This window comes from Akebia trifoliata, chromosome 8 (genome assembly GCF_017979445.1).
Source record: "Akebia trifoliata isolate Shusen 1 chromosome 8, ASM1797944v1, whole genome shotgun sequence".
NCBI lineage: Eukaryota > Viridiplantae > Streptophyta > Magnoliopsida > Ranunculales > Lardizabalaceae > Akebia > Akebia trifoliata.
In genome coordinates, this window is record NC_141382.1 from 41,519,855 (window position 1) to 41,591,943 (window position 72,089).

Below are 72,089 nucleotides of genomic sequence, written 5' to 3' on the forward strand. Positions count from 1 at the left end.
GAAGACAAGCCTGTTTGACCTCGGTCTTCTCTAATAGATTAACGAAAAATGATCTAAATACCATTCTCTTCAACCTAGAGTCAAAAACCATTTGTTTTTTTACCCAATATATCCTCGTCAAATTCTCCAATCTCTTCTATAAAACAATCTTTTAATCTATTCAACCTTATCAACAATAAATTGTTTTTCAACTTTGTCTTAACCTCTCATTGAAAACGCTTAGTTTTGTATAACAAAAATTCCATTGTCTCCCACTTCTCTGAACGTTGTCTCTTATTTTTTAGGCTTGAAGTAGATACAATCTCAAGTGTGAAGGTGAGGGAAAAAACTTTTACTTGAGAATTCGAAGGATTTTGAAAAGAAAATTTTGAAGGATTTTTTTTCATAGAGATTGAAGACGAGGGTATTTAGATCGCCATTAGTCCATTAAAGAAGATTGACGTAAGGGGACATGTCACCAATTTGAAAAAAGAAAAAACTTAGGTGTATTTCAAATATTCATCCAACGTGTGGATCTAAACTATCCAAAAAAACAAATGGACTGCCCAAAAGTGGAGACAGTATTTTCTTGTAGTGGGGGTGAACTATGGTTAGTTGTATAGTTGAAGAACTTAACAGTTTTAAGGAGAAATTCAGAAGTTTTTGATTAGAAGTTGAAGAAAATGATATTTAGGTCATTTCAAATTAATTAATGAGAAGGCCCAGTCAAGAGACAACGTCATCAACAAAAAATTGAGGTCAAAAATTGGAGGGAGGTGAGGGTAATTAGATGAAAATATAGGAGTGTCTCAAAGTTCTGTAGGGGTAATTGCCCACCAATACCTTATTAGCTCCACCCTTGAGATCGATTTCTGAAAAAAAAAATGAAAATAGAGAGGGACAATCCCTTTCGGCCTCTTAATAAAATTGAGGGACCATAAATGTAGGATCAAGAATGGGTGTATTTGCATGTACAATAAACTTGTTTGGACTCCTCTTGAGTAGTGACGATAGAAGATCATGAAGCTACTAAGAAAATAAGATTTCTATTTTTGTCGAATATGTCGGCCTCCCCGATTTCAAAAGTACTTAAAATATCTACATCATTGCAATTTAAGGGTAAAAAGGCCAATCATTTCTTTTCAACAAGATTGCTCCCCACGTCACGACACAACAATCCTTCTCGACACCTAAATATCTCGGGGTGGAGCCCACATATTTATTTAAGATATTTTCTAGATCAATTGATCAGGTCAACTGGTGACTTTTTAAAAGGAGATTGGTGATCTCACAGTTTCCAAACTACAGTGATTCTCATAGTCATTATAGTTGGGTAGTTTTTTTATGAAATTTTCTCATAAGGCCCTCACAAGTCAATACAAAATTATAATAAATTAATTAAAATATAAAGAAAAAATATATATAATTAACAACCATAGTTGTCTATGAGATCAACACGATATATATACTTAAAAGGAAATTAAAATAATATTTTAAAAAAAATCCAATTTTCTTTTATCATTCAATAGGTGCACTCATTTTGAATCATCACCTCGATTGCCATATGATAAGAAAAATTATTATTGAACTCCTCCAGTTAATTTGTAAGAAGTATCATTCAATCGATTAAATCGTGTACTTTCGCTCTAGAGAGTTGTTATTGGCAGTGCAACTTTCACTTATTACATGTCAATTAAAAATAAAGAAAATAAGTAAGCGGATTTTTCCCCAAACGTGTACAAGTTATGTCTGAATTCCAATTTTGGTACGCTGTTCATTTTAATTCCCAAAACATGCATTTCAAGTGAATTCGTCAATTTTATAATCAATGAATTCGTTTGTATATTTACGAATTTGTATATATTAACAATGACGAACTCACAAGTTAATAAGTCATAAAAATGACAAATGCATATTTTGAGAATTAAAATGAGCAGTGTATCGAACTCAAAAATTCATCATATTCAACATAGGAAATGGAGATTCACTCATAAGTAAATGGTTGAGAATAAGTGAAAGTTGGGGTGCTAAGAAAAGCTTTCTCATTTTTTATTTTGACTAGATTCTTATTTTTTGGGTTTAGGATTATTATGAGCCTAATCATGATTTTAAACAACTACTGAAATTGTTTGAACGTGTTATAATGTTGAGATTACAATTTTAGCCAAACCTTGTAATGTTTTAATGGTGTGGGCAGGATAAATATTTTAAGAAATTGGAGTGTAATAAGTTAAAATTAGGTGCCAATAGCAGCTCTCTTGGTAGACATTTAACACAAAATTTTCAAATTATTATCATCATCATTAAAGCCTTATCTCAAAGATTTTGTGGGCAGTTGCATTAATCCTAATCTTTCATTATGAAGATTTAATCATGTTCACGTTCATTGCATCCATTCAAGTTAGGGCAATTATAAAGCACCCATGAATTAATAAGGACAACCCACACATAACCGAATGATTTTGTCTTATATGGGTTAAAAGTTTAAGAATGAACTGATTTTCTGTGAGGTTAATCTTTATGATAAAAAGATCATCCTCACCAAAAATCTATTCATTAGGAAACTTCTAACCCTATAAAAATAATGGATGATTTACGGTTCTTGAACTTGTTTTGATGGGGTTAGAAGTTTCGGAATGGGTTGATTCTTAGTGAGGATGATCTACTCATCCAAGAAATCATCTTCACCAAAAATCAATATGTTCCAAAACTTTTAACCTGTATAAGATAAAACAATTCAACTATGGTGTGAGTTGCCCTTTATAATTCGTGGGATGCTTTTATATTTACCCTACAAATTATTTTGAGATTTGATTGAGTTTCGTTGTATCTAAATTCATCTCAATCCATTTTTCTTTGATTTATTAGTTATTGAATCTATTCCTATATTTTCTCCAATGAGTCGTGATAAACTAACGTGCTAAAATGTACGTGTTTAATGTGGCAAGTGCACAAAATCATAGATCTTTTTCTTCGGGATCCACAAGGAAGAAGAAAAGGATCTACGGTTCTATACATTTACCATGTCAACCACGTACGTTTTAGCTCGCCATTTTATCATTAGTCTTCTCAAATACATTCATTTATATTTGACTAGTGATAATCTAACTTGAAAATTTTCACTCAGTAGACGCGGCAAGTGCTAGATCTTTTTCCTCGTGGATCACAAAGAAAAAGATCTATGGTTCTATGCGTCTGTCATGTTAACTGATTACAGACGAAAATTTTCAAGTCAGAATATTGCAATTCTTTATAATTTTAAGAGAAATCTTAGATTCTTAATTATGGCCATGTTCAAGGGCTAACAAGTTTTGTCCTATATGGATTAAAAGTATCAGAATGGGTTGATTTTTTTGTAAGGATGATCTTTATGGTAAGGAGATCATCCTCACCAAAAATCAGTCCATTTCGAAACGTCTAACCCCATATTTACAAGTTGAAGAATTGTAAACCGTCCATTTTTTATAAACCACTTTTTATGGGTTAGAAGTTTCGGATCGAGATGATTTTTGGTGAGTATGATCTCCTCACCATAAAGATCACCCTAAAAAAAATCAGCCCATTCCAAAACTTCTAACTCATGTAGTAAAAAACAAGTTAGCTAAAAGGTTGTCCCTTGAACACGACTCCTTAGTTATATATATATCAATTAATACGTCTCTCTTCTAAAATTTTCAATTTTGAACCACCCTACTCTCTCTTTCAGTTTTGGGGTTGATTACATAGCAATGCTCTAAAATTGGTTGATTTATAGAGTGATTTTCTCAATGCAATGGTGGGTCTGTGTGTGTGTGTTGGAAATAGTGTTGAAAGGTTTTTATCACTCACATTCTATTTTGGGGTTCGATTATGTGTTATGGAATTTTGAATTGTACACCATAAGAGGTATCATTCATGGTTATTGAACATTGGTGTCTCTCTCTTCCCTTCCTCATGTAATAGTGGTCTAGGAGATTATAATAGTAGAAATAGATTTTCTTTTTTTTTTTTTAAATAAAAAAAAACTTGGATAATTTTTCTGATTGTGTCAAGGAGAAGGCAAATTAATGATATAAAATATACATAACTCCATAAGAAAAAAAACGAACACACATTTTCTTATTTCTTAATCCTCTTATTGTTCTCCCCCAATCTTCTTTTCCTTTAGATTTGAAATTTGTAAGATTTATTTTTCTTCTTCAAGAATCAAATAAAAGAGACTTTTTCTTTTTTGATAACGAAGAGTATCTGGGCCAGCTTGCGCGCATCCTGATTAGTCCCTATGCCCCACACCCAAGCTATGGCTGGTGCCTGCTTGGTCCAAGCCAGTGCATGGCCACCACAGAAATATAATTGGTGGGATTCGAACTTGAGACCAATTAGGGAGCAAACTTAATGCTACCCAAGTCTACCACTCAACCATCCCTGCGATGGTTAAAGAGAAAATTTCAACATCTTAGGAGAGAAAAATTCAAAGATAAAGTGGATAAATTTTAGAATCATAGGGCGTTGGGATTGTATTCCAAGAAGATCCAAGATAAGGGTTATTTTCTTAGGGGCCACCCATGATGGTGCACCCTCACTTACTAGGTGTGTGTGATGTGCGAGTGTTGCACGTGCCCCAAAACTAGTTCTTGGGCAAGACCATGGTCTATAGAATGGGAAAAGCAAAATACGATTTAATCCTCTATCTACAGGAATACTCGATTATTTAAAAAAGGAAAAAGAAAAAGATTATTTAACATTTGATTCATTCAATTAAATTATCAGAAAATTAAATGAGTTAGAAACACATGTACACGTGTCAGTATATAAATAATTAAAAAAGAAAGGGATATTAATGCCATTCAAGAAAAAGATAAGGACGCATCTGTCTGTAAGTGAAAAAACGATGATTTGATACTAAAGAAACTAAATTGAAAAAAAAAAAAAAAAAAGTTTATCTTAAATGACAAAGATAATGACCTTTGCTTCATCGCGTGGCTATAAAAGAAAATTAAGAAAAAGATTTCTTTTTTTTCTTTCTTATTACTGTTTCTACAAATCTACCATGCACTGGCAGGAATGGCAGAATAAATGGATTTAACGAGAAATCAAAGGCTTTGAATTTTATATGCGAGAGAAATCTAGGGTTCCTTCGCTACTTGTTCTTCCGAATCAGTAATTCTTCTGCTTCTCTTGTTAATCAAATTTCATAGTTTTGATTTTTTTTTTTTTTTTTAAATCTTCTTAGTTTCTCTATTACTCTCTGTCTGTGTCTGTGATACAAATTCCAGTTGATTTTTCCGATTTTCGGTTTAGTTTTTGATGCTTTGGTTCTTGGTACTTGGGTGAATTTCAGTGCGAGTTTAGTTCTTGAGATTCTTGTTTTTTCCCTTGCTGTTTTTGTTAATTGATCTTTGATTCTGTTCGACGCTTGTAGTTTTGAAGTTTATTTTGTTGGATTAAGAATTAGTCTATGTAGAATTGGTTAGAGTGGCTGCATGTGTGTGAGAATTAGTTTGTTTTTTTGTTTTTGATTCTTTGATCTCCGAGGTTAGGGTTTTGATCTTCTAAGTGAATAAATTTAGAAATTGGCTTCGAATTGAGCGGATTTTTGGCTTACATGACTGAGAAAGGTATTAACTTCAACAGTTTTGTACTTTTCATGTGTTTATCTATGAATTCTTGTTTGTTATTTCTTCTTTTATTTTTGTTTTTAATTTCAGTTTTTTGGTTTTTAGATGGTGGTGGTGGTGCAGATCAGATGAATAGGCTTAAGAGAACCCTTAGATCAAACAAGAAAAACAAAGCTCAAGCATCACAGGAATATAATAAACTTCATTTTGAACAACTGTTTGTTAAGTAGGATTCATCTTTAGGATTTGTTATTTGAAGTAGGGATGAATTATGAGGTAGTTACTATTAGTAGAACTCTTTTAGTTTTGGGTTTTGAATTTCTATAAGTTTTTGTAGGGACGGATCTTCCGGGCAATTCTTTTTTGGCCTCTGAATGTATCTTTGATCTTATGGTGGGTGAGATTTCCAAAGATAGAAGAAAGATATTCTTCTTCTTGGTGGAGAGTTCAGCCAATCCTTTTGTTTCCATAGGATTAATTTGACATTCTACATCATTATTGCTATCAAAGCATGTTCATGCCTCTAGCATCCCATGATGAAACATAATCCTTATATATATTTTGATAAATTGAAGTTTTATTGAAACCTTAGGATTCAATCCCCTTGATTGATCTTTTTGGGGTCGTTCTTTCGAGTAGTGCATGTTTCCTTATGCCGCTTCTCTTAGTTGTGAGATGTTTTCCATTAAATTGCTTCTACCAAATTACGTGTGTGATTTCCCATTCCTTCACTATTACATGCTTTTCAATTGTTGAAACTCTTTTTGCCAACCCACCAGACATTCTTTCAGATCCGAAACTAGAAACCCACTCAATTGACAAAAGTATTTAATGTATATCTATATAATAAAACAGGTCCCACTTTACTATAGTTTTGTGGGAGAAAAACACCTCCTTCAGCTACAGTGGAGTGGGGTCCACATTACTTCCTCTTCACCCCTTCAACTTTATTGTCTTTCCTCTCCTTCCTCCGCCTCCCTTTTTTACTCCTTTAACCCTAAAGAGTTTAGTGTATATATATTAGGGTTTAATTGTTTTGATCGAATAACTTCCATGTCTTGCATAACTTGTGGATGATCAATTTTTTTTTTTTTTTAATTTATTAATCGATCCAAATCTCTTGATACTAGTTGATCTTCCCAAATTATTTAGAGTTGTAATGATCAGTTCATGTGCAATCCATTCCCAATCGCTATTGCCAACTACAACAATACTGAGAACAAACTATTCCTGTCTTTTTGTGAACATCCATCGCTGTTGAGAGTGACTGAATTTAGATATTTCGGTGAAAAAAATATATAGTGAACGTCTTTCAACCAAAAGCATCAAATTTCATGTATAAAAAATACAATATGTCGATGGAAATATTTCAACAACAGTACTCCGATCGAAATATTCTTTTTTGCAAAAATATTGATTAAATTTTTGAAAAATTTCTTTTTTAAAAGACTTGTAAATTACACTTAATACTCATTGTTTAGTTAGATATGTCTCTATCATCTTATATTTACAAGCATTGTAGCTCTTCATACGAGCCAAAACATATAATCGTCCGTGTTCTAATTTGTTGGATATGTCAATAATTTATTTATTTGGCTTTTAAAAAATAAAGAAATAATAATGTGTGAATATAGTACTTAATGATTTATGCATTTTAGTAATTATTTTAAATATTAATGAGTATCTTAGCTAACATGATATTGTTACTTTTATTCTATGTAAAATATAATTGTTTTTTGATTGTCAAGTCATCGGATACTTTGCCAACATGTAGTTTCACACTTCATATGATTGCTTGATGACTTAAGAATATGTTTTCATTTTATTTATTAATTATTTATGTAGTTTCAATGAAAATTTCCTCAACATTTCTATCATTTTCATGAAATTTTATTAATACCTCAGATCGTGACCACAATCTCTAAACGAGATTGGCATCGTAACTGAAATTTAATACTTTGGTTGCTGGTAGTGAATAAAAATCATTGCAATTGCTATCGTGTTAGCTAAAGGGCGACCCAGACATGGGTTTGACACAATTGTTCGCATTGTTACATGACTATTGCTGGATTTTCACTGTCTTCTGTGTGAAACCAATGTTCTAGCTCCTGGTTCTATTATGATTTGTTGAAAATCGCAATTCTCGTTATTTATTTTTTATAGGTCAAAATCAAAACCCTTGTATATCTTCACTAGAATCAAATCATTGTTGTTCCGTGCAGTTGTTAAATTTTTCACTGTGTTCTAGAAGTTCCTACAAGCACAATAGAACTAGGATTGTTAAATTCTCTTCATTTAGTTGGGCACTCATATTTTCTTTTCTCATTCATTGGTTTTGGGTTCCTATATCCAGTAATCCTGCAGTGTGCTTTCATTTGTTCCTTCGTTCTGTTCTTTTAATGGTTCTTCTGTAATGCATTTTTTTTTTAATCCTGTATTTCTTTTTTATTTTTTTTGGGGTGTATAGTTGGATAGGTGTTTGATAGTTTACAGAAGAAAGTTGGAATCATGCACACAAAATCTGAAAATGCAAATTTGCTAGAACCCAATGCCCATAGCATTCCACCATCAACAATTGTTCCTCAACCTTGGTGGCGTGATGTTGGGTATAGTACTGCCCCTTCAGTTACTCTAGGGGAGAGCTCATCAAAATCATCTTCACTAGAATCACCAGACGGTGGCATGGGGACAAAAACCATCCAGTTGCAAGGTGGTGGTGGCCTCGATGAGAGGACTGGTGTTCCTAAAGAAATGCAGACTACTGTGATGCCACAATCAGGTACTTCTTCAAGATCATATGTTGTTTAACAAGATGTGCTGTGAAAATATTCTTGCAAGTCACTGCTAGAACAGAAAATTTAATGCTTTGAAGCAGTGAAAGTAGTCTTGAATATTTTTTTTACAGTTATTTGTGAGCTTATTGGGATCCAAGAAAAAAGTAAGCATCTTTGAATATCTGGTTGCCTAATATGCCAGTTGGAAGAAAACAGAAAAAAACTTAAAATGAACAACATGCCTCTTAATCTGGTTTGGATGAAATTTTTTTTTTGTATATTGTTGGAATCAGAAAATTAACATGTTGAGTGAGTCCATTTTCATTGTTAATCACGATTTAATTTCACAAACACATCAGTTGATCTTTCTTACCTGATGGGAACTGGGGATCTAGTGGATGTAGGCATTCTTTTGATCTTATCATACTTCTTATAAGAAGGTGTTACCCAATAAACATTGCTTAATCTTGAGGGCATTCTAATTTGCGTTGAACTTCTCGAGATAGTTAACATTAGCCTATGTAACAAGGACTCTCTCTCTCTCTCTAAAATGTGATATTTATTTAGACAAATCCTTGTTTTATTGTACATGTTTTGTTTCCAACTCTTTTTCAAGTGCCATTCATGTGATTTCACATATGTTATCTTGTATTACATTATTTCTATATTCAAACCCCCTTGAACCCATACTTCTTATCCTAACCACTAACCCATCTTTACCTATCAAAAAATACATTATTTCTATATTTCATACATAATAGGAAATTTCAAAATATTTTCATTTACATAAGATCTGACATGAAATTTAATTGATTCTTTTTCTAGTGTCATTCATGTGATTTCACATATATTAGCTTGTAATACATTATTTTTATATTTTCTACACAACAAGAAATTTCAAAATATCTTCATTTCCATAAGATCCGACAAGAAATTTAATTGACAATTTCTTTTTGTCTATATTTTGGTGAAAATCACTATTCATTTCATGAAATATTTTGATGAGTAGTAAACTCTGTTAGAAATATTCTTTTTGAATTTTTTTTCAAAAGATATTGATTAAATTCATAAACGTAATAGAAGTTATAAATTGCTTGTAGAAAGGATTTATAAATCACATATAATAATATTAATTAATAGCTTAGCAATATGTATATATATAGGGTCACAATCCCTTGACTCCTAAGAATGATTCGTGAAAAAAACACAGGATCCCAACCCTTTAAATGCAAAATCCAATGGTTGAGATTTATCCCCGGGTTAAGAATCTCCGAGATTTGTGTTATCAAGATACTCATAAATCTCAAACCATTGGATTTTGTGTTTAAAAGGGTTGGGATCATGTGTTTTTTTCATGAGTCATTCTTAGTAGTCAACGGATCCCAATATATATATATAGGGTCATGATCGGCACCCTATGTTTTATCCTACATGGGTTAGAAGTTTTGGAATGGGCTGATTTTTGGTGAGGATGATCTCGATGGGGTGATCATCCTAAAGAGATCATCCTCATAAAAAATCAGCCCATTCCAAAACTTCTAACCCCATCAAAAGTGGTTTACAAAAAAATTGACGGTCCACGCTTATTCAACTTGTAAACATGGGGCTAGAAGTTTCGGAATGGGCTATTTTTGGTGAGGATGATCAAAACACATAAGGTGCCGAACATTTCCCATGTGTATATATATATATTGGTCGGGTTCAAGAGCCAATGACATAGCCAACATGTTTTGTCCTATATGGGCTAGAAGCTTCGAAATGGGCTCATTTTTTTTAGGATGATCTCTGTGGTAATGAATATATATATATTCATTAATTAGCGTAAATGAATTATAATTAGTTAGGTATCTCTATAATCTTATTTTGATGTATTCTAAGCATATTATGTTCTTATATGAATGCACACAATCTTCCATTTTTTGTTAGTTGGACACATTTGTGATTTATTCATACCTATTTAAAAAATAAAAATACAACAACATTTGAATGCAATAATTAATGGTATTCTCCATTTAAGCAAATGTATTACATATTACGGTATATGTTGCTAATGTGATTATCATTCTCATTTCTATGTAGGGTACTATTGTTTATTATTGTTGAGTTCTCAATACTTGCACATGTGTAATAGGATGTTGTTGCTTTTCATTTCCACACTCCACATGGTTGTTTATTGTATATTCGTATTATGAACCCTTTGGTGAATCCATTTTCATAGCTAATCACAATTTAATTTCACAAACACATCAGTTGATACCATAATATATGGAATAGCTATTCAAATGTGGTAGAATTATCAGGTTTGGGGGTTTGTTTTCCAACTCATTGTATCTGTTTCTTAAATCGAGATCCAGACATGTCCAAGTTAACATTGCGATGAACCATAATGCCAAGCCAAGTATATCCTCATTTGAACATTCTTGTACTTACTCTATTCTATCTTGATTGCCTTCTAGAGAACCCACTACTTTTTCTTTTTATTCTTTGAGGGGCTGTCTCAGTTCCACTTCTACCATTAACTTCTAGTATGAGCTTTGATTTTGCTTACGTTATCTCTTGAACTGTATGTGTTGCAAATCTATCTTGTGCTGAAATAAATTTATCAATTTGTCTTACATATCAAAGGTCTGATTCAAGGTTGGATGTTGACACTTGTTATTGTCCACCAACAAATAGATCTAGATTGTTCATCTTTGGACATAATTACTTTGTTGTGATACTAATGAAGATTTCCCTTTTATGGTCAGATGGTAAAAACGCACAGGACCTTCAGCATCTGCAGCATGCTGTGTCTATATCTCCAACAGGTGGTGAATTCCTGGTCCCACATTCACAGCTTGAACTTGTTGGTCACTCAGTTGTAAGACCTCTCTCTCTCCTTTGGAATTGTAGTAGTTGCTTTACTTATGCAGACATTATCTTTTTTTATCCAAGAAATTAAGACTTCATATATTGGATGCTTTTTGGGGATAATGTAAAGGTACTGCTGAAGGGATTCTTACTGCTCTTTCAATTTGTTACAGGCTTGTGCATCGTACCCGTACTCTGATCCATATCATGGGGGAATAATGGCTGTTTATGGAACCCAGTCTCTGGTACACAACCTGTATTCTGTGCAAGTTGATTAAAATGATGATGCTTGCCTGATTGGGTTGATTTACATAATTGATGCTGATCAAAATGAAAAGAGAAATTGCATGTTTAGTTATATGACTTGGTATCGTATGTAGTCATTTATTTGTTGATGACCTCTGTTAGGAATATGCTTTTATATATCCAGTTTTGTTATGTTATTGTCTCTGATCTTTCGAAATGAGACTCACTTCTGTTCTCATTTTTGGAGTTCCGTTTTAGCCCATTACTCCGAATTTATATGCTAGACACAAAGTAAAGAGTTCTTTTGTTCGTAAATGTGAACTGGAGTGGGGACTTCTGAAGTATTTAAGAACTGTTATTAATTGAGAGTGTACTGTTAAGATTATGGTTTTAAGTCTCAGTCTTGAGTGATATGTATTGCCCAACACTCCTTGGTTTCGATTTGGATAGGGACAAGAGTTATCCATGTTGCACAATTTACACTGTTTGCTTTCTTATCGATCTGGTTGCCCAGATTGGTTGTATTGTTTTATCTTCTGACGTGCATCACTCAATTGGCATCGTCATGTTCATATTGTTCTATAGAAGTATTTGCCCTCATCCATGATTTGTATTGATTTTTGTAAATGATTTCCCTGTAAATCTTTTGGTTTATTTGTAATTGATATAATTAAGTTCGTTTTTGGGAAGTCTGAAGCTTGAAGAATCATATCGAAGTCAAACTCATTGAAGATCATGCTAAAGAGGTTGGAAAGAAGAATGAAGGACCAATCGAGATCATCACACGCTGAAAAAGAAAGTCAGACTTGGTCAGTCAACCGACCCCGAAACTCAGATCTCTTCATTTTTTTCATTCAGACGATCAAACCCGAGAGTTGGGTACCTTCATTTCTGTTCACTCAGCGATCGAGACTGCTCGATCGACTAACCTGAAAGTCTCAGAGTTCTTGAGTTTACTCCTCGGTCGACCGAGCACTTAAAACCCAGTTTGTGCTACTTTTTCTGTTTTAACGATCACTTTATCCAAGAAAGACTTGGTCTTTGGTTGTTTTCGAAATTGATGATTCTTTCAAGAGTCCATCCTTAGTTGTTAGGGTTTCTCTTTAAACCCTATTCTTCTTTATTTTCTATAAATAAGAGAGATCTATCAGTAAAGTTCACCAAGCAAAAAACCAATTAGATCTGAGTTAAGCTCTTGAGTTTTTTCCATCCTCCTTTCTTATTCGCTAATCCATTTTCTAGTAATACTCTGAGTTAGAGAGAGAGAGTTGTTCTATCTTATTTCTATTTTTATTGAGATTTCTCATTGTGAAATCTCATAACTAGCTCGAGTGTAAGTCCCAGGTATAGTATTGCGGCGGTGTGCTCGCTTTTTTGTGTAAGCGGTTGTAATCCGAAAGCATTGAGAAAAAGATATCAGCTCAAGTTATTAGGCTTTGCGAGAGTGGAGTAGGGACCGAGGTTGCCAAACCACTATAAATACGTGCCTTTTGTGTGGTTTGATTTTCACTAAAACTCTACCTTGTTTATTATTCTGATTGGTTGTATGTTGCGGTTGCTTGTTTGGTTCATTAAGTGTTGTGATAATAAAAAACTATTAGAAAACCTATTCACCCCTCTAGGTGTTCTTTATGGTTATTTCATGTTCGATATGGCAATGCCAACATTAGCAGCAATCAACATTGTTCGATATGCATTGCCCGTGTGTCAACTTCATCATTCACTTTCCCTATTGGGCCACGAGCATTAGTTTGAAAAATCATATTAATCAATGTCTAGATGAAATGGTATAAGTTGTATAAAATATATACAATAGCACGTGTGCGCGGGGTGGGGTGGGGGGTATGATAGAGTAATAGCACTCAAGTGGAACTTGATTGTTTGTATTTTAATTTTTTTTCCTCCTCCAACTATCCATATTAATATATTTTAAATTTTCATCTTTTGTTTTGGTATTGTCATATTCATATTGTTCAATATGGAAATGCCAACATTTGCTGCAATCACCATTGTTCAATATGCGTTGCCCATAACTTCATCATTCATATTGAACTAGAATCCATGATATTTGGATCATGAGCCAGATTCTTTCCCTGTTGGGCCACAAACATTAGTTTGACAAATCGTATTAATCAATGTATAGATGAAATGTTATAAGTTGTATTAAGAAGTAAAAATGGATAGAGTAGCCGGGGGGTTGGGGAGGGTGGGGGGGCTCTGATAGAGTGATAACACTCAAGTGGACCTTGATTGGTTGTATTTTAATTTTTTTAATACTCCAGCTATCCGTATTAATATATTTTAAATTTTCATCTTTTGTTTTGGTATTTTTAACTCTTAGTGCATCTTGTGGTCTCTTGCATTGTCTCGGGTTTGTCTCTTCCCGATTGTTGACATGTTGGTATCGGCGCTGGAGAATCCCGAGACTTGAAACATGGTTTAGATTCCTTGTTATGGTTGGTGTAAGTATTTATTTATATGGTATCTTTTACGCTAACAAGATTAATAAAGGGCATTCCCAACATGGATGTTTAACATGAAATTGTTTTGCCTAATGATTGTTGCCAATTGTATCAGGTACATCCTCATTTACTTGGAATGCATCATCCTAGAATGCCTTTGCCTCTTGAAATGGCAGAGGAGCCTGTGTATGTGAATGCCAAGCAGTACCATGGAATTATGAGGCGAAGGCAATCGCGTGCCAAAGCTGAGCTGGAGAAGAAACTGATAAAAGTTAGAAAGGTAGATATGCATGCATTGCTCAATTTATTTGTCCTAAGTATTAATTACTTGTGTCGGTCATCCATATTTGTGCCTTGTTGGTTCTTTGCATCTACATGAAAATTTAATGGAATTGGAACAACATTTAAATAGGTTGTCAGTTTAATTGTAGACATAATTGCTACTTATAAGATGATTGGTTATTGACGTGTTTTCTACTGAAATGGAATTTTAAAACTTAAAAGGATGATCTTAAGACTGTAAAGGCCTAATATAGTTACTAGGTTGTTCCCATTTTTCTATTGATAACCAGGTTGTTTGCATCTTAGTGAGCAACCATAATGCACAGGAGTAACATTTATATCATAGTAAGTTTAATTGTAGAAAAAAATGTTTGCTTGTATCATCACCATCCATTAAATTATATATGGTGCCCACAATGTTTGCTTGCATTGGAGTCGGCTGAAGGAATCTCGTTCCTCTATTCAATTCTGTCTTTGGCCATAGCATAGTCTAACATGTTCTTTTCCTGAAGGCTAGGCAATAGAAATCAGATATCTTCTAGTTTGAGGACAAGCTCGGGTCATCTCCTAAACTATGCAAAATTTGTATGGTGCCCACATGCAACCTGAGGAGGAAGGATGGTGCGAGAGGATTGTGTGGGTAAGATAGGAAAAGTAGAGATTTCTGCCACTCGGGGTGGGGGGCAACATAGGAACATAAATTTGTGCAACTTTGGGGTCGTGGGTTCAAGGCCAGCTTACCCTTAAAAATATATATATTAGTTGTGCAAGTGAGGGTTGTTGGGTCAAGTTAGTATCACTCAACATCTTTTAATCATGTACCATAAAAGGTGAGCTTACTAATACTCATTTAGCAGCAACTCCCCTGTCTAAAGTATGGTCAACTCTATGATCCAATTTGCTTATCATTATTGAAAACCACTTGTTTGGGTGGAAAGAGGCTTCTGTGACATTCTTGGGAAGAGATTTCTCTTGGTTAGGGCACTGTCTTAGAAAGTGGAGACTCCATTGTTTTTTTCTTCTTCGTATGGAGTGTTCTGGTATTGGAAGAGCTTTAGGTAATCAATCCTAAGGTCTTCTTGTAGATTTACTCTCCTTACTCAGTTACAGCAATCTTTATCTTCTTTTGAAATGAAGTGAAGTATTGTTGTTGAAGAGTCTTTGATTTTATCTCTGGAGAAGGGCTTGTGTGGTTAATCTTCTCCAGAGGTTTGGAGTCTCAGTCTTCCCAAAAAGTATAGGATCCACCCTAATGGCCATGGCTTTTTGTATTTATAGACTTATGATGCGGTCAATTTTCTAATTATGCCCCTGATTTAAGGGGCTTTACTAGTTTGTTGGTTCAAGGTCAAAATTGGTTTTATTGCAATTTTAGGGGCTTTTGGTGGATCCTACCCATCTCCTTAGATAATCAAGTAATTTGGTTCTTGGGCTGACATGTTTTAATGAATTTGTGTACCCTGTTATGGATTGACCCATTTTATTGAATGTGGGTCAAATACTTAGCCTAGATCACTTGGATGTATTTAGACTGGGTTTTATATACTGAAACCTAGGCCCATTTCCTGCCATTGGCCCTAAAAGTTAAGAGTATAGAGTTTTTTATTAGTTGGATTTTTATTTTTAGAGTTATTATTTTAGATATTTGTTGCTTGATTAGAAATTCTCCAGAATTTGGAGTGTTTCTATTCCCCTTTGGAATTTTAGCTGTTGAGTATAGGATGTCCCTACCATATCTATGCCCAACACCCTCTCTCTCTCTCTCTCTATATATATATATATATATATATATATATATATATATGGGAGTGCTAACGTCCAAGACCTCATGGGGACATTAGTATTCACCACCGCATTTTTTCTTCAGTAATACCCTTATTTTGTCTTTTAGTGAAAAAGATAGGGGTATGTTAGTCTTGTACATAATAAACGCTTGTTTGCATTGATTACCAAAACATTTATTGCAAATAAGATATTTAAATCTAAAGACTAAATGCCTTAATATTAATTATGTAAAATAAAATTATTTATTATATAAATAAACATTTATTATGTAAAAATACTAATATACCATTTTTCACTTAAAAAAAATGGGGAGGGGTATTATTGGAAAAAATTATGGTGGAGAATGCTAATGTCCCCATGAGGTCTTGGACGTTAGTATTCCCCCAGAACCATAATATTTCATTTTTAAAATATTTTTTAATATTTTTTTTATTTTTATATACATGATTTTTTCCTGCTTTTTCTTGTTAAGGGGGTATACATCATTTGCTCTCAAAGCATTAAGTAGCTGAGTTTTTTGTTTTTTTATGTGCTTAAATTCAGACCTCTATCACCTGTTTTGTTGCTCACCTAAAGCTACTTTCTGATTTAATTTCAGATCTGTTTTAGAACCACTCCAGCCTAGTTTAAACCATTGAAATCCATAATTATCATTCAAACATACTTCACATCGAAAACCTTTGCTGGCCTATCATTTTGGTGCATGGGTTTTCAGAATGGATTCATGCTCTAGTTACCTTGTATGCTTAACAATCTTGCCATTTTCGACAGCCATATCTCCATGAATCTCGGCACCAGCATGCAATGAGAAGGGAAAGGGGTTGTGGAGGCCGTTTTCTCAACAAGAAGAAACTCAAGAGTGATTCTGCTAACCCCACACCTGAGAAGGGCACGGGTTCTGGAGCAGTCCCATCTGCACACTCAACAGGATCTGAACCATTACTCACTGATCCTACTAGAAATCTGGATTCCTCCAGTGTTCAGCAAGAATCAAAGGGAGACCAGGAAATGCACGAACCACATACGTACTCTAATGGCAGCGGCAACAGCAATAACTGCTACCGACATCAACATGAGTTCCGGTTGTCAACACTTCATACTCTCTCAGGTGAGGGAGGAGATGAAGGTAAGTGGTCGGGCCAGCAGCAGCGGAGAAGCATTCCTGTGAGCCAGGCCCCTCACAGGGCACTCACCATCCAATGAACTCTTGTGAATATGGGGGGATTGAAGTGTCTCTCCAGCGTTGCCTGCGGTGCTGGAGGCATGGACCCATCGAACGGGAGTGGGGAATCCCTAGTTATATGTAGTCTTTCAGGCAATTCATTCTTGGCTTGGTTTTTTAGTTTGTTTTGTTTGTTACTCAGACACGGGTATGGGTGAAGGTGGAGGGGTGGGCCGTGGTGTTTTCGCGCCACCACCCTTGTTGCCCTTTTTTGTCTTCTGTACAAAAGTGGTGAATAGATGTTGTAGAATTAATTGACTGAACTATAAGAGGAAACAAATACCTTTTCCTTCTCCCCCTGTTTTTATTTTTTATTTTTTATTTTTGAGTCTTGCTGGAGTGACCTCAAGCTGTGACCTCATATCACACTTCTTGACGTGAAAAGGGGATAGGAATCAAAATGCTTTTTCACTCATATCTTGATGAAAAGCATCTTGATTCCCATACACTTTCACGTGAAGAAGTGCGATATGAGGTTCCAACCTGAGGTCAGTTCAGCATTATTTTGTTTTTAGTTTTTTATTTTTTTCCCTTTAAAACGCTTGTTGGGGGATCTCAAACAAATCAGACTTCATCCAATTTTATGCAGAATTTTTTTTTTAAAGATTGTAAAAAAAAACAGATTAAATGGTCTCTACTCGGGACATACATAATGTTGGGCATGGCTCTCTCTGTTGAAATGGTCTAGAATGATGACGAAGTTGGCCATAAATATGTCATTTGTTTTAGGATTGAATTTTGTAGATTTAGGGTATTATTTTTTTTTTAAATTTCCAGTTTTAGTGACCAAAAATGCAGAAACATAGAAAGCAACAGGCATGGTTTTAAATCTCATCTGATCCGTAAAGATTATAGGCAAGTCAAATTTATAGGATGAGATTTAAAATCACGGTTCATTTTTCTCATTGTTGAATGAGATGACGACTTAAACGTATCAGAAAACTCATCCAAGATGACTCAGTCTTGTTCATGGACGAGATGAGATGCAAAATGAGTTTTAAAAAAACCATGTGCGGTAGGACACTTGATATTTAAAGCTTTCTTTTCTTAAGATGGTAAAATGTCAACCTGTCTTCTTCTTCTCTAAAAGCGTGAAGTAAGGTGACCATTGTCGTTTAACCTCGATTATAATTATTTGGTAATAAATAGTTTATGTAAATAATATTTTTTAAAAATTAAGTTGGATTTAAAGATGCTTAGCCACTAGATCATATTTATATATTTAGATAATAAATATTTACTGGGTCTAGATTTCTTGACTCATGAAAGAAAAAGAAAAAAAAAACACACACACACACACACATGATCCCAATTATTTAAATACAAAATTCAATGGTTGAGATTTATCTTTAGGGAAAATATCTCCTAGATTTGTGTTATCAAGATACACATAAATCGCAAGATCGATTTTGCATCGATTGGATTTGTGTTTTCTCGTTAGTCAACGGATCCCACCCCTTATTTAATTTATTGAAAAAATAATTGTTTTTATATAATATTAAAAAAAAAGTTGACCCAATTACAAGTGGCAAACTGTGAAAAAAATAGAGTGCACAATCTCCTTACAAAAAAGCGGAAGGGCAGTGCCCGAGCCATGATTTTGCCCACGGCTCCTGTAGCAACATTGTAGCACACTTTCAACTGTTGAAATAGTGCCACATCAGCTATAAACTTAGATCTCATACTTAAAATATATAAATGTAACGGTTCATTTTTAATGACATGGATTTGAATTAAAAAACTTAGCTTTTTTTTTTTTTTTTTTTTTTTTTTTTAAATCAAATCTAAGTCATAAAGACAAGAGGTTGAGATATTAATTATTTAAAAAAAAATACATCTCTCATCCCTTGAAAGTGTGATACAGGAACCATGCGCTACTACTGAGGATCCACTTCCATTAAGAAAGAGATTATTTATTTATTATTATTATTATTATTATTAATTAATTTATTTATTTATTTTTTTGAGGGGGAGGAGAGGGGGAACTCAGAGTAGAAAAAAATTGTGTGGGACAATAGTGGTGAGTTTTTTTTATTTTTTATTTATCTACCACTATTATCTATCGCAATAGCCTATAAATACTTTGATTTTGAAAATTTTTATGGGGACTATGATTCTAAAGAATTCGTTTTCAAGGTAATTTTAGAAAATAGCCATAGAAAAATAAGAAATTTCTATGGGAAAATGAGTTCCACACCGTTTGTTTGCCCTATAGAGTTTTTAGCATAGTTGTAAAACCTCAATGGAACCAACTTGTCAAGACAGCTTGGCAAATCATTGAGTTGACTAGTAAATACAAGAGTCAGCTAGTAAATACCCCGAGTCATGTTAGAAATTCGTTTTGGGTGAGAAATTAAATTCTACGGCAAAAATATAATCTTATATCTAAAAAAAAACACATTTTTCAAATAAATTCATTTTCTAACCCATTTTTCACATGAGAAATCACATCATAGTTTTAAAACTCAATTTTGCATCTCATTTTGTCCAGGCCTGATACTGAGTCGTCTCGAACAAGTTTGAGACGTCTCGTTCAAAAAATAAAAAAAATTAAACGTGTGATATTAAATCTTGGTAAAAAAATTGACATGTGCATTTGTATCGTTCAACCCTGATACCGAGTTGACTCAAATGATACGTCTCGATCTCAGATGGATTTTAAAACCATGAATCACACTCAAACTCCAAAAGTTCATTATTTGAATGTTTTTTTTTTTTTCCATTAGAATTCTACTCATAATAACCTCCACCACAATAACAAACATATCAATCATTCGTAAAATGTCATAATTTCTTATACATCATTGTTAAAAGAAAATAGAGTAAAAATAAAGAAAGAAAAACCCAAAAAAACTTTACATGAATTTGACCATGTCAAATTACTTTCAATCTAAGCAACTTATCTTTTAAGCACTTTAGCTTTGCTGAGAACTTTTTCTTTTTCTTTACTTCTTTGTTTTTTTTAACTAAGCTTCCATTAGATATTGAATTCGTCATTCTTAGATTTTATTTCTAATAATTTTGTATTTTGAAAACGGTAATATTGAAAATTTTATTATATTATTTATGTTTCAAAAGTTTTGTTATAAATATATATATATATATATATATATATATATATATATATATATATATATATATATATATATAATATATATATATATATATATATATATATATATATATAAAGAAATGAAGGTTTAAAGTCAATTGATCAAACATTTTTTAATTTCTTTTTAAAAATTCAATCCCAATTTAGTTAGAGAAAAAGTCTTCTTAATCTTATATATAGTCTCTCACTTTTAAGATTTATTATTTTAATGGAGAATCATAAAAAGTGAATCATCATCAAGAGTCGGAGTAAATGATCGTCGTTGATATTAACTTATTCTTTTTTATGGGGAATTGTTGATAGTGGTGACCCATGGCTCTTTTATCTTTTATAAGTATTATAAAGAAGGTTTTGTTGTGGAAATATTAATCCCTATTTAAAATAGTTAAGAAATATAGTCATGATGAATGCACACGATTTTTTATTTATGGCTGACGTGATAAAGGCATAGAACCATAGATCTTTTTCTTCGGGATACACAAGAAAAAGATCTATGATTCTGTGCCCTTGTCACGTCAATTGCATATCAAAATCACGTGTATTCATCATTATTCATAATTTAAAGAAAGATAATGTTGAAGTAACATTAAAATGTACATCAATAATGTGGTGGTGCACACATAACCATTTCACTCGTATCACAGAACCACCACATCAAAATGTTAGAACGGATGCATATTTCAATGTTATCCTCTTTTTTAAAGAATTGGGGTGTAATAAGTAAAAAATAGGATTGTCAATAGAATTTCTTAAAAATGCCACGTGTCATTTGAAAGAGACATGACCCAACTTCTTGGAATAACAGTTCTCGAAACTCAGATTCTAAATTTAAACGATTGAAAACAACTGTTCTGATGACGTGGCACATCCTCATACGTTGATAAGAGATACAGAGAGAGTTACAGGAGGATTGCTTTCGACACAAAGAGAGTTGAGTTGTTTTATGTCAAATCGCAGAGTTTGACCAGGGAAAATCATAAAGACCAAAATACCCTTCACATATTTTTAGCTGAACTAAAATGCCCCTCATGGGCCCTACTTGAGCAAGAGTGATGGACCCCACAGAAGATGCTTTAGGATGGAAAATAGTTAAAAATCCATAAATGAATCAATAAAAGTCAGCCTACGGCATCGCACACGTCAAAGAAAGTGTACGTCAGATTTTCGTAGAATGACGAAAACACCCTTGGAAATGTTGTCCGTTTCTTGAGTATCTTGAGGAGAGTTCCGTAAGCTAAGAAGATATCTTTACCATTCTCATGGATGGCTTCTAGAAGGATTTTCAGGTCACCAGATCTATCTTTAATGGAAAATCGACATATTTCCCCTAAAATTTTGTTGATGCAGATATCTTTATAGCCATCAACATAAACACAAACTCTCTGGGTGAATCGGACATCAGAATGATCGACGAGTTTTGAATAATTGTAAAATTATCCGAAGGATATTATAAAATCAATAAAAAAAACATTTGAGATTCTCCATCCAACGGTTGAGATGGACCCTTACTCACGAGTAGAGTTAGGATTTTGCTCATGTGAGACAATTAAGAGTAGAAAAAAAATTGTGGGGACAATTAAAAGTGAAAAAAATAGTTGTGGGGGCACCTAAGAGTGGAATTTTTTTTATGGGGGCAATAATGGTAAATTTCTTTATCGACTACTAAAATTTATTGCAATAGTACATTAATTCATAGAATTTGAAAATTCTTACGAGGATAAGTACCCCTACAGTCCCCACTCTAAATCCGCCTCTGTTGATATTTCTAAAAATTTCAAATACATTGAAGAAGTCAAAAAGTCATTGAGGTCAAGTGTCATATTGACAAAGAAGCTTCGAAAAAAATCCATCAATTAAAATATTTGTAAGAAAAAACTTTTAATTTCTGAAATCTAAATTATACAACAAAGATTATATTTATGATTATTCCATTACTTCACAATCTTAAATCTAGAATGCAAAATGATGACAAACACAACTCACTAAGTATATATGAAAGTAAAATAAATATATTATAACATTTTGTCGTCATGTGATCATAATCTGAAATTTTTTATTTTCGAATGAGTATGATCTGAATTAAATGTCATATGTTGCAATCAATCATATTTCAAAAATTATAAATGAAGATTAAGATATGCATGTGCACAATATTTTCTTTATAAAACATCACACTTGACAAAATATTAAAATTAGAGAGTTGCTATTGACATCCCAACTTTTACTTGTTACACCCCAATTAAAAGTTGGGATGCCAATAATAACTCTCTCTCTCTTTATTTTATTTTGTTAGATTTCTATTTGCTGGATTTAAGATTTTATATGAGTCTAATCCTAATTGTAAGTGAGGTAATACTTGAATCAAAATTTTGAAATATTTGAATGGTGTGTTTTAATCTTTAATTAATGTGTGATAAATGATTTAAGAAATTGGGATGTGATAAGTAAAAGTTAAGGTTCCAATAATAGATCTCTAAAATTAACTTAATGGTCAAATATTACATCACAAGATTCTAAAAAAACAAGGACTGTAAATATTAATTAAAGACATTCATGGAGACAAAAAGTCAGTAGAATTTCACAATCACATCCACAAACTAATATTTAGAAACATCAATTTATCAAATTTTTTTATTTTTTTCTCTTACATATTTTATTTATGAGAGTTACTATTGTCACAACAACTTTTACTAACGCCAAACTGCCAAACCAATTGTGTGTGATTCTTTGGTGATTTACATGGGGATTGGTGTGACATTAATAAATATTGGTGTGACAATAATAACTATCTTTTATAAAATTGCCAATCAAGAAAAGATCAAAGGAGAAAACAACTAGACTGATTTTGTAAGGGTTGAGGAGTATAAAATTGAGTAAAACCATCCATGTGAATGATGGTTTGAAAGTCAATGTCTGTATCAAGATCAAACGTGTATTAGAAGAGATCAAAGGATGAAACAAAACAACTGGACAGACTTTCAGTCACGAGGATCCCAAGACTGAGTCAAACTATCTATATGATTTGATGATTGAAAAGTCAAATGTCTGTATCAAAAAAAACGTGTTGACATAATTATGCGGAGAACCTTTGACTTTGACCAATTATCCATGGTAATTTGTTGTATCCAAATTCAAAAACTATGCAGATATATGGTATCAAATTCTCGATACCATCTTACCCGCAACAACAGAAAAGAGTTGTATGGTGGCGCTCCAGCTAATCTTTCTAGAACTCATTGATTCGATTTTGGGACTATAGGACGAGAATTTGGATAGCTTCCGAGATACTGAATCATCTGTATTTTAGACTCTTTAACTTATATATACATAACGAGTTTGCATGAAGTACACATAAAAGTGATCATCCTTCCTGTTAGTCAATTATATTTTGCCACGTGTCAATAATTTGTGGGATTATTAGGATTTGATGAGATATGATCGAGTGAATTGGTTATAAATCACCTAACAGATGATTTTGATGTACAGGTTTACCAACGAAATAGCTTTGACTTAGTGGTCAATAATGATCAAGGTGGGTGGGGTTTCACACTCCAAATTCCTTCTTTCGTCCACTTTTCCGTCCAAAAACTCGTTTTTTTCTTCCATTAAAGCACCTCTCGATCTTCAAATCCATCTGAGCTCTTCTTAGATTTTGTAATCAAATCTGCGTTGTTTCTCCTTCGTTGCTTCCATGTTTGGGTATTTGGATTCGGTGTTTCGCCATTGATGCAGAATTTTCGAGGTTGAATTGTATTCTGAAAATCTCAGAAAAATCAGATTAGTTTGCTTCAAATACATCCCCTTTCGTTTGAAGACCAGAGTTTGAAAATTCAAAGCTTTGATCTATTTCGAGCTTGAATACTAATTTATTTTGAATCTCAGAAAAATCAGATTTGGATTGATTTATGTTCTTAGTTTGCTTCAAGAACAAACCTTTTCGATTTAAGATCAGAGGATTTTGGAATTCAAAGCTTTGAGCCATTTCGAAGAAATACGAATTGGGTTTTCAGTTTTGTGTTCTATATCTCTGAAAAGATTAGATTTTGAATCGTAAATTTCTTCAGACCTTGCAACCCTAATCTGAAACTTTAATCCATGGGAAATTGTTGTGTGACTCCGCTGGTTGATGAATCCGAGAAGAAAAGAGGGAAGAATAAACAAAACCCTTTCTCGGTTGATTACGCTGTGAATCAAGTATCTACCGGTGGAGGAAATAAGTTCCGGGTCTTGAAAGATCCAACGGGTCGCGAGATCGAGGCAAACTATGAGTTAGGTCGCGAGCTTGGGAGAGGAGAATTTGGGATTACGTATCTCTGTACCGATAAATCTTCAGGAGAAGCGTTTGCCTGTAAATCAATCTCGAAGAAGAAGCTAAGAACTGCAGTGGACATCGATGATGTGAGGAGAGAAGTAGAGATTATGAGGAATTTGCCTAAACACCCAAACATTGTATCCTTGAAGGATGCTTATGAGGACGACAATGCAGTCCATATCGTGATGGAATTGTGTGAGGGAGGGGAATTGTTCGATCGAATCGTTGCGAGGGGTCATTACACAGAGAGGGCGGCCGCAGTCGTTACTCGCACAATTGTAGAAGTTGTTGAGGTTTGATCTTAAATTCCCAACTATCTTCTATTTTGTTACATCTTAATCAATATGGATTTGCAGGTCTTTTAATTTAATTGATCTTGGTTTGATTTCGTTGATTTCTAGGATTGTTTGAGTTTTGTTGTTAAATGGGTGATCTTGTTCTGGTTTTTATTCTCGGTTAATACTTTGTTTGGTCGAAGTTTTCGAGTTAGATCCTAATCTTCTTCCTTTGCACTGAATTGATCTTAATTGACGACTCGATAGCAATATGGGTTTTCATTCCTTCTAAATTAGCTGATCTTGATTTGATTTTGGTGAATTAATCTCTTGGTTTGGATTGTTTGGGTTTTATTGTTATAGGAGTGACCTTGTTCTGGATCCTGCAAAATCCATCTCCCAAACAATGATCAAGTGTTTGTTAGGGTTTATTAGAATTACCACCTTTTTGTAAAAAAACCCTCATGGATTTTCTCTTTATTTTTTATTTTGTAAGCCTGATTTTAATGGGATCCGTAAGTTAGTCATGGTGGGAGCTGAACCCATCTCCCATAGACTTTACCAATTAAGCTAGTTGGCACATTCAAATTTTCTCTTTATGCAAATTTACTTTTGGTTGATGTTGAGCTGTTTCAAGAACTTGTGTTTGTTCTCTGTTGATCCTTATGCAGTCTCCACATGACATGATTGGTTCTTTACTTTGTTAGTTATCCAACAAACTTGGATCCTTGACCTGTCTTTGTTTTTTATACAGGCCACAAGTAATTTGAGAAATCTTCTGGGTTATCTTTGATTCCATGTTAAAAATTCCCACTATAGTGCTCACTTTTTTCCTTTATTCTCCTGTCATATGCACATGAACTGTTTCATTGGTTGCAATATTTGTTTTCATTTCTTAGGGACAGTTATTTTTTCAAGTAGGTTTTCTATAAAAAAAAAAATTAAAATTAAAAAAATCTATAATAGCTGTTAAGCATTTTTCCTGAAGAATCAGTTTCCAGAACGGTGTCCCGTTCCTATTGAATAGGAACAGTGTCTAGGTGGCAAGATTTGGTTGCTGTTTAAAACACATCGGGCTCCTAAACAAGCTGTGCATGCAGTCCTATATGTTCTAAAATCAACCAAAACATGCCACGTAGGCACCATATGTCGCTATAGGAACGGGACACTATTCTGGATTGTGACTCTTTCCTGAATAGTACTAGATCTGGTAAGAATTCATGCCTTTTTGTTCTTTCTTTCTTAGACACTACACAACTAATTGCAGTGCAGTGAGATGATTTTGATTCTTGGGATCTCTAATATTGCATTTCTGTAGCTCATTAAGTTGACTCTCTCTCACACACAGTTAATGCATTTTGGGTTCTAAATATTATTACTATATTATTATTATTATTATATTTTTTTAACTTGGGACTGGATCTGTAAACATTGATTCTTCCTCATTTAATTTGTTTCTAGCAAGATTGGATTTAATATGCACTCCGGTGATATGGTTGAATAATTTGGATTATTTTGTTGTGTTGCAGATGTGTCACAAGCATGGGGTGATGCATCGGGACCTCAAACCTGAGAACTTTTTGTTTGCAAACAAGAAAGAAACATCTCCCCTCAAAGCGATTGATTTCGGGTTGTCTGTGTTCTTTAAACCTGGTAATGTTTTGAGCCAATTATCTGATTAATTAATTTACTTCTTTAGGGATTTCAGTTACAATGGGTCTACACCAGGGATTTGTACTAAGTCCTTATCTTTTGATTAATTATGGATGGATTATCTACTCATATTCAAGGATAGTCCCTTTATGTATGTTATTTGTTACTGATGTGGTGTTGATAGGTCAAACTAAAGAGGGATTAGTTCAAAGCTAGTAATATGGAGGGATAAATTAGAAACTTTCGGTTTTAAGATAAGTAGGGCAGATACGGAACATATGCAGTGCAAATTTGGTCAAGACACTTCTAGGAATTAAACACTAGTTAAGATTAAAAGACAAGCAATTCCACAAAGCGGCCACTTCGTTAGTTAGATCATTTATACATAAATATTAAGAAATTGGTGAAGATATGACTCAGAATTAGTGCTGAGTGGATGAAGACGAGGAGCATTTCTATAGTGTTATGTGATGGACAAGTATCTATCAAATTAAAGATTTGTTTTTCTTTTAACAAGAAAACTATACAACCAGTCATGCTTGATGAAGCTAAATGTTGGGCTGTCTGTGTACATGTTCCTAGAATGAGCATAATAGAATAGGAAGTTGGATATTGAGATAAATGATTGGTAAGTCTCCAAAGACAAAATTAGAAAAGAGTATATTTGAGGAAACTTAGGATCAGCTCCAATAGGAGAACAATAATGGAAAATTATTTCAGATGGTTTGGACATGCGCGAAGAAGACCAATAATAACACTAATGACAATGTGCTGCTCTATGATGCAATTTGAGTCTTAAAAGGGTAATAGGAAGATTGAAAATGATATGAATGAAGATGGTAAGAAAATATATGAAGAAGCATGTCTTGACTGGACTAGAGTTGAATTGTGAAATAGGATTTATGATGCTTTTCCTAGTAATTAGGATAAAGTGTAATGAGGTGTGGTTATGTCAATCATAGATGTTTTATTTATTTTTTTTTGCTGTACCATAGCTCAAGTTTTGGCAATTTCTACAGGTGAGCAGTTTAACGAGATAGTTGGAAGCCCTTACTACATGGCTCCAGAGGTGCTAAAACGAAACTACGGCCAAGAGATTGACGTCTGGAGTGCTGGAGTCATCCTGTACATCCTACTTTCTGGTGTCCCACCTTTCTGGGCAGGTTTGTCTCTAATTTTGGTCAGTTCTTCCCTCAGCTAGTTGATTGAATCATCTTGAAATATGCGTCTAAAGCTTCTTTTAAGGTTTTGCCTCTAAAATCTGTTACTTGCACCATTTTTTCATTGAGGAGAAATTTACCTCCGCCAAGAAAGTTTTGAAATTGCCAGCACCCTAAGATGTTCATCCATAAGGTTTTCTTGAGGAGACGGGATGTTCAGTGCTTACACTGAGTGCAAGTGGGAAAATTCAAATTCAGAAAAAAAATTTAGAATAGAAAATCACTCTAAACTTGCTTTTATTTACTGATAAAATAAAAACCATTTGTTACGATGCAGATACTGAACAAGGAGTTGCACAGGCAATTATTCGCTCCGTTGTTGATTTGAAGAAAGATCCTTGGCCTATGGTTTCTGATAATGCAAAAGACTTGGTAAAGAAGATGCTTAATCCAGACCCGAAGCGGCGGCTCACAGCTCAGCAAGTGCTTGGTAATGTCCAGTTTTACCTTATCACTTCTTTATTTTTGGCCAACAGTTTACCACAATTTAATATGCAGAGTTTATTGTCCAATGCAAAAAAAGAAATAAATTCCGTAACCCGACACCTGTATAGAAAAATAACAAAAGATAAAAATGATGAAAAATGAGATTAAAGAAACTGAAAGGAATTTAAAGATTCTAAACATTTTGAATGCAGATCATCCTTGGTTACAAAATGCGAACAAGGCTCCAAATGTCTCTCTAGGAGAAAACGTGAAAGCAAGGCTCCAACAATTCTCCATGATGAACAAGTTCAAAAAGAGAGCTCTGAGGGTAAGGATATGAAGCTTTTTAACCAAAATAAACTTTTGACTTTGTGGCTTCAAAATTGGTTTGGTTGGATGATGTTGCCTTAATTTTGCGGATTTTATGAATAATCCTTCCATGAGAATTGATCAGTGGATTTGGAACTTTTCACCCGTATAGGTTGTCGCTGAGCATTTGTCCTCGGAAGAAGTAGCTGGCATTAAGGAATCATTCCAAAAGATGGACATCAATAACAATGGCAAGCTCACCCTTGGAGAGCTGAAACTTGGTTTGCGTAAGATTGGTCATCATGTCCCCGATGCTGATGTTCAGATGTTAATGGACGCTGTAATGCTCACAATCCTTTTCTTTTCTTTTTAATTTTTCTCTCATTTTGAGAAACTTGAGAACATCACCATGACTGATTTCCTTCATATTTGGGTTTGCAATCAATTTTTTTTTTCTTCTCTCACATATCTTCTTGCCATGATATTTTAATATTTGGTTTTGATAAGCTACTGGTGTTCTATAATATATTTTATTAAATCAAATTTTAGACCTTTTCCTGGTTAAGAACTAAGTGTTGGTACTGCCCTTTCCAGGCTGATGGAGATGGGAATGGAACTTTGGATTATGGAGAGTTCGTAACAGTTGCAATTCATCTTAAGAAGATTGGCAATGACGACCACTTGCACAAAGCCTTCACTTTCTTTGATAAAAACAAAAGTGGGTACATAGAGATCGATGAGTTACGTGATGCTTTGGTTGATGAGGTGGGACCCAACAATGAGGAAGTCATCGATGCTATTATGCATGATGTTGACACAGACAAGGTTGGTGTTACTGTTATGTACACACACACACACACGAGTACATAGAGTCCATAAGTTGCATTGTAAATCACTTTCACAAAATTCAGTCCATTTAGACAATGCTAACCCTTGAAAAATTGATATAAAGTTGAAACTTTAGATCAACTTTTCACATGATTAGTAACGGTGAAAGAGTGATATTTGATAATGAGAGTCACTAAGGTGTACAACTCAATTGATTGTCCGACATGATCTTCATATAATTCCAATAAGTGGAATAAGAATAAACTAATATGTAAATATACTGAGTCTTGTTCCAATAATTTGCAGGATGGGCGCATAAGCTACGAGGAGTTTTCCTCAATGATGAAGGCAGGCACAGATTGGAGGAAAGCATCGAGACAATTTTCACGAGAGCGGTTCAACAATCTCAGCTTAAATTTAATGAAAGATGGGTCTTTGCAAGTAAGGATGCAAAATGAGCCTAGGTGAAACGCAAAAAAGGAAAACTAATCATGAAAAATTCCTTTATTTTTGTTATCATTATAATTTTATTTTCAGTTTCTATCTCATCTGGGGCTGTTAATTTTATTTTTATATCTTTTTTTCCTCTTTGTGAAGTTGTTAAAATCGTCTGAAAGTTCCAAATGTATCTGAATGGATATAGCTTTGTTTGTTGTAAGAAAGTTTGCAGCAGAAAGATTTGAAAGAGTTTTCTAAGTTTTTTTTTTTTTTTAAACTTCTAATTTCATTGTTTTTAGTTAAAATTTGTTTCCTTCTAATTTGAGTTTGTTTCAAATTAGAATGAAACAAATTTTAGACAGTCAAGCTTGAAACCTCTCTGTTTAAGAAAGAAAAGAAAAAAAAAACTATAATCCTAATTTGCGATGAAAAATATTGGAACACAATGAATAAAATCGTGATGTTGATATAGAAATGGGACAAAATCTTATGAGATTTTAGTAAATCACAGGTATATTATGCCAAGGTATCTTTGTCATGTTATGATCTCCAACACATGTCGCATGAAATCGTGCTCGTGTCTCACAAAATTATGACCAACTCTGTAGTAGGGTTCGGATGAAACAGCATACTAGTCACAATGTGTCCTGAGTAGTTAAAAACCACATTTAGATGGGACATGGAATATCGAACCTCTGAATCGGAGGTCACTCCAATGACGAAGGAGGTGGTCTCAAAGGATCATTAGCTTCATACCATTTATTGGGGTGTAGGTGGTGATTATACTTTCACATCTATATAAATCCAGTTTCTAACATAAAAATATTTTTCTTTAAAAATAAATAAATAAATTTCAAATCAATTTTGAGAGAGATTGACTCTTGAGTCAAACGTAATTGACCAATTCAATCAAACTCAAAACAAATTAGATAATGGCACTAAAAATAAAGTCCATTGAGATTCTTAACATATTTAGCTCTCTTTTAATAATTTTTCCATTATAATTCTTTTTACTAGAAGGAACATAAAAGCTAAAGATTCTTAAAAGGCTGATGGATATAAAGAAAGGGATTTAAATATTTATTTATTTAATGTTTTTTTTTTTTTTTGGGGAAATATCATTCACTTTGTCAATCCCAAACTTTTGTGATCATGGAAGGGAGGTTTACTCAAAGTAATGAAGAAAATTTTGCAAATAGCATTTGATAATGAATCCAACTAGCCTTACTAAGTTAGTAAAGGATTTCACTTTTACTAAGGGTCCTTGGGCTCACCTTGTGGTATCCAAAAACATGATCAAATGTTTCAGGGTTATAGAAGAGGAAATTCTATAAGCTTTGGAAAAAAAATAATTGAAATAATTTATTTTTTTCACCTTTGAATTTTAATTTTAAGTTTGGAAGTGAGATGGAAGTTCGGTAGACTTCCATTTTCAAAATCTTGGATCAAGTTCAAAATAAATTATTTTATAATTATTTATTTATTTATTTGAGTTTTTCAATGAAATTTAGAGGGCTAAAGTGTTGGATTGCTGATGTGGTAATCCATTTGAGCAAAATGACCCTTAGTAGGACTTAAAATCTTACTACGTTAGTAAGGAAAATGTTTTTCTTTGATAATATGGGTGAAATCACATCTATTGTTAAACCTCTAATTTTGATAAATCTAATTAAGCTGACCCAACACGATACAACTTATGCCAAACTTAGACTGAATTTGGCTAGCCGGCGGCATCTTTTGGGTTTAATCTCTTTAACAATGGTTTTCCAATCCAATATATCAAGTCTCATATCTTGCCACTTAGTGTGACTGAGTTAACTGGTTTGAGTCATGAGTATTGAATGAGTCAAGTCCTTTAAATTCGATAGAAAATGTCTTATTAATATATATTATATTATAATAACTATAAAATTTCTATTATGAGATCGATAGAAAATGTCTTAAACACAAAATTTTAATTTACATAGTAGGGCCCAAACGCAGGCCAGAGCCAGGCTTTTGCTTGTGTCGGGCCAACCAAGAGTAGAAATTTTTGGGAAAATGTTGGAATGACACAAATGGAGACACAAAGTTGACAAAATTGATGTGGTGGCGCGCCCATAACTATAAATGCTTTTTACTCGTATCTCGTGAAAAACCATCTACAAATGTTTAAATTAATATAAAATGATTATTTGATTTTTTTTCATATAGAAAAAAGAGTTGCTATTAGCACCTCAACTTTTACTCATTGCTCTCTAATTTCTTAAATTTTTTATCACATCCCAATTAAATATTAAAACAAACTATTTAAACATTACAAAGATTTGGCTCAAGTTATTAATCAACATTACAATTTTAGTAGTCATTTACGATCAGGGGCAGAGCTAGGATTTTGCCCATGTAAGGACAACTAAGAGTGGAAAAAAATTTATGGGGGCAATAGTGACAGCTTATTTTTATCCGCCACTAATATCTGTCGCAACAACTCATAAATCTATAGACTTTTAAAATTCTTAAGGGGCAAATGTCCCCATTTTAAATCCACTCTTGTTTACGATTAGGAGTAGGCTCATATGAAATCTTAAAAGTAAAAATAGAAATTTAACAATATATATATAGGGGCGGTTCATGGGACATATGTAAAAACAATGGTTTTTCAAAATATGGGTTAGAGGTTTTGGATTGAGCTGATTTTTTGCGAGGATGGTCACTATGATGAGAAGATCATCTTCACAAAAAGTCAGCTCAATCTGAAACTTCTAAATCCATCAAAAGTGATTTACAAATTATTGACAAAAATTGGCAAAAAATCGATGGTTCACATTTTAAATCACTTTTAATGGGGTTAGATATTTCAGATTGGGTTTTTTTTTTTTTCTTTTTCAGATGATCTTCCCATCATAGAGATCATCCTCACAAAAAATCAGCTCAATCCAAAACTTCTAACTCATATTTTGAAAATTTATTAATGTTACATTGGTTTTACATATGTTTTTTCATATGTCCCTTGATCCATTCCCATATATATATAGGGAGCGGTTCGGCGGCCCTAAAGTCTGTCCAGTTTCATGCCAAGTTTTAATGACTATCAGATCGAGTCGCATCCGACGGTTGGGAGATGTTTACGATTTTAAAATAAAAACGTATCGTAATTACAATTGCCCCCTTGTTCAATTTTAATTCTTTTATAAATCTCTCACATAACATACCTCTCTTCTTCGATCATAAATCAAGTTACTGAACCTAGTAACTCTCTCCCTCTTTTTCGAAAGCGAAACTCTCTCTGTCTCTCTCTCTTTCTACTCTCCATTGTTTATTTACGGTTCTACATTTACTTCTCATTTGGGGTTAATGGCTTTCTGCCAAGGATTTTTTACATTATATATACTTTCCTGTTGTTGAAAAATTAAGTTTAGCTGATCAAAATAGATTTAAGAAAAGAGAGGCAACTAAAGTTAATTTGTTTCAGATTTTTGCCGAAGAGGAAGAAGTGAAAGGGTTGAGGAAAGAGCTAATTCATGCCTTACACATTGAGAAGTCTTTCATCCCCAAAAGCTAAAGTGAGAAATACCAAAACCATAAAAAAAATCTCTTTTTAGGTCCTGTATAGAAGTTGTGAAATTTTTTCATGGTGACGATGGCTCCGAATTGTTCGAACAGACGATGAGAGGTTTAGTTCGAATTGAAATTTGAGAGAGAGAGAGAGAGAGAGAGAGAGAGAGAGAGAGAGATGGGAGGTTTCGTTCCAACTGAAACTTGATTTAAAGAGAGAGAGACGGAGATAGTTACTAGATTTAGTAACTTGGTTTCTGATCGAAGAAGAGAGGGATGTTATGTGAAGGATTTATAAAAGAATAAAAAACTGAACAGGGGGGCGATTGTAATTACGTTACATTTTTATTTTAAAACCATAAATATCTCTTAACTGTTGGATGCGACTCGATTTGACAGCCGTTAAAACTTGGCACGAAACTGGACAGACTTTAGGGCCTCCGAATGCTTGCCATATATATATATGTATATATATATATGGAAGCATTCGGAGGCCCTAAAGAGAGCCAAACATTTTTCAAAATAGGGATTAGAAGTTTTGGAATGAGTTGATTTTTTTGTGAGGATGATCTCTATGGTGAAGAGGTCATCCTCACAAAAAATCAGATCATTCCGAAACTTCCAAACCTAGTTTACAAGTTGAAGAAATGTGGACCGTCCGATTTTGTAAATCAGTTTTGATGGGTTTAGAAGTTTTAAAATGGGTTGAGTTTTGGTGAGGATGATCTCCTCATCATAGAGATCATCCTAAAAACAATCAGCCCATTCTAAAACTTCTAACCTATACATTGAAAAATGTTTGGCACAATGTTTGGCTCTCTTTAGGGCCTCCAAACCCCTATATATATATATATGGGAGCGGTTTGGCAGCCCTAAAGTTTGCCAAGTTTGGTGCCAAACATTTTTTGTAAATCACTTTTGATAGGGTTAGAAGTTTTGGAATAGGCTGATTTTTTGTGAGGATGATCTCTATGGTGAAGAGATCATCCTCACAAAAAATTAGCTCATTTTGAAACTTCTAAGCCTAGTTTACAAGTTGAAGAATCGTGGACCGTCCAATTTTTGTAAATCACTTTTGATGGGGTTAGAAGTTTTGGAATAGTCTGATTTTTAGTGAGGATGATCTCCTCATCATAAAGATCATCCTCACAAAAAATCAGCTCATTCCAAAGCTTCTAACCCATATTTTGAAAAATGTTTGGCACCAAACTTGGCAAACTTTAGGGCTGCTGAACCGTCCCCTATATATATATATATAAGGTCCCGTTCAGCACCAAACATTTTGGCCAACCATTTTTGTCCTACATGGGTTAGAAGTTTTGGAATAGGCTGATTTTTTGTGAGGATGATCTCTACGGTGAGAAGATCATCCTCACCAAAAATTAGCTCATTCCAAAACTTCTAGCCCTATGTTTACAAGTTGAAAAATTGTGGACTATCCATTTTTTGTAAACCATTTTTAATAGAGTTAGAAGTTTTGGAATGGGCTGATTTTTGGTAATGATGATCTCCTCACCGTAGAGATCATCCTCACCAAAAATCAGCCAATTTCAAAACTTCTAACCCATGTTTTGAAAAATGTTTTGCCAAAATGATTGGTGCCGAACATTTCCCATATATATATAAATACATGAGTTCCGTTCGGCACCCAACATTTTGCCCAACATCCTCACCAAAAATCAGCCCATTCCAAAACTTATAACCCCATCACAAATGATTTACAAAAAATGGACGGTCCATGATTTTTCAACTTGTAAACATGGGGTTAGAAGTTTTGGAATGGGCTGATTTTTGGTGAGGATGATCTCCTCACCATAGAGATCATCCTCATCAAAAATCAGCCTATTCCAAAACTTCTAACCCATGTAGGACAAAACATGTTGCCCTAACCATTCAAGCTTACAATTTTCCTCCAAAAAAAAAAAATTAATTTTTTGACATCTCAATTGAGTTTTGGAGATTCCATTCCAATGAAAAGGATTTGAGAAGGAAGAATAAGCTATTTTCAAAGGTTTTTTTACATACAATTACTTAGTTTTATTAAAATCGATCAAGGATGGCTATTTTGGTTTAAAATCATTTATTCAAGTCATTACGTCAAGTTTTAAGTCGATATTTTGATGTAGTTGAAAAAACTCGAAAAAATGAAATCGAATAAATTTTATAATGTCGAGGTCGGCAATTTTTTTAATTATTGTTGACCTCAACAATTTTTTTTATCGTCAATCTCATAAGTTTTAATAATTTTCGAGGTCAGCAATTTCATTTATTGTTGACCTCGATAATAAAAATATTGAACTTAAAAAAAATTGTCGATCTTAATGCTGTAAAATTTACCCAACTTCATTTTTTGAAAATTTTCAACTAAAATACATGATAATATTGACTTAAAACTTGACATAACGACTTGCGTTGATGATTTCAAACCAAAAGAATCATCCTTGATAAATTTTAATTAAAAAAAAAGTAAAAGAATTGAAAAATCCTAATTTTAATTTATTATTATTATAAATTGTAAGAAAATACATTTAAAAATTCAAAATGAGAAGTATATCATTTTCATTCGTCATTCATGATAAAAAAAAGTCAGAAATAATTGGAATCGTAGTTGAAAAACCTAAGTATGTGAAGAAGAAGAAAAATGGATAGTTTTGATATTTTACTATTTCAAAAATATTATAACTTGAAATGAGCTTGAGGAATAATTAGAAAAGAGGGATTTACTCAATGGACTATTAGCTCACCTTTAAAAGTCAAGGACTAATTAGAAAAGAAAAAAAATATTAATGTTAGATACCATTAAGTAATTTTTCCTTTTTTAATTAGGACTTAATAAGTAAAAGTTGGAAGTGCTAATATCAGTTCTCTAAAAATAAATAGGACAGTAATGCTTATCAGTTCGGATACAGTATTATTCGAATCCAAAATTTTTATCTAATATCCGAATTCGAATTCGAATTCGACAGATGTTCTAAAATTCTATCCGAATTTGAATCCGATTATCTTATCAATTAGAATTTGAATAATTTGTATATAAATAATAAAAAAAAATCATAATTTTTCCTTATCTAACTGATTTTTTATTATTAAATTTTTTATATATATATTATATTATTTATATATAAAATTAATTAAATAAAATAATATATATTATATATTATTTCAAATCAGATATTATCGAATTCGAAATATTAATATCCGAATCCTTATCCGATAAGAATTCAAATAGATAAAAATATCCGAATTCGAATCCAATATCTAATTTTTTTTTAATAATATCTAATTTTTCGAATTCGAATTTTAGATTATCCATTGACACCCCTAAAAATAAACATCTAAAGCGTTTTGTAGGCGAGTCAGCGTGAGGGGGAATTCAGAGTCACACTGTCCCCAATCGAGTCTGCTTGCTTGGATTGTACGACAACTGTATCTCTCTCTCACTCCAAATCCTACATTTCGCACTCGTCTCTCTCATTTTTAAAAATCCTAAATCCCTAATTTCGTCTCCCTCATTATTAAAACCCTAAATCCGTAACCTCTCTCACTCTTCTTTCTTGTTCAGGTCAAAAATCAACAAAACCCTATTCTCTCTTGAAGGATCGATTACATCAGTGTCTCGACAGAGATAATTTGATCTTTAGTTTGTTTGAACGAGCCCATTGAATCTCACAGTATCGATGGAGGTGGAAATCGAAATCGATCATTATGTAATTTTAGGGTTGCCATCTGGCGAAGAGGGTTCTAAGCTCACCCAAAACGAAATCTCAAAGGCTTACAGATCAAAAGCCCTGGAATTACATCCAGACAAACGTCCTAATGACGCTAATGCTCACTCACAGTTTCAAAAGCTCAAATCTTCCTACGAAATCTTAAAGGATGAGAAGGCTCGAAAGCTTTTTGATGATCTTCTTCACGTCAAGCGTAATCGGCGTCGTCAACAATCCCAATTTGATTCAAAACGCCGCAAGATGATGTCTGATCTTGAACAACGAGAACGTGCCGCTTACGACCCTGATCCCGCGGAAAAAGCTCGAGATGAAGAAGAGAGAATCGCGAAAAAACTCAAAGAAGAGATCGCTAGAATTCGAGCCATGCATGCTAAGGGTGCGGCAACAGCAGCAACAACAACAGCTTCGAAGGTCAAGACGACGGATGATAATGGTGGAGGTTTGGATAAAGAGAGGGTTTTGAAGGTTTCTTGGGAGGGAGACGGTGAAGGTTATAGTGCTCAAAGATTGAGAGAGTTGTTTGGGACGTTTGGAGATGTTGAAGATGTTGTAATTCGATCGAAAGGATTTAAGAAGAAGACTCGGTCTGCTCTTGTTGTTATGGCATCGAAAGATGCGGCGGTAAGCATGAATTTAAGAGTTTATTACTTGATTTATTTGAATTATTCAGAGTTTGGGTGATTGATTGTTTTTAATGTTTTATTTGTTAGGTTGCGGCTACTGGACATGTATGTGGGGATCTTTCAAATCCTCTTCTTGTGCTACCTGTTTATAAAGCTGCGCCTACTATGCCCTCCAGTGTGCCCGACTATGCAGAAGCTGATGGTTCAAAGCTGAACCATCTTATTGGTACTGGGTATCAAGCGAAAGAAGATTCCATCCTAGATAAGCTTCGAAAGGTTTGAATTGTACCTTTGGAACTATTTTTAATTCCTTTTATTGTCTTTGTTATATGCCAATATTCATGAAATTTACATCTTAGTTGTGCTTTTTAGCTGTTGAAAGTATGTCATTTTAGCGAGTTGTTCTTATGTTTGTGTTATGGAATTGCTTTTGTGGTTTGATGTTCTTGGGTAGGGTTTTTGAGCTTGGTGGATTGGTTCATTTGAATGTAATATGTGTATAAACCTGAAGATTCCAGCTAACTTACTTAGTAAGGTCTATGGGTGATGATATAGTAGACTGAAGTTCAATTTCTGCCATCACCGCATTACTAATCTCATTAAAACAGGCTTATCGATCCCAAAAAATAAATCCCACCATTCTTAAAACTGCAGAAGTTATTATTTATTTATTTTTTTTGTTTTTTGTTTTTTGATGGGGAAAGCGAAGAATATTAGAGGTGGCCAACATGGCCACAAACCAAAAGTTCAAATTTCTCACAACTCCAAATCCTCGTCACAATACAAAATAAAATACAACAGAACCTTATTCATGATCTTCTTTTGTCCAAAACACACCACACCCTTGCCTAAAGACACCCTTAATATCTTCATCGTGCTCTGAAGTCTGAAATCAGTTTTTGCTAGGATGATCTACAAAACAGAAATAATCTCCACTGCTGTACCTCTTCAAAATTTATTTTTCAGATGCCTACAAACAAACTAAGAAATATATATAAAAGTTATTCTAGAACACACTTGCAAATAACATAGGACATGCCGTTAGACAAAATTGAATGGAAGAACATGATTCATTCAGCCAACCCCAAATTTGGAATAATGTTGATGATGAATAATGCATGCTACAATTAATGTACAAAAATGTGGTCCTATCATACTGTTTTGCTTGTAGAATGTGAGATTGTACAATTATGCCTATATCATAATTCAGACCTTGTGATGGTGGTATTGGCATCCTTAAGAGGAAGCATTGATGCAAAACATTGGAATTTTGCTCTAACAACTTGCAAAAATGCAAACCATGTTGTGTATGTTAGTTATAATGGGTCCAATAATTATAATGAGTGAGGGCCTTGTGCCAGTGTCATTTGTGTGCCACAGGCAGGAATTGATGTTTTCTTGTCTCCTATAATTGATACAAATATTCTTTCTTACTGATTTTGATTGACCTACATCTTCTTCAACAGGCAGCAGAGAGGCAGAAATGACTTGCAAAGGCATCAAAAGAAGGCGTTCTTGATTGATCGTCACGTAGTTCAGATACTGAGGAGGTATGAGTTCATCACATTCTTTTTTCCTTTTATGTTTCTGTTTTCCCTCAACTTGTTCTCAAACTTATAGGCTTGTCTTTTTGGTTATTTTTGTTCTTGAGAATCTAGGTTAACAGGGTTTGGAATTTCTTACAAAGATGTTTCTGGCTGATAAATGCAGGATGACATTGTGCAGGCTAACTGATACATTCTTGGAAAGCTAGTTCGACATGTGGATCTTATTGTCGTTGGAGGTACAAGTAGTTTTGCTGAGAGGACGACAACATGTATTATAAAATTGATGACCATTACGAAGTAGTATAGTATTCTTTCTTACGATTCTCACAATTAAATAAATTGTGTACCTATGTTCATTACCCAACTTTTAATTGAAATTTAGCAATCCATGATTACTACCTTAATTTTATATTCTTTGTTGTTGATATGTGGTCTAAAGGCTTAGTTCTTAAGTTTTTGTGATTCAAAGGGTTTGCTCCCAAGAAATGGATATCTGGTGTTGATTTTTAATATTTCTCCATTGCAATGGAACATTGTGAAATCAAATCATTTATGTTGAGTACGTGAACTGTTTTTTCTTGGTTGTCTTGATGCTTCGTATGATCTGGTTTCTTTTGCAAGTTTACATTTGCTTCGTACTTTACTTTTTTATTCGAACCATTCAATTGGACATATTTCTGACCCAGGAGATTTCTCCACTTTTCTGTTTGACATTTTCTAGTGTGTTGTTTATACATCATAGAGTATTTTACACGTTGGCACATGGGTGCAAATAGTTTGATTTCAAGCCCATGATTAAAAGAAGAGAATCAGATTAAGCGGTAAAAAATCATCAATCATGCTAATCTTGGTTTTAGAACTATCAACAGTCCATGAGGTCAGTAACTGAAGGCTAGTTGACAGATTTCTTTGAAATGGACCTAATATGAAATCATCTTACCCCTTGCGAAATGGAATAAAATCTGTAAACCTTTTGATGAAGGAGGGCTTGGGATTCAAAGTATTCCGGATTGGAACAAGGATGGTTTTTTGAGGTGTTGTCAAGAATGAATCTTTGCTGAGTAAATGGTTGAGAGCCTGATACGTGTGCAGTGGAGATATTTGGTCATGTCTTGGAGGGGAGTTATTCAAGCTAGAGAAGAGGGGATGAAACCTATTAGATTTTTTGGGTTGGTAATGGTACTAGCACTTTCTTATGGCATGACCATGGTTTGATATTTGCCCCATTGTCTTGGGTTTCAGTTCTAAAGTTATCTTTCAGCTTGGAACATTAATTTCTCATGTGGTTGGTTGGGGTAGATGGAACCTTACAATGCCAAATAATAATCGAATGTGCGAAGTGGTTGATCCTGAAGAGAATTTCACTTTGAAAAGCATGTGGGAAGCTGTGAGGGCTAGAGGGGTTAAAGTCGATTGGAAAATATCAACGCAGTCATTTATTTCATGGTTAAGAGTAAACAAAAAGCTTCTCTCTATTGAGAACTTGATGAAACGGGGTAATTTTTGTTTAGTTCAACAATGTGTTTTACATTGTAAGGATGCGGAGATGAATGATAAATTACTTTTCAGTTTTCTGTTCAGTAGTTGGGTATGGCAGAAAGTCTTGAGCAGATTTGGTATTTTAAGGGTGGGCGTTAAGTCGGTAGTGGAAGAGCTTAATGTTATTTGGAACACCAATTTCGCAACAAGATGGTGAAAGACATGTTAAGCTTAGCTTTTAATTTGACCATTTATCACATGTGGAGGGAGAGGAACTCAGGCATATTTGATAATCGAGTTGCTTCCAAGGAGAATTGCGGCTGACATTAAGGGTGTGTTTGATGGGATCCAAGTTTTGGACGAGAGAGTATTTCAACTTGTAATCCACTTTTATAAGTAGATGTCTGTCTAAACATGCTTATAGATCTATAGTGTTATAAAGCCTGATCTATTGCAGTATTCTTAGGAAAAACTAATTTCTCCACCCCAATTTGGGAAGTCCTCACCAGGTCCGTTTCTTATATTAGATTATTATCAGCGGGGCGTTACAGAAGAGGAAAAAAAAAGAACTTTTGTAGGTGTTTTGTATCACATTTATTACTTTTTAACACAACCAATGGTTTTGTGATCCCACACTTGAGAATATAGGAGGTAGCTATATACTTGAATAGGACATTTGATGGCTCCCACTTAGGTGTGATATCTTTGGTTTTCAAGCCAAACCCCTTCAGTTTGAGAGGGTTAGTGAAGTTGTTGGACTGGATCAACCAATTCAACTTGGTCTAAATTCCAAAATCCAATTCTTAAAACCATAATACATGTGTTGCTCTGGATTAATTAAATCAAATTCAAATGTTTATCAAACATAATTTAGTAATATATTCTGTGAACTTTTATTACATCTTTGATTGATTGTGAAACATCAATGATTTTTTTTTCTTCTAATAATCTTCATGATAAGTTTCAGAATAGGCTGATTTTTGGTTTGGATGATCTCTATATCAATAGAGATCATCCTCACAAATGATCAGCCCATTCCGAAACTTCTAACCCATACATTGAAAAATGTTTGGCACAATGTTTAGCTCTCTTTAGGACATCTGAATATATATATATATATAATAATGAGATTGACCTGCAATGTTTTTTAAGACATTTTTCTTTATTTTATATACAATGTGTTTACACATTTGGTTAGGAACAATTTACTTGATTTCCCTTTTTTTCTTTGCTTTTTGCCGATCCCTTACTGATCCATTATAACAATTCAACCAATTTTAAGTAGGTAGAGAGTGAAGATATGATAATCTACTTCAAACATCTATGATCAAAATCAAGCAAAGTTTGATTTTATATTCCAACAGTAGGTGGCATGTGCAAATGCATCAAATGTATTAGCAAAATTAGGATTTATATATGATTTAAATTTTTATAATTACTTTAAAATTTTATTCTAAATATTTTAAATAGACAATCTCATTTTATATTATATTTTTATAATTTTGGTATAATATAAGGTGATTGTGTATATAAAATAATAAAATGATATTTTTGGAATTTTATAATGTTAAAAACTAAGGTGCTTATACATATTTGGGATTACCTTTGGGAGCACCTTATAATAGTATCAAAATTTGGGATGGGGTGTTTGAGAGACTGGAGAAAAGGTTGAGCACTTGGAAGGCCAATTATTTGTCGAAAGGAGGGAATGTTATTTTGATCAAAAACACTTTAACGAGTATTCCAGTTTACTTCCTATCGCTTTTTACGCTCCCGAGGTCCGTCAAAATTAGGATGGAAAGGCTTATGAGAAATTTCTTGTGGAACGACTGGAATGGCATGAGAAAGTATCATTTGGTCAAATGGAAAATTGTTTGCATGCCCAAAAAGAGCGGGGGGTTGGGAATTAGGGGCCTTAGATTAGCTAATAGAGCGCTGTTAGGAAAATGGCTGTGGAGATTCGGTGAGGAAAGGAGCAGTTTGTGGAGAAAGGTTATTAAGGCCAAGTATGGGGAGAAGAGGTTAGACTGGTATAGTGGTGTGTCTAAAGATTCATATGGGTGCAGTGTTTGGAAAGGGGTTCTTAAAGGGAGTGAAGATTTCGAAGGAGGGATTAGATTCAAAGCGGGTTCGGGAGATAGAATTAGATTTTGGGAGGATAGTTGGTGCGGTACATCGCCTCTGGCAACTCAATTTCCGTCTCTGTACACTTGTTCTATTAAGAAGAACCGCTCTATTCAGCAGTGTTTGGTTCGCAACAAGTCTGGCCCTACTTGGGATTTGGGATTCAGGAGAAACTTTAATGATTGGGAGTTAACTCAGGTGACATCTCTCCTTGATTTTCTACATACGTCTAACCTCAACGACAACGAACATGATAAGTGGGAATGGACAAGGGCTAAGGATTTGAGATTTTCTGTCAGGTCTTTCTTTAAATGGCTTTCTTTTGATGCTGAGCGACCCTCATTGGGCTCAATCACTTGGTCCAGGTTAGTTCCGTCTAAAATATCTTTTTTTGTTTGGTTGGCCGCCCTTGGCAAGATTCTTACGTTGGATAATTTGATTGTGCGGGGTTGGATCATTCCCAATGGCTGTTCACTGTGCTTGAGTGATGGTGATCATACTTTAGTCCATTGTTATTTTTCTTATAATATTTGGTCAATCTTCCTTGGTATGTTCGGTATGAACTGGGTCCTCCCTCGTAAGTTTTCCTCGGTGTTAGTTGAATGGACCAATAACGCTTTCCACATCAGAAAAAAGATCTTATGGGCTATGCTTCCCTTAGCTATTGCTTGGGGAGTCTGGAACGAGAGAAACAACAGAGTGTTCAACAACAAGAGTAGTACCTCTCGTGCAAGATTCTTGGAAATTTTAGGGTACGAAAGGCTGTAAGCTCCTTACCAGCGAGCTATGTAAAAGATCTTTGATGACATGTTACATGATAGAGTCGAATGTTATGTTGATGACCTAGTAGTAAAGTCCAAGAAAAGGAAGATCACTTACAACATCTACGTGATACCTTCGACAGATTGCGACGGTATCAGCTCAAGATGAATCCATTAAAATGTGTTTTTGGAGTTACCTCGGACAAATTTTTGGGATTCGTGGTTTGGCATCGCAGTATTGAAATCGACCGAAATAAGATTGAAGCCATTCAAAAAATGCCGGCACCAAAGAATATTCATGAACTCAAAAGTTTACAAGGTCGATTTGCCTACATTCGTAGATTCATTTCGAACTTAGCTGGGCGTTGTCATCCCTTCAGTCGATTGATGAAGAAAGATACATCATTTGAATGGGATGAAGCTTGTGAGAATGCTCTGAAAAACATTAAGGAGTATCTTCTCAAGCCTCCTGTTCTTTCTGCACCAATTCCTGAAAGGCCACTGATTCTCTATATTAGTGCACAAGAAATGTCACTAGGAGCATTGTTGGCTCAAGAAAATACCGAAGGAAAAGAAGGTGCACTTTACTACTTGAGTCGAACTCTTGTTGGAGCAGAAGTAAACTATTCACCCATCGAGAAGACATGTTTAGCGCTCATCTTTGCCACAAAGAAACTCCGTCATTACATGTTATCGCACACAATTCGACTCACTGCGCGAGCTGATTCACTCAAGTACATCATGACAAGGCCAGTCTTGTCGAGAAGACTAGCTAAATGGGCTCTTCTCTTATCAGAATTTGAGATTATTTACATCCCTCAAAAGACTGTAAAAGGGCAGGCGTTGGCCGACTTTCTTGCTGATCATCCTATTCCGGCTGAATGGGAATTGTCTCACGACTTGCCCGACGAAGAAGTATTCTCTATTGATGTGCTTCCAGCTTGGAGAATGTTATTTGATGGCGCAGTTAGAAGAGATGGAGCGAGGGCAGGTGTAATTTTTATCACCCCACAAAATGAAGTATTGCCATTCTCGTTTGCCTTGACGAAGCTATGTTCAAACAATGTTACAGAATACCAATCTCTGATTATTGGTTTAGAACTCGGGCTAGAGATGAAGTTACACCAACTCTATGTGTATGGGGATTCACAACTTGTCATTAACCAACTCTCAACAGAATATGACGTTCGAAAGCATGAGTTAGTGCCTTATCACTACTATGCTTTACAACTGGTAAGACAATTCGAAGACGTCATCATTAGGCATATATCAAGAGCTGAAAACAAGCAGATTGATGCTTTAGCTAGTCTTGCTGCAAGTTTGGCTATGCTAGAAGGAGAGACAATGAGTATCCCTATCTGTCATAGGTGGGTACTACCTCCTTTGATAGAGGAAGATGGCGAATCGCACGAAGCAAACACCGTCGAAATAGTCGAAATCAAAGATTGGAGACAACCACTTATCGACTATCTACAGCATAGGAAGCTGCCAGACGACCTAAAACATAAAATTGAAATACGTCGTAGGGTATCTCGATTTTTATATTTCAACGATAAGTTATATCGTCGCTCTTTCGACGATATCTTAATGAGATGTTTCGGAGATCATGAAATCCGAGATGTTTTAGAAGAAGCACACTCTGGAGTGTGCGGTTCACATCAGTCAGGGCCGAAACTCCATCACAGTCTGAAGAAGATGAGATTTTACTGGCCTACTATGGTGAAATATTCTTTAAACCATGCAAAGAGGTGTAAAGCTTGCCAATTTCATGGAGATTACATTCGTCAACCACCGGAGCCATTGCATTACAATCGCATCTTGACCCTTTGACGGGTGGGGACTTGATGTCGTTAGACCACTCCTAAAATCCTCAAGACAACATCTTTATATCCTTGCCGTAACTGATTACTTTTCTATTTGGGCCGAAGCAGTTCTCCTTCGAGAGGTCAAGAAAGAAACGGTAGTCGACTTCATCAAAAGTAATATCGTCTTCCGTTACGGCATTCCACGATATATCATGACAGATAATGGGAAATCTTTTAGCAATACACTGATGGATCAATTCTGCATGAAGTTCAACATTAAGCAGAGATGTTTTACAATGTACAACGCTACAGCAAATGGACTCGCCGAAGCATTCAACAAAACTCTCTGCAAGCTTCTTGAGAAGGTTGTCTCAAAATCTAAAAAAGATTGGCATGAACGAATTGGAGAAGCACTGTGGGCATACAGAACCTCATACCGCACCTCCACACAAGCCATACCTTATTCATTGGTTTATGGAGTTGAAATTGTTCTCCCTTTGGAATGTCAGATACCTTCATTAAGAATTGCAATCCAAGAAGGTCTAACTTGCGATGAGAATGCCAAGCTATGTCTGGCTGAACTTGAAGCATTGGACGAAAAGAGATTGGAAGCACAACAACGACTAGAGTGTTACCAAGCCCGTCTATCATGTGCATTCAATAAGAAAGTCCGACCACGTTCTTTTCAAGTTGACGATTTAGTTCTCATTGTACAACGACCAATCATCCTCTCACACCGTTCTGGAAAGAAGTTTGATCCAAAATGGGATGGGCCTCATGTAGTGAAAGAAGTATACACTAATGGTGCATATATTCTTGTAACACCTGAAGGATTACGTCTTGGTCCAATTAACGGTAAATTCCTCAAAAGATACTATGCTTAAAAGAATAATACTTCCCAGCACGAGCCTAAACTGTTTGACAATGCTCCCCAGCACGAGCCTAAACTGTTTAACAATGCTCCCAACACGAGCCTAAACTGTTTGACAATGCTCCTCGGCACGAGCTTAAACTGTTTGACAATGCTCATTATCGTACGAGCTTAAAGTACATGATACTCCTGACCCGCATGAGTTAAAACTATGAACGATTCAAAAAAAAAAAAAAAAAAATTCGAACTCGTTAGATTTAAAATCCGAGAGGGCGATCTAGGCAAAACTTAGAGCGTTATCCATCTGAACTACGTTATGGTTTGATCCCATTTTGGGTACGTAGGCATCCTGTAAAATTACTTCAGGTTCAACCACATCAATCTAAAAATAAATCACGCTCAATAATGTTCTGGTCTTAAAGATTGGCCAACCGACTGGACAAATGATTCGTCGCATGGTTTTTCTAACCAGTTGACGTTTGTCAGCCAATTGACATTATAATGCTGCTAGTCAGTTGATGTTGTGCACTCTTAAGCATTATTGATGAACAACTGCTTTAAAGATTGGCCAACCGGCTGGACAAATGATTCGTCGAATGGTTTTTCTAACCAGTTGACGTTTGTCAGCCAATTGACGTTGTGATGCTGCTAACCAGTTGACGTTTGTCAACTAATTGACGTTGACTACTCCTTAGCACTACTGATGAACAGTTGCTTTAGAGGTTAGTCAATTAGTTGGATAAATAGTTCGTCGCATGGATCTTCTACGTGCATAAAACTTGTGTACCGCAATTCTTTTAACCAGTTGACGTTTGTCAGCCAGTTGACGTCATCCACTTTAAACATTACTGATAAACAGTTGTTTGAGAGGTTATTCAACTAGCTAGACAAATAGTTCGTTGCATGGATCTTCTACGTGCATAAAGCTTATGTATCGTGATTCTTTTAGCCAGTTGACGTCATCCATTTCTAAGCATTACTGATAAACAGTTGCCTTAGAAAGTTAGTCAACTAGCTGGACAAATAGTTCATCGCATGGATCTTCTACATGCATAAAGCTTGCGTACCGCGATTCTTTTAACCAGTTGACGTTTGTCAGCCAGTTGACATCATCCACTCTTAAACATTACTGATAAACAATTGTTTTAGAGGTTAGTTAACTAGCTGGACAAATAGTTCGTTGCATGGATCTTCTACGTTCATAAAACTTGCATACCGTGATTCTTTTAGCCAGTTGACGTTTGTCAGCCAATTGACGTCTTCCACTCCTAAGCGTTACTGATAAACAGTTGCTTTAGAGGTTAGCCAACTAGCTAGACAAATAGTTCGTCGTATGGATCTTCTACGTGCATAAAGCTTGGGTACCGCAATTCTGTCAGTCAGTTGACGTTTGTCAGCCAGTTGACGTCATCCACTCCTAAGCGTTACTGATAAACAGTTGCTTTAGAGGTTAGCCAACTAGCTGGACAAATAGTTCGTCGCATGGATCTTCTACGTGCAGAAAGCTTGCGTATCGAGATTCTTTTAACCAGTTGACGTTTGTCAGCAAGTTGACGTCATCCACTCCTAAGCGTTACTGATAAACAATTGCTTTAGAGGTTAGTCAACTAACTGGACAAATAGTTCGTCGCATGGATCTTCTACGTGCATAAAGCTTGCGTACCGCGATTCTTTTGGCCAGTTGACGTTTGTCAGTCAGTTGACGTCATCCACTCCTAAGTGTTACTGATAAACAGTTGCTTTAGAGAACCTCCGGCAGATACACCAAAGACATTTATCTGATGGTTTGATGCCCGTTCCAGAAGTAGTAGTTCCCAAGGAGGCAGATATTATTTACAATGGGAGCAAGCAAAGAAACTTTGTTGTTAAGACTAAGGTCAAACAATCTACTGCTTCCAGTAGAACAGAGGAGACTGATAATAAACCAATCATTATCCTTTCTCACAATGGACAAGACGAACAAACAGCCCACAAGCAGTTTCATATCCGTGAATGCCTAAAAGGACCAGTAATCAAAACCTTGAAGAAGTCAAATCATGCCATGGCCATGGTTCTCTGATGTCAGCCAGCATTGGTTGTGCCAAACTTGCAAACAATAATGAAGAAAAAAAAAAAAAACTAAAAATTCCATGCGGACTCAAGAAGCTATGCTGCTTTGCATCTCCAAGGGTAAAAATGGTGGAGAACTAGACACATAGAAATATGTGAGTCTTCAAACTCTGATGGTTGAGGACACATTCATGATGATCCTCTGTCAAATTCATGTGACAAATAAAAAGAAAGCAAAAAAAAAAGGGATAAATACCAGAAAGTAGAGTATATTGAGTTGAGGTCCAACTCAATAGGGTTTGGAGTAAACCAATAAGGACTTTGGCATGCCCTTATACTGAACACGAATGGTGTCAGTAATCATTGCTTGTAGCTGTTGAACGGAAAGTGAGGCAACAGACCCCTGTGGTGGGTCTCGCGTAGCTTTACGTGAACTAGAATAGTCTGCTCGTTGTTCCTCTTCGTGCGGAGCCATGTAGGCTTCAGGGGTGAATCCTGGAGGATGTGAGGGTCCAGCACTCGACTTATTCTCTTTGTCTTTCTGCTCCAAACGGCTGGCGAGAGTTGCAATTTGAATGTCTTTGTCTTCCATTGCTTTTGTTAACTTGTTGATGGTGTCTACCATCTGAGCAACTTGTTCATCCATCGTTAGCGCTCCAGCTGTCATCACTGCTCTGATGGAGGTGTGAGTTTGCGACGGTGAAGTAATCGATAGAGATCTAGATGATCCTTCGCTTGACTTCGAATCAGATCCAGAATCTGACGAGTCGTCTTTTACCACGTCCGCCCACGATTCTTTCATGGTAAGTGCCGTTTTTGTGGCACGTTTCTTGGAGTGATGCTGGAGAGGCTCCACTAGCTTGATTCCACCAGTTTTTGTCATTGTTCGTGTCACATGATGATCGCGACTAGTAACCTGATCAGATTCAAGATTGGAAGAAAGGATTTTCTTACCTTTCTCAGTAGCGACAGATGCAATAACGTTGACGTTGCGAGATGCCATCGATGCTTTAGGTGATGTTCTTGTAGTTGACTGAAAGATGAGAGGTTGAGATAGTCCCACCGGGCGTGCCAGAAATTTGTCGACAATAAATTTTTACGAATCTACCTCGAGATTCGTGAAATAAGATCGCAAATGATTTTATTGATTTTTTTTTGATGAAAAGTGGATACAGATCTCAGTGTTTCCTTTGATTAACAGTCAAATACAAAATAGTGATGATGTATGTAGCTTTTCTTCTCTCCGGGTTTCGCGCTTTATCGACTGAGAATGATGCTTTGACGTTGGCTTTGCTTTGTATTTAATTTTCTGTAGAGGCTTCTATAGACTTTCTTCTCTCCGGGCTTCGCGCTTTATCGGCTAAGAAGGTTTTCTTGGCTTCCGGAGAAGGGCTTTATGCTTGATCTTCTCTTTAGTTGGAGTCCGGATCTCTGAAGAACCTTGCTTTGTCTCTGGAGGAGGGCTTGAGAGCTTCTTCTTCTCTAGAAGGAGAGCTTTTGTCTTCTGAGAGAAAGTGATCCAGTCCCCTCTCCATGAGAGAGGTTCTTGTATTTATAAACTTAAAATAATTTAGCTTTCCAATTATACCCCAACTTAAATAGGCTTAATTGATTTGTTTAAGAGGCTAAATTTGTCCAGATCCCATTTAAGGATTCTATGGATTATTATTGGACCAAACTCATTTATTTAGGTATAAGGCCCAATATTTAATATGTGGATCACTTGATTTAGTTTAGATCATGGGCTTTATCTACGAAAACCCAAACCCAAACATATGAAGCCTGTCCCGATTAATAGATCCCCAATTTAGACTTGTGGGCCTAACTGTGAGATTAAGGACTTTATTTTGACTTATAAAATTTATGAGGGCCTCTTTAAAATTTTGATGCCCACAGTTATATATTTGGTCAAAGCAGAATATAGAGTTCGCGGGGACTACCTTCGACGATTTTGTTTTTAGATGGGACTCTTTATGTAATCAGTGATATTTTTTATTTTTTCTTTGATTTGCTACTTTTTGTTTGTTGTTTGTTCTTGAGGCTCTCTCGGCCTCTCTCTTTGTAGTTCTCCTTCTTTTGTTCAATACATTATACTTTTCAAAAAAAAAAATTAAGGTGCTTATAAGGGGATGTGGGATCGAAATTGAATTTGTTTGACAAAAACGACCTTGATAATATTAAGGTTTAAGTACTAAATTGGGAGCGTTTTTGGTCTTCAAAATTTTGGTGTTAGCAAACATGTATTCCTCACTCTCTCACTATAATGGTGCAAATATGCTGAAATCCCACTAATTATCTTAAAAGAGAAAATACCAAAACGGCATGTACTAGGCCAAAGTTACTGCTCCAGCCTCCACTCCATCCATCCATCCATCCATCTTTTTCTGACATTCTGATGTGTGGTGATGCATGCATAACCACAAATGCTTTTCACTCATATCTTGATGAAGAACATCTATGATTATGTGTGCATCACCACATCAGAATGGTGGAATCGATGTATATTTTTATGTTACTAATCAAAAGTCGTATATCCATTTGGTATTTATTTTTACCAAAATGGGTATTTACAGTGTGATCCAATTTTTTCGCCTTCTTGTGAACCACAAATAAAAGATCATGTTTTCTAAATTACAAAAAGTCCATAACTAAACTTAATTAGGGTTTATTTCAAGTTGAAAATTCAGATCATAGCATCCTATGAATTTTTTTTAAGGAAAATTTATGAATTTAATGTTCTTGTGAGAGAGATCTGTTTTGATAGCAAATAAATACGAGTCCGTTTATTATTCTTGGATAAATATACAATAAAAACAATGTGGTGACTAATGTTGCTGTTTTTTTGAAAAAAAATGGAGATGCTCGTACAAAACGGTTCTTTATTTGATTAATGCTACATATGTCATTGTGACCAAGATTTCTCTTTCGAGTGAATTTGAGTCAGATTGAAGCTGTTATGGGAAAGGATTCTGACTCACATTTGCATCTGTTTATAACTTATTCAGTTGAGTTGTTAAGTGGTGGCGTGGAAAAGCATCTACGGTCGTGTCCACGCCACCACATCAGATTTGTCTCTCGTGTGTCACCCAACACGACTCTTAATATTATTTTGTTTTCCATGTTTCTTGCATGTTACAACTGCCATACGGATTCAATTGATCTGGAATGGACCGATTAAACTTTCAACAAAAATAACTATGTTACTTTTGAAATAAGCTTTTCAGTTTGAACAATTTTTTAATTTTAGCATTGGACTACGAAAATTTCAAATTTCATAAGAGTAAATTCGAATCAAAGTGGTATAATTATTATGAATTTAGCAATTACAGACTAATTTAATTTGATGCAAAGAAAGGGAAACTAAGAGTGCTCACCAAATTTTACGTGGAAAACCTCCAAGCCGAGGAAAAGAAAAAGAGTTTCACTAACTAGTCAAAGACAATCCATATTACAAGATACTAATGATAAATTACAAAAAAGAAAAAGAAAAAAAAATTATAAATTATTTAATTAGGATACCACGTACACGTGAATCCAGGTGGAGGATCTGAAAGAGACTAAAAGGAGAGGGTCCTATGGGTCGATGTAATTGAGAAGGTCACCATTCAAGAAGGCATTCTTGACATCCAGTTGATATAGAGGCCATCCCTTGTTGGCTGCAATGGAAAGGAGAAGGCGAACTGATTTCATCTTTGCAACGGGGGCAAAGGTTTCTTCATAATCAACGCCATAAGTCTGAGTGAACCCCTTTGCTACTAACCGGGCCAACTATCTTTCTTTCTATGGACCCATCACCACGAATTGACTTAGAATCATTTGCGTTCCAACCATAATTAGTTGATGATCATTGTGTTCTATTGAAGCAGTCGCTGATGCAACTTTCGAGAGACCTATTAAAATTTGCAAATACAGTCAGAACGAGTGGCGAAAGGGGAAGAAGTAAGAAGCATCCTCGAAAGTGGCTCCGGCACTTCAAATATTTGATTGCCTTCATGTGAATATATGTATAATGTCACAAAAATGAAAAAGAATGTTTGTCATATTATATATATGCTATCAAACAATAGAAAAATGTCCAACCAAGCAAAATTTAATAATTAATATTCGTTTAACTTCTATTATGTTCTTTTCCTCTCTAAAGGGTAGTGAGAAAAACCACAATTTAGCTCTCTTTTCCAAATTTATTTATAAAATTATATATTATTTTATTATAAATATTAATAAAAAAAATTCCTTTTAGGAAAATATTTTAAAATTTTAATAATCAAGATTGAATTTACTATAACTAAACATACCAAAAAAAAAAAAAAAAAGAATAAAAATTAAAAAATAATGATCTGGACTTGCAATTAAGATTTATATATGAAGTTAAGAGAAAATCTTAATGGGTTAAAAATAAAGATTTTCTAGATAATAATTTTATTTTCCAACAGATACTAATATTCTAGAGATCTCAAATAACAATTATAGCTTTCTATCAAATGATTGGTTGAGGTGGGATGAGTTTCCTAGGCTTTGCCCATGAATTGGAAATTTATATTTTCCTTTTTATTTAAATCTTAAAAAGAAATAGTGAAGAACCATCAAGATTGAATATAATTAAAAAAAAAAAAAACACAATTAAAGAAGGAGAAGAGAAAATAATTACCTTTTCTTTTGGGCAAACAGAGAGAGAGAGAGAGAGAGAGAGAGAGAGAGAGAGAGAGAGAAAGAAGGGAAAACGAAAAAAAAAAATAATAATTTGAAGGGGGGCATAATAAATAAAAACTTGACTTCTCTATGTTTATATAAAAAAAATGATGAATAAAAATCTTGACGAGGAAGTTAACTCAGCGAAACATTTATATGGTTGATTAAAAAAAAAAACAAATATTTTCCTAGAGATCTGAATTAACAGTTATGGCTTTCTATCAAACGAATGGCTAAGATGGGAAAATTTTCCTGGTGTCCGCCAACTAAAATGAATTTTTTTTGAAAAAATTACTTAAAAGACTTTGACAGAGGAATTTTTTTCTAAATAATCCCTAAATTTTGGGTAGTCTCTTAATAGTTCATTTAGTAATCTTTTCTTTTCTTAACCATCCCTAGACCTCGATCATCTCCCACATTTCTTATCAGTAAATGTCCTAACTGTTCGAACTCATCATTTTCATTAAAGAAAAGGGTCTTAAATTTAAAGAGATTTTTACAAGAGGTTGAAGATGATCGGTTTTGATGAAAAAAAATCACATCTTTTTAGCAATAAGTTGAAGACAAGGGCCTTTGGGTCATTTTATGTTATTTTATCATAAAAGACTGAAACACAAGTAATCTAAAATATTCATCAAAACCTAGACGGATAGGTCCAAATCACCATAATTTTTTGAGAATTTCTATTAGCATCTTAACTTCTTCTTATTTCACCCAATTAGCAAAATATGATGAATCATTTCAGTAAGGATAATGTTTAAGTAACATTGAAATACGCCCCCACAATGTACATTTCAATGTTAATCCAACACGACCCTTTCAATAATATTAAGTTTGATCTGTTTTATTGAGAAGGTTTATGATTCATCATTATGGTGCTAATTGTTAATTTCAAACGTAAATGAATTTAGAAATCAAATAAAAAAAATAAAAATAAATAGTATTTATGTAATTTGTCTTCCATTTTCAATGGCGATTAGCCATATATAACATATAGTAGCAGTGAAATGAAAAAGGTAATAAAGATATTGAGAAAATATGTATTTTCCTCCCATCATCTTAGCCGTTAGTTTGGGGTTTCAAATTAAAAGTACTAATCATGATATTTTGGACACATGTAACTCAACCTTAGCAGATGATTATAGTGTTCTGTTGTAATAGTAGTGACTGAAGCAACTTTACATGCATCATCTGTATTTATCACCTCTCTTTGCCATCTGCCTTGAAATTTGTAAGATGGGACGAGAAGAAAAAACAGATGAAAAGCGTGTAAAGTGGTTCCAGCACTCTATCATACTTATCGACACAAGTATATACAAACAATAAACAAGAATTATTCATGTGGGTACTGTCTGTCACAAGTATATACATAGGGGACGGTTCAGCAGCCCTAAAATTTGCCAAGTTTGGTGCCAAACATTTTTCAAAATATGGGTTAGAAGCTTTAGAATGAGCTGAGTTTTTGTGAAGATGATCTCTATGATGAGGAGATCAGCCTCACCAAAGATCAGCCTCACCAAAAATCAGCCTATTCCAAAACTTCTAACCCCATCAAAAGTGATTTACAAAAATTGGACGGTCCACAATTCTTCAACTTGTAAACTAGGATTAGAAGTTTCAAAATGAGCTGATTTTTTGTGAGGATGATCTCTTCACCGCAGAGATCATCCTCACAAAAAATCAGCTTATTCCAAAATTTCTAACCCCATCAAAAGTGATTTACAAAAAATGTTTGGCACCAAACTTGGCAAACTTTAGGGTTGCAGAACTGCTCCCATATATATATATATATATATATATATATATATATATATATATATGGGAAATGTTCAGCAACAAACATTTTAGCAAAACATTTTTCAAAACATGGGTTAGAGGTTTTGGAATGGGCTGATTTTTGGTGGAATGATCTCTACGGTGAGGAGATTATCATCATAAAAAATCAGCCCATTCCAAAACCTCTAACCCATGTTTTGTTAAAATGTTTGTTGCTGAACGGGACCCATATATATATAGGGAAATGTTCAGCAACAAACATTTTGGCAAAACATTTTTCAAAATATGGGTTAGAGGTTTTGGAATGGGCTGATTTTTGGTGAGGATGATCTCTACGGTGAGGAGATCATCTTCACCAAAAATCAGCCCATTCCAAAACTTCTAACCCCATCAAAAATGATTTACAAAAAATGGACGGTCCACGATTTTTCAACTTGTAAACTGGGGCTAGAAGTTTTGGAATGGGCTGATTTTTGGTGAGGATGATCTCCTCACCGTAGAGATCATCCTCACCAAAAATCAACCCATTCCAAAATCTCTAACCCATGTTTTGAAAAATGTTTTGCAAAAATGTTTGTCATATATATGGGAGCAGTTCAGCAGCCCCTTATGGTGCCATACATGGTGCCATGCATTTTTTGTAAATTACTTTTGATGGGGTTACAAGTTTTGGAATAGGCTGATTTTTTGTGAGGATGATCTCTACGGTGAAGAGATCATCCTCACCAAAAATCAGCTCATTTTGAAACTTCTAACCCAAGTTTACAAGTTGAAGAATTGTGGACCATCCAATTTTTGTAAATCACTTTTGATGGGGTTAGAAGTTTTGGAATAGGCTGATTTTTTGTGAGGATGATCTCCTCATCATAGAGATCATCCTCACAAAAAATCAGCTCATTCCAAAGCTTGTAGCCTATGTTTTGAAAAATGTGTGGCACCATAATGGGGCTGCTGAATATATATAGGGGGGCATTCAATGGCAAACTTTTTAGCAAAACATTTTTCAAAACATGAGTTAGAGGCTTTGGAATGAGGAGATCATCCTCACCAAAAATCAGCCCATTCCAAAACCTCTAACTCATGTTTTGAAAAATATTTTGCTAAAAAGTTTGCCATTGAACGCTACCCATATATATATATATATATATGGAGAGAGAGAGAGAGCACACCAACCTTTGCTAATGCCACCCCAGATTTGTGCTAATATTTGATGATGTGCAGTTGTGTATCCCGAGGAAAAAGATTATATCCATGCCACATCAGCCGAGTATTGAACGAGTGAAGACTTTCTTGTTAGAAAATCATTATGCTTTGGTGATTTACATATGAATCTGGGTGGTGTTAGCAAGAGTAGATGTGACAAGAGCATCTCTCTCGTTTTATTATCAAAATATTTACAATATACATCTGGACTTGCGATGGACACTAAAATTTCATAACAACGACTTTAGGTTGGTTGAGATCTAGAGATGTCTTTCTCAAAGGATTTTGTAATATCTTCTTAAAATTTTAGAAATCAATGAAAAAATTCGGAAAAAAAAAAATTGGTAGAAAGAAAGAACCAAACAATAAAATTATAAAAGAAGAAGGAATGAAAATATATAAAGAGAAATTACCTTTTATTAGAGCAGAAGAAAAAGAAGAAAGAGGATTTGAGCTTAAAGATTGACACGTCTCACTCTCACATTTATAAACAAAAAGTTATGCCCAAATTAATTTATAAAATGAATAAATTACTATATATATTAATATTTTATCTATAACAAATTATTATAATTATAAACAAGATCAAAGAATCTGAAAAATGATAACTATTGATGATTATGGAGAAAAGTAAATTAACATAGATCAATTATCATTTGTGATTAATAAAATATTTATGTAATTAACACATGTATCTTTTTAGCGTAAATTAATCACACAGATCAATAGTCGTTTATGTGATTAACACAGATCAAAATCAACATAATCAAAGTCAATGGTTGATGATCATTCTAAATTATAAACATAAAAAATCTTACAAAGTTTTGCAATTAATATTGGCTACATAAAGGAACATAAAAATTATGAGGGTAAACCCGACAATTGTTGGTGTCGATCCGTAAACAAATATATATATTAAGGAAAAAAACCATAGAAATCGAGTAGGTTCTAAGTTTCACTACATATACTTAGAATCACATTTTGATCAAAAGCATGTTTTCGTAACGCAATCACTTTTAAAGTGTAGAGTAGAGAGAAACATGAAGCCATAACATGCATAATACTTACTAGGAATAAGAACTAAACTTGGATTCAAAGTGTTCTAAATATTGATTTGTAGCAAAGTAAAATAATCAACCATAACATGCATGATACTTATTAGGATCTAACATGGATTCAGCTAAATTCAGACCCAAAACATGGGTTTGCCAAATATGTAGAGTAACACTCAATTGATAGACAAGTTTATTGATGGAAGAAATAAAATAGCAGGTTTGCTAAATACTCCCAAGGTGCCACCTTAGCTTAGTTGGTAAGGTGTGGGAAGAGTTGATCCCACGACCTAGGTTTAAAATTTGTTAAACCCACTCTTACGCTTACCATTAGCCCTTGCTTGCCTACCCGGAAAAAAAAAAGTTTTCTAAATAATCCTAGAAAACACAATGTAGCGAGTCAATTACTTTGGGGGATAAACATACCTTTCATGGAATATTTCGGGAGCATGATTGGACATGGTTTTTTTTTTTTACAATGACTTTCAACCAATTGATCTTTAAAAATGATATCGGGGATAATTGTAATGAAAGGCAAATGGCTTCCATCATTTCATTAGCTGTAAAAAAAACCCTAGCTTTAACAAACAGATTGAGGATAATTTTTAACTTTATTCTTTTTTCTTATTCTACGTCCCTTTTCAAGAATACTTCTCCAATTTTATTATATTTCTTTTTCTACTCCCTTAACCCAAAGAAGACGTCGTTTTTGGTAAACACAGAGAAATTTTAGTACCCTTATAACATTTAATCTATTTTGTAGTGTTACCTTAAAACAAATTGTAAATAACGGACATTTACTTTTAGGAGAGATTTACCTGACAGACTCAATTGTTGCACTTTTATTACAAAAACTCCCTTGGAGTTCTGACAACTCCAAGGGAACCTTGCTTTATGAAGTTTGTTACCCACCAAATCTCACTTTATCAATTTGGTTATCGACCAAACCCTAGAGTGGGATCTATGTCATAAATTTCTAATTTTTTATAGTTAATTTGTTACTTAATACACCTTTGGAGTAGATTCTAACCACATTAATTTGTGGCATTCAAAAACATGATCATAAAGGTTAAAATTCTAAGAACTTAAAATAATAATAATAATAATTTTCACTTTTGAATTTTAATTTTAAATTTGAGAGTTCGATATCCATCCATTTTCAACATTTACTATCAAAATCAAAAATATATTTTTTATTTTAATTTTTTTCAGTTGAATATGAGTTCTTACATGCAATCAAGAAGTCTTGTTGTTGGATTGCTAATTTGATTGTCCATGTGGGTTTAATGACCCTTTGTAAGATTTAAAATTTTACTAAATTAGTCATGATAGCATGATTCATAAAGTAAAATTTGTCGTGATAACAAACTTGATAAAATAGGGGAGTTTTTGTAATAAGATTACAACCGATACGTCTGCCCAGTAAATCTCTCTGCACATGCCATAAATCTTTTCTATGTGTATCACAAGGCAAATGATCTATAATTTTGTGATGAGGTGTACGGGCCATCTGAAAAAATTAGCATCAGATCATCACTGACTCTTACTTTTAATAAAGAAGGAAACTCTTTAAAGTAATATGTTTTGGACCATTCTTACCATTGGCATGGTGCATCGCTCAAACTTCTTTCGTGTCAAAGACTTTCTGTCTACCAACTTATAAATTATAAACAGAGAGATTTACCCGACAGACCTATCTGTTTCACTTTTATTATAAATATTCCTTTGAAGTTCAGATAATTCCAAAGGAATCTTACTTTATGAAGTTTGTTATCCATCAAATCCTACCTTATAGATTTTGTTATCCGCTAATCCTGGAGTAGGATCACATCATAAAATTCAAATTTATGAGATTAATTTATTATTTAATATACTTGCTAGTGGATTCTAACCACATCAATTTGTGCCATCCTAAAACATGATTTGATGTCACAGGATTATGAAGGATAAAATTTTAGAAACTTAAAAAAAAAATCAGAAAAAAATGAATTAATTTTCAATTTTAAATTTAGGAGTTTGATAGCCATCCATTTTTAATACCAACGATTAACTTCAATTTTTTTTCTTTTTAATATGAGTTTTTCCATGAAATCTAGAAGTTGTGTTCTTGGATTTCTAATTTGTTAATCCATGGGGGTCCAAAGACTGTTAGTAAGATTTTAAAACTTACTAAGTTAGTCATAGTAGCCCAATTCATTAAGTAAGGTTTACTAGGGTAACCAACTTGATAAAGTAAGGGAGTTTTTCTAATAAAATTGCAACAAATAGGTCTGTCCAATAAATCTCACTTATAAATTTTGATTGGACATATTTTATCTATCGGGCTCTTACGAAACTATATCTCTTAATTTATTTCTTATAAATTACGAAACATTTGATTATTAATAATTTTTAGAAATGAATATATTATTTTACATGTATCTTCATCTTAAGTTGCTCAGAGAAATAATATCCACAATAATGATGCTAGTGATAAGACAACAACAACAACGAAGACAATGGCGACAACGAGAATAATAAAAACAATAATGGTGATGGTGATTACGATAATAGTGATGATGATAAAAGTAGTGATGGTGTTGATGATGATGATTATAATAACCAAGACCATGATAATGGTGATATGCTAGTGATGATACTATTTTAAAACTCATTTGAGGCTGAGTAGTACCCTAAATCAACGTTATGACTTTTTAACGACAAACCAAAAGAAGAAGCAGCTACTCCCCTAATGCGATAAGCTCAGGAATTGTGAAAAAACTTGTTAATTAAATTTAAATTTCTAGAATTATGGAGAAGATTCAAAGGTTAAATATGATCTTATCCAATTAGAAGGAAGTTAAATTAGAAAGAAAGACGAAAAGGGAAAGAGATTCGAAGCAAAAAAGAAAAGAAAAACTCTATAGGTATAAATATAAAGTGAATTTGTTTATGAGAAAATTAATTAATTCCAATTGAATTATGATTCAAATTCTAACTTAGGCATTAGAGACTCCTCGGAGTGGAATGTATAGATGGAAGTGGGTGCAAATAGCCATTTGACGTGTGCAAATGGAAAACTCACTGAAAAATGACTTGTCAAAATATGATATAGGTGAATGAGACCAATAGATACTCAAGTCCTACTTAGATCAACTGCAACGCAAATAAGCATATCTGCTAGGCATTTTATTGTGGAGAGTGATTTTGCCTATTTATGGAGTCTTCATTCCAATCATAAAAGTTTAAATGACTCTCTATAAATTCAACTACAGTAAAATATTTCATAACGTACTATCTCGTTTTTTATCATTAATAGTTAAAAAGAGAGAAACTCACTCTTTTCTTTTGTTTATCTGATTTTCTCTATTTTCAAAATATTTCAAAGTAACGAGTCCCAACCCGAGTGCATTGAAGTGATTTTGGATGACTTTAACATTATAAAACTGCAATTAGGAGATGATACATAGCCCGAAACCTTTGGAGTTGCTCTATGAGTTGGAAAGTGGCCAAGTAAGTCACGTGGTTATAAAGTTAGTGATGTAACCAATCACCTTCCCTTATCAACTAATCAAATACTTCCGTGCATGCATCATAACATCACATCTCATGCTAATAATTAAAACATACTTAGAGGACAGAACAACTTTAAGTACAACCATAAACGTGTCTTCAATGGCAGACAAAGTCCTAGTGGTCTTCAGACATGCACGCGTTCATCATCGTACAGAAGTTGATGAGGCTAAAGAAGTGGGCCACCACCACTACCACGTACTCTTGATGTTATCTTTCTGATGTAATATATATTTTTTTTTAACTGTCCCCACTCATCCAAGCCAAAGTAGGTTATAAAACTCGTCGAAAACGATGAATAGGTTGAAATGCTGGTCGCAAATATCTTCTTGGATAATTATAAAAACACTCCATAAATTAATAAGGGCAACCCACATCATAGTTGAATTATTATCTTATATGCATTAAAAATTTTAGTTCGAGCTGATTAATTTGTGGGGTGTTTTTATAATTACTCATCTTCTTATAACGTGATCATGTAAAATGATACCATGTGTTAGTAAATATATATATTTTAATAATAATATGATTTATGGTGCTTTTCGACCATATATCTTGTTCAAAAATTTGAGTCATACCCACTACATAGTCAATGCTCCCGGAATATTTGAGATACCCAAGTACTTTTAAATTGAGGAGATGCTTTCTTGACCTTGGTCTATTTTAATTGACTAATGAAAAATAATGTAAATTACCCTAGTCTTGACAATCTAACTAAAAATATCCTTGATCTTTCTAACCTCTATGGAAATAAAAAATAAAATTACATTCATATTGAACCTCCTAAGATTTTATTTATTTTAACCTTCAAACCTCATTAACAAAATAATTTCTTTTGAAGAAATAGAAGTGGATAAAATTTTGAGTACTAAAGTGAAAGGGGATTTTTTATAATAAGAAGATAATACAAATTGAAAAGGATGGACATAAAATGAAGTTGAATAAGTTAAAAAATAGTTTAGTGTAAAGATAGAAGAGTATGAAGACGACAAAATTTTGAGAGATACCATGCAAGGTTTTATGGCTTAAAGTAGAAGTTGAAGATAAAGGGCATTTAGATTAATTTTCATTAATCTATAAGAAAAGATCAAGGTCAAGGCACACGTCATCAATTTGAAAACATAGGACTATCTCAATATTCAACAAAATGTGAAGGGGTATCAAAAAAATAAAATGAAAAGGCTAGGTGGCAATACTCAACGTACCACCATAGGGAATTAGGTATTTATGGTTTATTATTCAGTTTTTCTCTCAAAATATTTTGAAAATAGGAATTATCGATCTAAGCAAAATTATAATATTCTTGTGAGTTGCAATCGAGAATGGTGTCGTGGGTAACACACGGTGTCTACGTGGCACATTTTGATTGGAGATTTAATAGATTGAGAATTCGAGATTGGTGCAATGTAAAGACAACTTGGTGTTTTAAAATCAAGCCAAGAGTGTGACACGTAGACTCCGTTTTTATTCAATAGGAACGACATACATACCTGATCTTGATTCTATAGAAAATGTTGAATTAACATTACAATTGACATTGATTCTCACTTTGCTGACGTGGATGAATGTACAGAACCATAGATGCTTTTCATCGAGATGCGAGTGCAATGCATTTACGGCTATGTGTGCACCTTCACATGAGTAATGTGAGAATCTATGCCAGTGTTAATGTTATTCTAGTACGACTCTCATTCTATTATTATTCCAAACGCATAGTGCCCTCCACAGAAATGTCACGCATAGAAAGTCGTGCTAGTTTTGTCAAGGTGTTATAGCATTTAGGGTCTTCGAAAAGATACCTCTAAGTTTATCTTGTTAAAGAGAAATTGAAATTAAAAGAATTTTTTAATGATAGATCATGACGATTCAGGTTCTAGTTCAGGTTTGGTTTTAGGGGAGAGGGACCCAGCAGTTGATCAATGAGTGGTGCAACTAGGAACATCAGAGGTTGAATGACCCTCTCGAGTAGCAGGAGATTAGGAGATTCATTAGGAAGAATAACATAAACATTATGGAAATTATGGAAACTAGAGTAAGAGAGATTAGCAAAAGTTACATTGTTAGGGCAGTCTGGTCCGAATGGAAGATGGAGGAGAATTATAGCTATGCTCTTAAGGTCAGAATTTGGGTAGGGTGGGACAACAACAAAGTGAACCTGAGCATGGTTTTCAAGCCATATCACATGATTTTTCTTTAGGGGAAAGTGAAAGAAGGAGTCCAATTAATGTTGACTATTATCTATGCCTCAAATACATACAAGAAATGAAGAGGTTATGGAAAGAGCTGGAGTGTATGGCTGCCTACACTGACATCCCATGGCTAGTGATGGAGATTTCAACATAATAACTTCTGCAAGGGAGAAACTTAGAGGCAAAAGAGCTGCAAATGCTAATGTTAAAGACTTTATGGAATGCCTACAAAACACCAACTTAATGGACTTGAAAGCCAAGGGTTGCCACCTAACCTGGTGTAACAAGTAAGATAACAAAAAAATCCTATTGAAGCTTGATAAGGTGTTAACCAACATAAATTGGGTCGAATCCTCCAACAGCTCCGAAGTTGAATTTTACCCCTCAAGAATATCTGACCACAACCCAATGTCTATTAGATTGGGCAATGGCAACAATATAAGATTAAAACCCTTCAAAATTTTCCACTTTTGGATGGAAGATGAAAAGTTCCAAAAAGTTGTTAAGGTCGGTTGGGAAGAGCCCATAAGAGGCAACACAATGTATAAAGTTGTGTTGAAACTCAAGAGGCTTGAGGCAATCCTCAAAGCTTAGAGTTCCCAACATTTTAACGAGGATAAGAAGATCTCAGAGATCACCTATAAGCAGCTGGAAAGAGTCTAGCAAGCTATCCAAGACCAACCCCTTAACAAGGAGCTTGTTGATGAGGAAAGGAACATTGCCTTTCAATATCAGGAGGTGGCTAAGAAAGAGGAAACATGCCGACAGAAATCCAAGATCAATTGGCTAAAACTTGGAGATTTGAACACCTTTTTCTTCCACAAATCCATGTTAGCTAGAAGTGCTCGCAACATGATTTCCTCAATATAAGACAACAATGGTGTTTAGCTCGACAATGAAGAAGATTTGGAACAAGAAATCCTTAGCTATTACAACAAACTCTATGGAACTTACTATCTCATCGAGATTCAAGACTAGGATATCCAACTCAAGGAGTTAGATGCCTATTCTACTAACATGCTTACTCTTCCTATTGAGAAGAATGAAATTAGAGAAGCCATTTTCTTTAATGGATGGAGATAAGGCCTTTGGCCCTGATAGGTTTGCTGCATACTCCTACCAAAAGTCTTGGAACCTAATTAGCAGAGATATAGTCAATGCCATTCAATTCTACTTCCAGAGGGGGAAGCTGGTCAAAGAAGCCAATGCCATTGCCATTACTCTAGTGCCCAAAATTGGCAGGCCTACATATGTTGATGAGTTTAAACCAATAGCTTACTACAATGTTCTTTATAAATGCCTCTTTAAGATCATAACGAACAAAATCAAAGCACCATCAACAACTTGATCAGCCCCTACCAATCAACCTTCATCAAAGAGAGATCGATCAGAGATAATATCACGTTCTCCCACGAGCTTGTTAGGAACTTCCATAAAGACAGAGAAGCCCCCAAGTGTGTTGCTAAAATTGATCCGAGGAAAGCCTATGACTTAGTCTCTTGGGAGGTAATCACTTATTGCTTGGAGAACATGAAATTCCTTGAGAACTTCATTACATGGATTTGGGACTGCCTGTCCTCCCCCATGTACTCTATCTCACTCAATGGAAACCTCAAAAGTTACTTCCTTGAAAGAAGAGAGATTCGCCTAGGAGACCCACTATCCTTTTACTTATTAGTTATTGTAATGAAGCTTCTCTTTGTCAAACTACTAGACCTCACTAACAAGAGGAAGCTCGAGCTAATGACAAGGTACCAAGAACCCAAAATCAATCACCTTATATTTGTAGAAACCTAATGATATTCTTTAAGGGCAACCTCTCCTTGGTTGAAGCTGTGAATGAGGGACTTGGTTTGACAAAACCTCTGGGCTCAAGATGAATGTGAACAAGAGCAATATATACTACTCTAGTATCAAGGATAGGAAAAAAATGAAGATTACCTTGGAGCTTCAGATAATTGAAGGACATTTTCCTGTCAGATACCTTGGAATTCCTCTTATATCAATAAGGCTAAAGTTATTTGACTACCAACTTCTAATTACCAAGCTTTCTAATAAAATCAATACTTGGAAGGCAAGATTCCTATCATTGGTTGGCCGAATTGAACTAATAAAGTATATTCTTAGCAGCATGCAGGTATTCTGGACTAGTGTGCTTATGCTGCCTAAGTAAGCCCTAAAAAAGTTAGAGAGACTATGCTCTACATTCCTATGGGCAGGGTTTGACATGGGAAACAAAATGCATTGCATCAGTTGGAAGAAGGCAGCGAGGAATAAGAGGTAAGGAGGACAGGGCTTCTATGATCTAACTCTTTAAAATAAAGCTATCATAGCTAGGCAGGTATGAAACATTGCATCAAACAATGAGAGCCTATGGGTTAATTGGATTCAGAGAAACATGATCAAAGAAAGACACTTCTGAACCATTCTCACTTTCATTGAAGCCTCCTAGATGTAAAGGAAAATGCTCCAACACAAGAAAGCTTTTCAAAATCTGGTCTGACACAGAATTAGGGATGGCAGCAAGTCCTACATATGGCATGATCCTTGGAGTTCTGAAGGGATTTTGATGCACAACAGGCAACAAGAAACCAACATAGACTAAGGTTTTAGAGGGAAGCAAAGGTGAGTTCATTGATTCGCCAAAACTCATGGATCCTCCATATGCATCTATTTGCAGGGGGCCCATATGAGACAACATTAGAACCTTGGAGATTGATGGCACTGAAGATGACAAAGTGATATGGAAACCAAATCCGAAAGATGACTTCACATTGAAATCTGCTTACAAAACCTTACTGAAAGTGCCCTCGATTCCTAGGGTGTGCGGATCCGCTTTTGATTTTTGAGGTTTGAGAGTCGCCACCTAGTTATTACGGTCTAGAAACCAAATATTGACTCTACCAATAGATAAGATACTGATCTACAAAGAGAATAGGTCTAGGGATCAGGTTATAGGGTTGGAAGGTGTTAGGCACCAACCTTGCCCAGCAAACGTCGGTCTATACTTTTTTCAAATAATAATACATTGTAAAATAAAACTAAAAATAATAAAAATAATTACCTAACGAATTACGACGATTCTCTCAGTACTGGTAGAGAGTGTCCTTGTATAAGTTTCATTGCTATTCTTCCATTATTGGATCTGTTTCTGATCTCCAAATTGAAGTATATTTCTTCTAGATCTAAGTGTTTTCTAACTTTTAAAAAGAATTTCTTGGTATTTTTGGAGGGTTTCTGAGGGTTTTTTGAGTAAAAGCTAGGGTTTGGATGATAGGTAAGGAGTTATGACTTCAAAATTAAGGTTTGGAGAAGGTTAGGGAGACTTTTTGACTTATTTTTTCTAAGATTTATTTTGACCTGCGAAATTAGGTTGTGGAGGCTTCTATTTATAGATTTTGTTAGGGTTTGACTAGGTCTCCTTTTAGATAAGGTGAATTAGGGTTTTGACTTAAGTTTTGTTTGATTGACTAGGTTTCTTTATATTAGGATTTTAATTAGGGTTTTGACTTAAGTCTTATGAGATTGACTTGATATTTTAAATTAGGTTTTTTAATCTTGCGTACAGTGAAAGAATATATTTTTAATTTCTGGAGAACCCCCCTTGATTATATTTTAATTCTTTAAGCCCTTAAATGGAGGGATCTTTTAATAAATATCAGGGGTTCCATTTAAATAAGTGGACAACCATCAACAATTTTGCCTGAGGGCCTGATTGATTAATTTTCTTGATTCAGATTTTTAAATTAATTTTATTAATATTTTATATTACGTTAATTAATGTTTTATTTATTAATTTTAAAATTTAAATTTTTTTATATTAAAAAATTACTATTTTACCCCCGAAGAGAATTTTTGCGTTTCAAGTAGTTTTTCGATGTTCCGAGATATTTTGGAATCTATTTTTCGTAAGGAATTCGATGGGATTATCGGTTTGTCACTTATAAAAATTTTTGACATGAAATGATTATGAACCCTATGAGGGGTATTTTTGTAATTTTATCGAATTTGGTGAAAATTGGCGAAATAGTTTATTTGGTTTCACTTTGTTATTTTATGTGTTCGAATGGATTTTCCTAAGCGTAAGGAGGGTTCTAAGGATGTTTTGATGTTAGGGGTTTTTTGGTAATTTGATTATTTTTTAGTGATTTTTATTGTAAAGCTTCTTTTTGTCCGCAAAATAATAATTTCTATGTTTTTGGGATTATATTTTCCTAGCGTAGCGTGGTTTTTATAGTTTTGTTGGTTTGAGATGCCTCATCTGAATTTCTGAAACATATCTAGTAACAAATAAAAACATTGGAATATTCATCCATCATTGGGAATCGTTGCAATCGGATTGACGAATTGATTAGTCAGGCGAGTACGAAAATGGGGTGTATACACTTGCAACAAACCAACCCACAAGTCACTTGGCACAAACTTGTTTAGTCCCTAACAACATCAAGAGACATAGTGCTACCTCATGGATTAGACTGGACAAGGGTCTCAAAATCCAAGACAAACTAATGGCCATGGGAATTACCCAACGCTTGAACTGCTATTTTTGCATGAATGTTCCTAAAAACGAAAGCCACACATTCTTTAGATGTGACTATGCCTTTGGGCTGTGGTAGAGACTGTTAAGGAGAAGCAACATCAACAACTCAAACAGGAGACTAGGACTCTGACTGAGCAACCACATCAAGGGGAACTCCCTAAGTTTCCTTATTAAAAATCTCTCTTTTAATGCATTCATACCACATATGGTTGGAAAGATGCATAATGATTTTCAAAAATAGCTTCCTTCCCTCAAATTTGTTGGAAAACTTCATAATTAGCGATGTTATCTTTAAAACTAGAATCATGGATACAGCCATTGAAGACAACGCTGCAAATAGAGATTTTGTGAACTCTTGGAACATCATTACCTAATTCGAGTTAAAAGACGTCATGAGATGCAAATGAACTAAACCTTTTCAAGGCGAATGTGCTCTCAACTTGAATGGCTCCTTCAGAGGTAAAGTCGGGGGAAAAAGATCTATAATTAGATATGACCAAGGAAAAAAAAACATTAAGAGCCTTGGTGGAAACCACACTTGGGGAATCGATTTTGTTCCATAAGTTTCAAGCGATCCTAAAAGGTTTGGACATGACAGATACTCTTCACATTAGATCTCTGAATGTTAGAACGGACTCAAAAACAACTGTTGACTACATCAATGGCCTCAACAAGACCCCTTGGAAAGAAGAGAAGTTGGTCAAAGCCATCAAAACTAGAGTATCATTATTCTACAAGATTGACTTCTCCTTCTGCTTTAGAGAGACAAATCAAGCTACTAATTTCCTAGCTAAGTACCGTACTGCCACTGGTAGCATTAGGTTGGATCCTTTAAGCCTCCCTAGTAGTCTCAAGACCATCACACTTATGAAAGAATGTAAGGGTCTTCTGTGTTTTAGTTGGGGGTCTGCCTAACCCCCCTTTAATTTTTGAAAAAAATAAATAAATAATTCAAAACCTAAATCAAGAGAGCTTCTATTGTCACACCAACTTTTGCTAACACCACCCCAAGATGTGTATTGATTTATATATAAATTGGGGTGGCATTAACAAAAATTAGTGTGACAATAGAATTTGTCAAAATCAATTATGGGTTTTGTTAACATATGCCCTATCGGCGAAAGTTTAAGTGCAATAAATACACATTGGGAATTGAATTTCTTATTAAAAAAAATGCCCACAAAAGATATTTTTATACCAAAAATACCCCCAAATGCTTATTTCCAAGGTGTATTTAGGGCACATGTTAACGAGACTCATCAATTATACATGAGTTTTGTTAAAGTGTGTCCAAAGGGTACATGTTAAGATGTATTAAATACACCTTGAAAATAAGCATTTGAGGGCTTATTTATTTATTTATTATAGAAAAAGTAATTTTTAGGATATTTTTTTTGTAGAAAAATAAAGTTTTGAGGTGAATTTAATGCATTTTAACAAGTGCCCCAAGGGCACATGTAAACAAAACCCATTATATATAATGGTTATAGTTTCTATTTGTTCCAATACCTAATAGCCAAAAAGTGGACTTGGCATATTGTTAATTATTTCAATTTATAATTTTATAAATATAAAGGTTCGGATTCTCTTGGCTCAAAAAATGATGTAAATTCAACATCTAACGATTGCCATTTTATGTGTATCCCAATAATACATATCTTCTGATGGTGATTGTCAATCAGTAGGTTTTGTGTTTACAAGCCTCTAGGGGGTTGGCTCAATGGCAATGTTGGATCGATAAGCGGTAAATGCCTGTAGATCGTGAATTTGATACACTGTATGAGCATTAATTCCTCAGGGGCTACCCGCGAGGGTGCACCCTCACTTACCTGGTGTGTGTGATATGCGAGTGTTGCACGTTCCCCACGACTAGTCCTTGGACAATACCATGGTCTATGGATTTCGGCAAAGCCTAGATACAGGTCCGATTCACTATCAACAGGGATATCCGATTATCCAAAATAAATAAATAAAGAAATAAAGATGTTGTGTTTACACAATCAAGATTATGCACTATTTCCTTAGTTAACTTGAACCCAACCCAAATATAAAACTTAAGATTATTGGTATTTATTTATTTGAAAACCAATCTACTTCAGTTACAAGACCCGGGGGGGTGACATTCTAATGTTTGATATCAATTGAAACCATGGTTTTAAAATTCGATATTTTGTTTCGCTTCGTCTTGGACCCTAGTGATATCAAGTCGACTTGTATGAATCATCTATCTCGTACACTCATACAAGGTAACCCCTTAACTCGATTTACAATTACTTAGTAATCCTATACATTTATATACAAATAATTATAACATTTTTTATGGGTAGACATTATATTTTTTTTTCTGGATGATGGGGGAGTCTTGACTCTAGTCAATTATAACAAGTTCTTTTTTTTTGAAACAATGACGGGCATTGCCAATCTTTATATAAAGAAAATGGGTATTTTATGATGTTCAATAAGTTGATTACTTTTTTCCAAAAATGTTCGTACATTGCCAATCCATGATAATATTATTATTTAGGATAATTTCACAATTTTGGTAGAGCACAAATCAAGGTACTTACTATTTCATTGCAACCATTTCTCTTAAAATGTAATTTTATTTTGATTAAAAATTTTAAAAATATTATCTCTCTCACGTGTATAAATTTAAAATATGTTACTCCCCCTGATATTTATTATGCATATTGTGGAGGTATTTATTTATTTAATCTGTACCAAGCAAGAGTACTTTGGGATGAATATGTACGGCTCTGGATTGCCAAATAGTGTGAATCCTTCTCAAGTCGACAAGTACCAATAGAGTTGGCATCTAACTAAGGAAAGAAGAGGAAAGATAATATACAGTATTTAATGGGTATTCTTGAAAAGGACGAGCGTCTCTTTAGGATTAAGGGGGGGGGGTAAAAGTGAATTTTTTTTTTATGATGTATCATTAAAAGAAATTGAGGTTAAAAGATTAAAAATAATAAAATAATAAAATGAGTTAAAAGAGTAAAAGAGGAATAGTAAATTTAGAGAGAATGAAGAAGAAAGACAGTAAAATGAGTCTCACAAAAATTATAGATGGATGGAATGTTTGTCCTAACCGAATAAAAGATTTCCTCCCATAAAGTGGGCTCGACAATTGTATTTTACAATATAGATGATTTGATTTTGAAAAGAAAATCCAATCAATTATGTACATAGGGCCAATATCTGTCGACATACAATATAACAATGTGTTTTGTCTTATATGGACAAAAAAGTTTGGAATAGGTAGATGGGATTTGGTCAATCGCGTTTCCTATTAGTTTTTATTTTGATGTGTTGTAACTTTGGCCACACCTTTCACTTAATTAATAAAACTCACTTATGAAATATTAAAAAATGATGATTACTCGATTTCTTGTAAAGACTCATAATCTCATATCCATCTCGGTTGACTTTTAAAACCAAGTCCCTATTCATTGTGATTTAAAATTTTTTATTAGTATCGAATTAGACCGTAACCCGATCCAATTTGCATCCCATTTATAACTTTAATTTGCTAGAAATGTTGTGCTAGCTACTCACATTTGTGATTTGTGATATTAAGGCCACCAACCCAAAATTTGTACCAATCTGAACTTGATCAACTTGAGTATGCATTTGTTGTTAATAAATTTCTGTGCTAAGCCGATGAATCAATCATTTGATGCACACGTGCATTGAAAATTATTTAAAATGAAAATTTTAACCATTCAAAAATTCTCTCTACCTACCAATCGCACTTACTTTTGCAATACACATGGCGTCATGCCAATGGTTCATCAACTTAACACAAAAATTTGTTAACAATAAATGCGTACTCATCAACTTGAAGGCATGTGGTCCCAATCATGATTGACAGTTTTGTATTGATTTGTACCAAACACATGCCTTATTTTCAAATTTTCAATGCTCCGAAACATTAAAAAAAAAATTCCACTTTTCAAATTACAAGTATTGAGAAAATCCAAAATTAAGAATATAAGAAATTAAAATATATTTGGTTCGAATTTTTTTTTAAAACGGATTGGGGTACATCCGAATCTGATCCGAAATCCAAATTTTCATATTTTTTCGGATCGAATCTACTGTGACATCGGGTATAATTTGAATCATTGCCAGTCCTAGGCCCAACATGATATTTAACGAACTTATCTAATCCCTGCTGGCGTGTTAAACTGGATTACGGAACAAAATTATTGTCATGAATTAATAATGCAGCTCTAGATAAATTATGAACAAAATTATTGGAGATTTTATTTATTTATTTATTTATTATGACTAATAGATAACGATGACTAACGGTATACTTTTTAGACGTTACGAGGGCCGTTATCACGAGGTTTGGGAGATGCAATCATGCAAATTAAATCGGATTTGCTTTCTTGAGAAAGAAACAAAAACTTGATTTGGAATTTAACGGCGTGATTAAAATAATTAAATTTAAAGTATATTAAATCGAAGACGTAGAACAAGGAGATTGCCACGTGTCAAAATAATATGAAATCAAATTAGAAGAGTTGGTCGACCTTTAACGTTCAGACAGCATTAAAAGCTGTCCGGCCTCGTTATAATCATTCCCACTAGAATGCACTTTTACCGATTGAAGTTAGAGAATCGGTTTTCTGGTGAGTTTAGTTTGAGTTTACAAAGTTTTCTGTTTGGTGTTTCGGTTCGTTTTAAGTGATTTTTTAAGGAATTTTTAGAAATTTATGCGATCGGTTTTGGTACAATGGAGATTAGGATTTTGAGATGTAAATGCTGTTGAGATTTCGCCTGGAAATG

At 34.2% G+C, this 72,089-nt stretch overlaps 4 protein-coding genes across 6 annotated transcripts in view; all 4 read left to right on the forward strand.

Moving 5' to 3' along the window:
• The first annotated feature begins 4,926 nt into the window (after positions 1–4,926).
• On the forward strand, positions 4,927–17,490 carry NF-YA1 (nuclear factor Y, subunit A1). 2 transcript variants are annotated; one of them, XM_086452152.1, is made up of 6 exons: positions 4,927–5,118; positions 8,044–8,355; positions 11,098–11,210; positions 11,374–11,445; positions 14,024–14,188; positions 16,747–17,490. In XM_086452152.1, exons 2-6 carry the CDS (start codon positions 8,085–8,087, stop codon positions 17,176–17,178), a joined length of 1,053 nt encoding a protein of 350 aa, XP_086308278.1. In that variant the 5' UTR covers positions 4,927–5,118; positions 8,044–8,084; the 3' UTR covers positions 17,179–17,490. The 2 variants fall into 2 exon arrangements, with proteins under 2 accessions (XP_086308278.1, XP_086308279.1); XM_086452153.1 differs by lacking the exon at positions 4,927–5,118 and adding an exon at positions 5,181–5,576.
• Positions 17,491–23,862: 6,372 nt separating this feature from the next.
• LOC147396872 (calcium-dependent protein kinase 20-like) lies at positions 23,863–30,028 on the forward strand. The gene is made up of 8 exons (XM_086452154.1): positions 23,863–24,914; positions 26,426–26,549; positions 27,569–27,712; positions 28,047–28,199; positions 28,408–28,523; positions 28,677–28,844; positions 29,099–29,329; positions 29,639–30,028. Exons 1-8 carry the CDS (start codon positions 24,405–24,407, stop codon positions 29,798–29,800), a joined length of 1,608 nt encoding a protein of 535 aa, XP_086308280.1. The 5' UTR covers positions 23,863–24,404; the 3' UTR covers positions 29,801–30,028.
• A 6,623-nt stretch (positions 30,029–36,651) lies between these two features.
• On the forward strand, positions 36,652–39,764 carry LOC147396873 (DNAJ heat shock N-terminal domain-containing protein). Of its 2 annotated transcripts, none has more exons than XM_086452157.1 (4): positions 36,652–37,653; positions 37,743–37,931; positions 39,122–39,205; positions 39,381–39,764. In XM_086452157.1, the coding sequence occupies exons 1-3, from the start codon at positions 36,982–36,984 to the stop codon at positions 39,140–39,142; spliced, it is 882 nt and encodes a 293-aa protein (XP_086308283.1). In that variant the 5' UTR covers positions 36,652–36,981; the 3' UTR covers positions 39,143–39,205; positions 39,381–39,764. The 2 variants fall into 2 exon arrangements, with proteins under 2 accessions (XP_086308283.1, XP_086308282.1); XM_086452156.1 differs by having other exon boundaries at positions 36,653–37,653; positions 39,366–39,764.
• A 32,011-nt stretch (positions 39,765–71,775) lies between these two features.
• The window catches only part of LOC147396874 (putative galactinol--sucrose galactosyltransferase 2), a 13,224-nt gene continuing 12,910 nt past the window's right edge, over positions 71,776–72,089 (forward strand). Inside the window, exon 1 of the mRNA XM_086452160.1 lies at positions 71,776–71,932. The gene's annotated coding sequence lies outside the window, so the exon portion shown is untranslated. The remainder of the gene's footprint in view (positions 71,933–72,089) is intronic.

What these genes read in the sequence shown, in the direction of transcription:
- NF-YA1 (XM_086452152.1), top strand. Translation starts at nt 8,085, where the DNA reads ATGCACACAAAATCTGAAAATGCAAATTTGCTAGAACCCAATGCCCAT. An exon ending in TACTGTGATGCCACAATCAG is followed by an intron (nt 8,356 to 11,097) that starts GTACTTCTTCAA and finishes TTTTATGGTCAG; the next exon opens with ATGGTAAAAACGCACAGGAC. An exon ending in AACTGATAAAAGTTAGAAAG is followed by an intron (nt 14,189 to 16,746) that starts GTAGATATGCAT and finishes CATTTTCGACAG; the next exon opens with CCATATCTCCATGAATCTCG.
- LOC147396872 (XM_086452154.1), top strand. Translation starts at nt 24,405, where the DNA reads ATGGGAAATTGTTGTGTGACTCCGCTGGTTGATGAATCCGAGAAGAAA. An exon ending in TGTCCCACCTTTCTGGGCAG is followed by an intron (nt 27,713 to 28,046) that starts GTTTGTCTCTAA and finishes GTTACGATGCAG; the next exon opens with ATACTGAACAAGGAGTTGCA. An exon ending in CACAGCTCAGCAAGTGCTTG is followed by an intron (nt 28,200 to 28,407) that starts GTAATGTCCAGT and finishes TTTTGAATGCAG; the next exon opens with ATCATCCTTGGTTACAAAAT.
- LOC147396873 (XM_086452157.1), top strand. Translation starts at nt 36,982, where the DNA reads ATGGAGGTGGAAATCGAAATCGATCATTATGTAATTTTAGGGTTGCCA. An exon ending in TGGCATCGAAAGATGCGGCG is followed by an intron (nt 37,654 to 37,742) that starts GTAAGCATGAAT and finishes TTTATTTGTTAG; the next exon opens with GTTGCGGCTACTGGACATGT. An exon ending in TCCTAGATAAGCTTCGAAAG is followed by an intron (nt 37,932 to 39,121) that starts GTTTGAATTGTA and finishes CTTCTTCAACAG; the next exon opens with GCAGCAGAGAGGCAGAAATG.